At 47.5% G+C, this 71,510-nt stretch overlaps 1 protein-coding gene across 1 annotated transcript; it reads left to right on the top strand.

Moving 5' to 3' along the window:
- The first annotated feature begins 37,769 nt into the window (after positions 1 to 37,769).
- On the top strand, positions 37,770 to 47,212 carry TFAP2C (transcription factor AP-2 gamma). The gene is made up of 7 exons (XM_070382101.1): positions 37,770 to 37,944; positions 39,559 to 40,044; positions 40,181 to 40,232; positions 41,395 to 41,611; positions 42,207 to 42,325; positions 44,464 to 44,608; positions 45,731 to 47,212. The coding sequence occupies exons 1-7, from the start codon at positions 37,897 to 37,899 to the stop codon at positions 46,014 to 46,016; spliced, it is 1,353 nt and encodes a 450-aa protein (XP_070238202.1). The 5' UTR covers positions 37,770 to 37,896; the 3' UTR covers positions 46,017 to 47,212.
- Positions 47,213 to 71,510: the final 24,298 nt, after the last annotated feature.

The following is a 71,510-nucleotide window of genomic DNA, read 5'->3' as shown; positions in this document are numbered from 1 at the left end:
GTTTTGTTTACAGAAAAAAAATCTTTTTTTTGGAATAATGCTAAAAATGATTAGCCTTATTTCAAAAATATTTGAAAATGTCAAATATGTCTTAATAAAACTAAAAGGAAAATGTGTTTGACAACATTGAAATAACAGCCAGTAATCTCCCATGCCTTCCCCCACCGGATCTCAGGCCTGAGGCAGATGTCAGAGTTAGGGTTCCCAGCAGAGTTAGGGAAGGAGAGCCCAGTGGAGGGGTGAGCCTGGAGACCAGCAATGGGAATGTTCGCATCTTCTCCCTAAACTTCTGGGGACTCCTGACCCTGACTGCCTTGGCAGGGTGGAACCTCCTGGGTCTGAAAGGGCTCTTCCATCCCCTACTAGCCCCTGTGGGCTGGTGTGGCTCCAGGAACGGGCACCAACTTGGTGGCACTCACACTGTAGTATCTATCTCCATGGTATCTGGGAAGGTCGCCTATCACCGTTTTGGAAAGCAGCATTGATATCTACACCAAACAAGAGGCACGTCCGGAGCCTGAGAGGAAACAGCGACCGTGGGGGAGGAAGGTCAGGCCCAAGGGTCTTCAGCTCCCTCAAGACCTGCCAGATCACAGACGAACCTGCAACGTATCCTTGGAAATTATTTTTGCAAGATATACAACTGGCCGTGTGAGTTAGGAAATGAAGCGTGGGAAGGATACTGAGGACTGGCAGTAGTAGCCTGGCTGAGATTCTCCTGGTTATCCCAGTAACTCCTGCTCTTGGCTCTGCTCCATCCTGAGAAAACAAATGAGGAGCGATTCCCCAGTTCCTCCATTTCTGACCTCAGTGCTGAGATGCATTAACCCCAGCTCTGTGCCAGGTTTATCCCACCATAGCTTTTCTTTTATCAGCACAGTAACTTTCCCAGGCTGTTACTTGTATCATCCTTGTTCTGCAAAGACTAAATAAAGCTCAGAGAGTTACTTAGTAACTCAGTCAACATCGCCCAGCCTGGAAGTGGCAGGGGAGGGATATGAAGCCCAGGGAGTTTAGCTCTAGCCTGTATTCTAGCTTCTCTGCTTTTCTCTGCTGACAATTATCACATAGCTTCTCTCTCTTGAATGTTTGGCATGTTTGTTTCTCATGACTCCTGTAACAAATTACCTTAAACTCAGTAACCTAAAACAACACATTTTTATTGTCTTACAGTTCTGGAGGGCAGAAGTCTAAAATGGGTTGGCAGAGCTGTGTTTCTTCTCGAGGTTTTAAGTGAAAAATCCATTCTTTTGCCCTTTCCAGCTTGTAGAGACTACCTGCCTTCCTTGATCCAGGAAGGTTTTAAAGCCATCATTCCAGCCTCTGCCTCCATCATTACATGTCTACCTCTGATCTCCTGCCCCCTCTGGTTAGGATCTTTGTGATGATGCTGGGTCCACCCAGACAATCCAGGATAACTCCCCATTTCAAGATACTTCATCATGTCTGCAAAGCCCCTCTTGCCGAGTAAGGTGTCCTACTCCCAGATTCTGGTCGTATGCATTCGGGTAGCTTTTGGAGACCACTATTGTGTCTAGCTGGGGAAGGCAATGGCATCCCACTCCAGTACTTTTGCCTGGAAAATCCCATGGATGGAGGAGCCTGGTGGGCTGCAGTCCATGGGGTTGCTGAGAGTCGGACACGACTGAGCGACTTCACTTTCACTTTTCACTTTCATGTATTGGAGAAGGAAATGGCAACCCACTCCAGTGTTCTTGCCTGGAGAATCCCAGGGACGGGGAAGCCTGGTGGGCTGCCGTCTCTGGGGTCACACAGAGTCGGACACGACTGAAGCGACTTAGCAGCAACAGCGTTGTGTCTAGCACACTTGGTTGTTTCCATTTTGTTCAGTTCAGTTCAGTCGCTCAGTCATGTCCGACTCTTTGCGACCCCATGAACCGCAGCACGTCAGGCCTCCCTGTCCATCACTAACTCCCGGAGTTCACCCAAACCTATGTCCATTGTGTCAGTGATGCCATCCAACCATCTCATCCTCTGTTGTCCCCTTCTCCTCCTGCCCTCAATCTTTCCCAGCATCAGGGTCTTTTCAAATGAGTCAGCTCTTCGCATCAGGTGGCCACAGTATTGGAGTTTCAGCTTCAGTGTCAGTCCCTCCAGTGAACACCCAGGACTGATCTCCTTCAGGATGGACTGGTTGGATCTCCTTGCAGTCCAAGGGATTCTCAAGAGTCTTCTCCAACACCACAGTTCAAAAGCATCAATTCTTCGGCGCTCAGCTTTCGTTACAGTCCAACTCTCACATCCATACATGACCACTGGAAAAACCATAGCCTTGACTAGACTGACCTTTGTTGGCAAAGTAATGTCTCTGCTTTTGAATATGCTATCTAGGTCATAACTTTTCTTCCAAGGAGTAAGCGTCTTTTAATTTCATGGCTGCAGTCACCATCTGCAGTGATTTTGGAGCCCAGAAAAATAAAGTCAGCCACTGTTTCCACTGTTTCCCCATCTACTTCCCACAAAGTGATGGTACCAGATGCCATGATCTTCGTTTTCTGAATGTTGAGCTTTAAGCCAACTTTTTCACTCTCCTCTTTTACTTTCATCAAGAAGCTCTTTAGTTCTTTCTCACTTTCTGCCGTAAGGGTGGTGTCATCTGCATATCTGAGGTTATTGATATTCATCCCAGCAATCTTGAGTTCAGCTTGTGCTTCATCCAGCCCAGCATTTCTCATGATGTACTCCACATGTAAATTAAATAAGCAGGGTGACAATATACAGCCTTGATGTACTCCATTTTGTAGAATAATAGCAAAAAAGCATTTTTAATGCCTTCCTAGACCTTAACTCTGCCGGAAAAACCTGTCGATCAAGCAAAGCTGGGTTTATTAGTCCTCCTGCAATAAAGGACACCACTTCAACAGAGTCTCGAGAATTAGGAAAATTAGGGAATGGTATTTATAGGGTTTTAGGGCCTTGGTTGGGGGAGTTTACAGCAGTTTCGCAAGGCAAGGGGCTGGCTGGAATCGGGTTGTTTCTGACACAGCAGCTTTGGAATGGTGGGCCCAAGTGGTGGAGTTTTGAAAGTAGAGCTGAGGCATAATCTTATCTTCCAGAAGCAGATATGTCTTGGAGCAGACAGCAAGTGATTTTTACCTGATCCCAGTATTGCTTAACACTGGGATGATTCGAGTTTTTGTTCTCACTAATTACAAGAATAATAGTTCCCATTTATCAAAGCTGTCCTCCTTTAGCCAGACAACTTGAATACATTTTGTCAATGACAACTATACATGCAAATCTTTCAACCTAATCTCAGGAGAGCATAATAATCCCCTTCTTGGGTTTGGGAATCAAAAATCCTGCATAAAAATTCTGGTGCTGCATCTACTTCCCTGGTGGTAATGGGCAGTTTCTTCATCTGTAAAATCAGGATGATGCTTCCTACTCTGACAGGGAGGGTGTGTACACAGTAGCTCCAGTTGGTACACCCCGTGTGCCCACAGGAGCAGGGCCAAGCATCTTTGTTCACCCACAGTAGACCCGGGTCGTGCCTGCTCTCCCAGCATCATTGTTAAAAGTGTCCTTTTATTATTCTCAAAAGCATCCAGATGATAAATTATGTGGGGACCATTCAATACAGTGAAGCTATGGTTGTTATTTCTACTCTGTAGGTGAAAGGGGGAGGTTCAGAGAGGGTAGGTGACAGCTCCAGGCCATTCGGCCGAGTGGGCAGAACTCGTCACTTTAGAGAAGCTGAAGCTCCAATACTTCGGCCACCTGATGTGAACAGCCGACTCATTGGAAGAGGCCCTGATGCTGCAAAAGATGGAAGGCAGGAGAAGGGGAGGACAGAGGATGAGATGGTTGGATGGCATCACCAACTCAACGGACATGAACTTGGGCAAATTCCAGGAGATGGTGAAAGACAGGGAGGCCTGGCGTGCTGCAGTCCATAGGGTTGCAAAGAGTCGGACATGACTTGGCGACTGAACAACAACAGCGAGGTACAGTCAAGTGCTGCTCCTTCTGCCTGGAGTACTGCCCCACCCCAAGTCCAACCCAGTGCCACACTTTGTGATGGTATATCTGTCTGCTTTTAAAATTAAATCCATCTCCCCTCGTAGATCAGGAGCCCCATGGGAGCCAAATCGAGGTCAGTGTCATGCGTGACTGTGCGGCAGTGCCCAGAATGTCAGGGAGCACAGTGGGTCCTCCCATTTGTCCTTGGCATGCAAGTGACCAGCCTGCTACCTTGACAGTGTTCCAGAAAGGGTGTGACTGTGAGCAAGGCAACTTTTCTCTTCCTGAGACCCACCAGGGCAGGAAGAGGGCGCTCCACAGCAGAAGAGATCATCCCCGCACTGTTCACTGGGGGCCTCCCTATAGATCCCTGAGAACTGGTGGATAACAGAGTTTTCCTTGTATTTCCACCTAAAATGGCTCTGAATCATCCATTGTCCACAGTCCAGTAAGACCCAGGAAATGGGGAGACGGGGTCCATGCCCTGGGCTCTCTCAGGTGTGGTATATATGCCGGGCTGATCCCAAATGTCCCCAGTGAAAAGGACTTTTTTCCTGTAATTACCATACTGTGGATGGTAAATAAATACATATATGTGTGTTAATCATTCATTTCTTCCCCTCTAGGGAAGACTAAGGTATAAAGCATTCCTTGACATCTGTTACTATTAGGAGGAGACCCTGTTTTATCCGAAGGGCTTCCCAGCTGGCTCAGTGGTAAAGAATCCGCCTGCCAATGCAGGAGACACAAGAGATTTGGGTTCGATCCCTGGGTTGGGAAGATCCCCTGGAGGAGGAAATGACAATCCACTCCTATATTCTTGCCTGGGAAATCCCATGAACAGAGGAGCCTGGTGGGCTACAGCCCATGGGTTGCAAAGAGTCAGACACGACTGTTTTATCAGAACCTAGAAATCACATCTGATTGAATGCAGTATCTTTGTGAGGGCCAAACCCAAAGTATGGTCATTACAGGAAAAAAAGTCCTTTTCACAGGGGACATTTGGGGCCAGTCCAGCATGTATTTGTTTAGATTCAGGGAATATATGATCATGGCACTAAAATTTGAACCCCTGTAGAACAGTTTTAACAAGACTTAAATCAGAGCTGACCCCGTGACTCAGCAGTTTCCATCCCCGCAACCTCTTCAGAAGTCCACGTCAGGATGTGCCTTTTATCTCTCTTTGTTAAGACAGGAAAAACTGGAATAACCTCAGGGTCCGTTTAGCGGGGGAAGGGGTTCAGCAGGGTGCATCCATACAATGGAATGCCCCAGGTGCTTCAAATAATGAGGCAGAAGCCAAAGATGACATCAGGGACTGAGGAGAGAACAAAGCCTGCCTTAAGTTATAGGTGCTCTCGAATTGACACTCAGAGGAGAGCCTAGAAATGCAAATGAGTTCAGTCTGTTACCTCATCAGAATAAAAAAAAAAAAAAAAGATTGTATTCCGATGTTACCCAGGTCATTTAAAACAAACTCACAGCATTGACACTAACAAGGAAAGAGCAAGTTGCAACAGCAGACGTTACCCAGCAGAATTCCATGCAGGTGAGCGGATGCTGGTGTTCACTGTTCAGATGTTTCCTTGGTCAAGTTAGACGGCTGTGCCATCTAGGAGTACTAAATCAAAGTGACAGTTTGACCCAGACCCCTTCAAAAAAGGCTGAAAAGTCAACTCTAACCCCATTCTGCATCAGATGAAAAGTCTAACTCCATCAGGGGTCCCCGTTCTGGGCTTTGCTGACTTTGGGGGCCGTTTACCTCTCAGTGTGGGGAGAGGGGTGGCATCCTGTATTCTGTAGGATGTTTAGCCGAATCCCTGACCTCTAAGCACTAGACAGCTGTAGTAAACACCACCCCCAACACACACATACACACACCGGCAAGTTGTGGCAACCGAAAACGTGTCCAGACGTTTCCCAATGTTCCCTGGGGGCAAAATCGCCCCTACCCCCGCCCCTGCCCCCACCCCTGGCTGAGAGCCGCCCGCCTGACTAAGGGTGATCTGTTTTCAGGTTTCCTTGAGATGGTCCTGAAGGGTGTCTACTGAGCTGGGGGAATTCCTAATATCAAACCCTTTCACTCTCAAAATCACCCTGTCTGATAAATCATATGGTCACGCTGGCTCTGACCCTTCCCGCCAAAATAGCACCTGTTTGTGGCATCACCATCCTGACGTTTAGCCCCAGGCCCTTTGGATGATAGAGAAATTAATACTTCCTCATAACCAACAACTACCGTGAGCCTCAATCGCATTTATCTTCCATTAGATGGCCACCTCGCTCTTATTTCACGGTCCACTTGTAGTTTTCAACTTTTCCTTAAGGCCAAAGGAAAACTGGGAAGCTGTGAGCAATGGACAAAGTGCCATTAAGGTACTTGAAGGAAGTTCTTCTGAGGATTTCAGCCAATTTAAGCTTTTCCCACCTTAACGTGTATGCTAAGTTGCATCAGTCATGCCCTTCTCTTTGCAACCCTGTGGACTGTAGCCCACCAGGCTCCTCTTTCCATGGGATTCTCCAGGGAAGAATACTGGAGTGGGTTACCATGCCCTTCTCCAGGGTACCTTCTCGATGCAGGGATCGAACCTGTGTCTCTTATGTCTCCTGCACCAGCAGGTGGGTTCTTTACCACTTGTGCCACCTGGGAAGCCCCAACCTTAACATATTTTTGTTGTTGTTGTTGAGATCTCAGCACTGCTTGAGGATGGGTGTTCCTCTTGTGATTCTGTGAATAAATACTCAGTGATTGGATGCGTCAGGGTCAGAGGTAACCCCTATGGATACAGCAGTGGATAAAGGACAGGTGCCCCATGTCCTCGGGCTCTTATCCTAGAGTCAGGGCAGTGAAGGGTTGATTGACCAACAAGTAATAAATAAGAAAATGCCAGATACGTGAAGCACTGCAAATTGTCATAATTAAAACACCCCTGGGAAGTCCCCCGCTTGTCCCACCTGCCCAATTCTCTTCTCTGGTCCTTGGTGTCGATTAAAAAAAAAAAATAGTCACAACCTAAAAGTGGAGAGTTACGTTTTCTTTGGTGGGAATTTTTAGGACTTCAAGCCCAGGAGACAGCATCTGAAGTGACCCTGAGCGAACTCCTCCAAGGAGGTGGAGGGAGGAGTCAGGTTATATATAGAAGTTTGTAACCAAGGGCAGGTAGTCCGAACAGCAAAAGTATTTTTGTGAATACTTTTTTTGTGTGTGTGTGAATACTTTTTAAAGAAAACCTGATATCTCAAGTTACAGAATTTAATGCTAAAACAACTCAGCTTATAGGTTGTGACTGTTTTTTTAAGTCAGCTTTGGCATCTTCTGACGTTCTCTGTGTTTGACATGAGTCTATTAGGTCCTTTCAGTGGAACAAGCCCCCAGAGGAGGGGTTTTTGGTCTCTTTTGACCCCTGCTCTATCCCTATTGCCCAGAATAGTGCTGGGAGCATGCCACATGCTCCGTATATATTTGCGAAATGAAAGATGGGGAAGAGATGACTCGGGGCAGTGCTGGGAATCACAGGGCGGAGGGACCTTGTGGACCCCAGGTGACAGGGGAGGAGGAGCCGGGGTGGGGGCAGTTTGAGAAGATGACATGACAGATCAACCCTGATCTGAGAGGGGACCTGTCAGCCTGGGCTTTTCAGGTGGTAATGCTACAGAACCGTACGTGCTGAACACACCACAAAACAAGTCCCTTTTTAAAAGTCAAGGCTCCCACTTTGGACACTCATTAAGGACTTTGAAGATATTACCTCTCACTCCTTCCTTCCCCAAACCCCAAGAGGTTGAGAATGTCATTTCCATTTTAGTTATTATTTATTATATTTATTTGGCTGTAGCATGAGGGATCTTTAGTGCAGCATGTGAACTCTTAGTTATGACACGTGGGATCTAGTTCCCTGACCAAGGATCGAACCTGGGACCCCTGCATTGGTAGCATGGAGCCTTAGCTCCTAGACTACCAAGGAAGTCCCTCATTTCCATTATAGATGTGTGAAAACTGAGGTTCAGAGAGGTTAGGGAACTCGCTAGTGGGCCATGAAGATGGGACCCCCCAGGCCGACTTCTCTGCACCATTGAGCGGACCCGGGCATCAAGTGGGCCGCGGCTGAACAAGTCTCTCTCAACCTCTTGCTGATGCTGACTCTGACACTGACCACACCCCAGCCGGCAAAGCAGAGCCTGGGAAGGAGGAGGTGAGGCCCTCAAATTGGCAGACACAGCCAGCTGGGTGGTCCTCATTTCCAGTGAAAGGATCAGGACCACCCAGAAGCTCCACAGACTTGTGGGCACCCCAGGCTGGGCACAGCTGCCTGTATGAGATGCTGGCACTCAGGTTGGTTGCCTCTTGTTCCCTAATCCTGCTGGGAACCCTACCCCAGACCTCTGGGAGGTGGGGTTAGAGAGGGATGGGAAATTGTACCTGTTATCTGTTGTTTTAATTTCATTTACCATAAACATAAATGCTTTCTTTTATAATACTGATTATTCCCACTTTTGACCAAAAAGTCAAATAATGTAGTACTGGGAAGGCTTACCTGGTGGTTCAGTGGTAAAGAACCCACCTGCCAATGTTTGTTCCGTGGGTTGGGAAGATCCCTAGAGGAGGACATGGCAACACACTCCAGTATTCTTGCAGGGAAAATCCCATAGACAGAGGAGACTGGCGGGCTACAGTACATAAAGTATCTTTAACTTAGTCCTTCTCTTTTCTGTACACTGGAAGTTGGGTTTACAGGCTTAATTAGATTCAGGTTAAACTTTTTGTCAAGCATTCTTTCTAGGCAGGGTTGACAGAGAGAGATAGTAAAAATATGATCTGCCCTGCACTTGAATTTTGGGTGAACAACGAATAATTTTTCTTTTTATTTATATTTTGCCACACTGTGCAGCATGTAGGATCTTAGTTCTCTGACCAAGGATCAAACCTGTGCCCTAGCACTGGAAGTGAAAGTTTTAGCTGCTCAGTTATGTCCAACTCTTTGCAACCCCACAGACTATAGCCCTCCAGGGTCCTCCGACCATGGAATTCTCCAGGTGAGAATACTGGAGTCGGTAGCTATTCCCTTCTTCAGGGGATCTTCCAGACCCAGGGATCGAACTTGTGTCTCCTGCATTGGCAGACAGATTCTTTACCACTGAGCCACCCGGGATGCCCATTTGTAGAACTATTAATACTTATACTTTAAAAATAAAAAGTGTTATTTATCCACAATTCAAAATTAACTAAGAATCCTGTATTTTTTCCAGCATCCTGTTAAACATTGTTAAGTCACGTGCCATTGTACACTTTGTAGGACCGCTCTGGATCCCAGTTACTGATGGTAGATGTGGTCACCAGGTAATTATGATGACTTTTAGATCTCTTGACTACTTGGAATTGACCGTGTCAGGCACTGGCACCTTGAGGCTCCCATCTGATAGATGAAGTGACGGAGGCCATGAAGCTAATCTGGAGAATCCTTTTGCCCCGGGGAGCCAACCTCCAAGAGTGTCTCTGGCTGTTTTCAATATTCCTCTCTCCACCCTGCACAAACCTGGAGCTCCACGGAATGCCCAGGCTTTTGTTGACTTTCCCAGGGGCCACCTGGAGGGTTAGCAAAAAGATCACAGGCTCTAAAGATCGACAGATCTGCTTACTGTTCTGAAACTGACATCACCCGGTGGGGTGGCCTCTCTGCACCTCATCTGCCCACTTTATAGATGAGGAAGCCAATACCCGACTCACTGAGTTGTTTTGAAGATGAAAACAATGCATTCGATGAATATTTTTAGGCTCCTTGATGATATCAGTGGATGTGTAAGAGACATTTGACAAAATTCCATATACTTTGGAGTTTAAACAAATTAGCAACCTCTTTCTATAAGAGCAATTGAATTTGATACAGTATCCACCACAAGTCTATAGAAAACATTCTTAATGATGAAAATATTTCACCAAAGTTAGGAAGAAGACAAAAATCTCCCTATTACTACTTGTATTCAACACTATACTCAAGGTCCTGCTCGGGGACCCAAGACCATCTTCCTGTGCTCTTGTACCTTGATTTATTTGGGTCACGGGCATCTCTCTCTCTTTCAATTGAAATAGAGTTGATTTAGGGCTTTCCTGGTGGCTCAGTGGTAAAGAATCCGCCTGCAATACAGGAGATGCAGGTTCGGTCCCTGAGTCGGGAAGATCCCTAGAGAAGGAAATGGCAACACACCCCTGTATTCTTGTCTGGGAAATTCCATGGATAGAGGAGCCTGGTGGGCTGCAGTCCTTGGGTTGTAAGAGTCAGACACGACTTAGTGACTAAACCGCCACCACTGCCATGGTTGATTCGTAATGTTGTGTTAATTTTTGCTGCACAGTAATGTGATTCAGTTATACATTTATATACATTTTAAAATATTCTTTTCCAAGCCAAGCCATCCTCTGCTGAGAAAAAAATAGAAACAAGAAGGAAGAGACTGTAAAGATTAAAAGGAGAGAAACAAATATGTCATTTTTCAATGATAACATGGCTGACTCTGTAAAAACAATCCAGGAAATTCAACAAACCACTACAACAAATAAAAGAGTTGAGTGAGATTACTAGAAAAATGATTAATATTTTAAAAATCAATACAGTTCATAGATAAAAGGAAAGAAGAACTAGACATATAGTTAAAATAATGATATACAATGGCAACAAAAAGTGATTAGGAATAAATCTAATAAACAAACCTAAAAATTTTGGAGAAATTTATAATGCTGTGCTACAAAACTTTGAAGTTTTACACAAAGGTCAGTTTTCCTCAAAATAATCTCTAAATTCAAGGGAAGCCAATAAAAATATGCTAATGAATTAGTCCCAAAACTTGGCAAGGGTGATTTTAAAAGCACATGTTTTCGATGGATTTTAGATTTTGGAATTTTGTTACTTTGGAAATGGCCAGGAAGAATCAAGGCAATTTTTCAAAATAAAACAAGAAGGAACACATCTTAAAAGATGTTAAGCTTCCTCAGAAGCAATGTGATAAGTACAACAGGTATATCAGACTAATAAGCTAGAATAGAACTCAGAGAAGACCAACTTTCTGTGTGTGTGTTATTCAGTCGTGTCTGACTCTTTGCAGCCTGCCAGGCTCCTCTGTCCGTGGGATTTCCCAGACAAAAATATTGGAGGGGATTGCCATTCCCTTCTCCAGGGGATCTTCCCAACACAGGGATTGAACGCTGGGCTCCCTCACTGAGGGCAGATTCTTTACTGTCTGAGCCACTAGGAAAACCCCCTTCTGTGGGGATGTGTATGTGACAACTTGGTAGGGAGGAAATAAGTTAGTTGGCAAATGGTTCTGTGTAACTGGCTATTAAAAGAAGATAAATTAGATTCCTGTTATTAGATCATTCACAAAATAAAATTCAGATAGATTAGATAACTCAATATGAAAATGCAGCACTGAAAACTTTTAGAAGAAAACAGAAAATACCATGATATCAGGGTGAGGGAGGATTCTTCATCAAGATAAAAATAACAAAACTTTAAAAGAAAATATTGGGATTTCCCTGAGGGTCCGGTGATTTAGACTCTGTGCTTCCAATGCAAGGTATGTGGGTTTTGGTCAGGGAATTAAGATTCTACCTGCTGCGTGATGTGGTCAAAAAAAAAAAAAAAAATAAAATTAAATAAAATTAAGAAAAAAGAAAATGTTGATGCAGTCAATTGCATTAAAGAGGATTTCAAGTGGCAAAAAATAAGATACTTGATGTGAAAAGACCATATATGTGTAGGGCTTCAGAATACAGGATATAAACCCTAGAAATCAAAAAGAAAAAAGTCAAGCAAAAGAGCAGTAAAAAGTAGAAAAATAGACAAAAGATGTGAACAGGCAATTCACAAAAAACTCTGAAGAGTGGGCCATTTGTTTTACAAATGAACAAAAATGTTTCAGAATTTAAAAACAATATGTGAAAATTAGAAGGTGAATGGCTAGGGGAATAGAGAGATTAACCTTTATATTCTGCCCTTCTGTCCTATTTATTTGTTTTCTGAGATATGCATATGTTTCATTTTAATCACTAGAGAGGACTTTACTTCAAAGATAAATATCAGACACCTTGACCAGGGATTAACACATAATAAGTGCTCAATAAATATATGGATTTAAAAAAAGCTACTTATTTTAGTATGCATAAGTGTAAAATATTGCTATTGCTAAGTCACTTCAGTCTGTCCGACTCTGTGCGACCCTATAGACAGCAGCCCACCAGGCTCCCCCGTCCCTGGGATTCTCAAGGCAAGAACACTGGAGTGGGTTGCCATTTCCTTCTCCAATGCATGAAAGTGAAAAGTGAAAGTGAAGTCCCTCAGTCGTGTCCGACCCTCAGCAACCCCATGGACTGCAGCCTTCCAGGCTCCTCCATCCATGGGATTTTCCAGGCAAGAGTACTGGAGTGGGGTGCCATTGCCTTCTCCTGTAAATATATTAGCACTGGCATTTCAGACCAGAGGGAAATATAAATCTGTGGTCTCCCACTGGATACGGGGTTCCATGTGCAACCCCACATCTTCTGCCCTAGACCCCAGTTGGACTCAGTGAGTGTCAAGGTCCCTGTTCTGACCTGGGCTCCTGAATGGGCTTCTTGACTTATAGGTTCCCCCACTGGACCCCCACCTCCAGGGGCACAGGAGCCCCACGCACAGACCCCAGCACAGGGTGAACATTTAGGAAATGTTTGTTAAGGACTCTTTAGCAGTAGTCATGTATGGATGTGAGAGCTGGACCATAAGGAAGGCTGACTGCTGAAGAACTGATGCCTTTGAATTGTGGTGCTGGAGAAGACTCTTGAGAGTCCCTTGGACAGCAAGATCAAACCAGTCAGTCGAAAAGGAAATCAACCCTGAATATTCACTGGAAGGACTGATGCTGAAGCTCTAATACTTTGGCCACCTGATGCGGAGAGCCAACTCACTGAAAAAGACCCTGATGCTGGGAAAGATTGAGGGCAGGAGGAGAAGGGGGTGACAGAGGATGAGATGGTTGGATGGCATCACCAACTCAATGGACATGGGTTTGAGCAAACTTGGGGAGATAGTGAAGGACAAGGAAGCTTGGTGTGCTCCAGTGCATGGGGTTGCAAAGAGCTAGACACAATTTAGCGACTGAACAACAACACTAGCAGTACTTACTGAGCACCTGCTGCTGGCTCATCTCATGACGACTACTTTTTATTAAGAGTCTATGAGGCTTGCTCACAGCTGAACCAAGGCTAAAAGGGAACCTGGTCTCACACTCCAGACAGAGGTCTGTGACCTTGACCTCACATCAGCACCTGCTGGGGGGTCCCTGGGACCCACCTCCAGTTTCCATTCAGGAGTTCTGGGGTGGGGTCTGGGAATTTGCATTTCTAATGTGTTCTCAGGTCCTGCAGGTGCTGCCTGTGAGGGAACCAGGCTTTGAGAACCACGGTTCTAGAGTTTAGGAAGTTGGCAATTGGGGTAAATGGGCTGAGTTCCAGGAGAACCGGGGAGGGACCATTTGAGACACGGCTGCATCTCAGCTCTGTCCTGGGCTGCAGTGGCCACTGTCATCCCCACAGGGACCTGCATTTTCAGCCGCTCCCTGGGGAGCCTGCCCTACTGAGGACAGGGTGTGGGCCAGGGGGCATGGAGGACCTCTTCCTGTGCGCTCTCCAGAGTCCCTCTGCCTAGACCCTGGCCTCAGTTACCGCCTCTGTTAAAGGAAATAAACTGAACTCCCAGCAAGGGTAACACTGAAGGGAACACACCCCAGAGCTGGGCAGGAAACATGCAACCATCCTCAGCTACTGTTGCAGTTTTGCATTTTCCTGCAGCCAAGCTTCCTGTATCAACACAGGTGGAGCTCCCAGATATACCCTTGTGAGGAAAAATACAGGTTGCAGAAGGATACAGAGTTTTATACCTGGATTTGATCCATAGGTGCCTATATGAAAAATTCAAGAATAAAAGCGGGCAAGGAAGGAAATACTCCAACTTCTGTTTTCCTGGGGTGGTAACTACTAGATTGTTTTCCTTCCTACACCGGGAAGGGAGCACACAGGAGTTTTGCTTCCATTTGTTAGTCTCTAAAATATATCATTTGAAATTTTTAGGTGGTAAGTGTCATCAGTGTTTTTTCTTTATGTCTTGATGTTAAAGTCGCATCCATTACTAAACTTTTTCCTGCTCCTTTAACACTTTGTACATTTAATTCTTTGCTATGAGTGTACTCATTTTTGAAACAAGGAATTAAAAATTTCCCCCAAATGCCTCTGCTTAATGTCACTATTGAATAACAGGTTATTTTGCCACTGATGTGAAATGACACCTTTTACTGTTTACCAAAGTCCCATATGGTGGCTCAGTGGTAAAGAATCTGCCTGCCAAGCAGGAGACTCAGGTTCAATCTCTGGGTCGGGAAGATCCCCTGGAGAAGGAAATGACTACCCACTCCAGTATTCTCGCCTGGAGAATTTCATGGACAGAGGAGCCTGGTGGGCTACAGTCCATGGGGCTGCAAAGAGTCTAAATGACTAAACAACAATAACTACAAAGCCTTATATATATGTGAATAGGGTATTAAGGGCTTTATTCAATTCCATTAGTTTTTCTGATTGCCCTTCTACCAATACTAGATCATTTAATACAAAATTAAATTGGTATTTTTGTCAGAAGAGCACGTGTTCATGGTCAATGATGTTGGCACAACACAGGAAGAGGGTAATTTCTCATCACCCCGAACCCCACCTCCACCTGGGTTAGGGTTCCTGGCAGGATTAGGGACCAGAGCCCAGACAGGGTGCCTGCACTTCAAAGGCAGCCCTTCCCAGCCCCTGATCAGCAGGTGGGCATGGGGTTCCAGTCATTCACCAAGATTCTCAGGGGTCCTTATATATGAATGGACATGGTGCCCCTCTGGGGCTAGCAGTATGATGATCTGTGACTATTGCATTTTGCTTCCCTGGTGGCTCAGATGGTAAAGAATCTGCCTGCAATGCAGGAGACCTGGGTTCAATCCCTGGGTCAGGAAGAGTACCCTGTAATTTACCGATGAAAAAAATGAAGTCTCAAGCCATTAACTGTCTTTTCCAAAGTCAGGCAGCCAACTGATAGGTGAACATTTTCAGGGTAGAGCTGCATAGCAGGACATGGGCTGTTTCTTTTGCCTGGAATGTCTCTCCTCATCAGGCTTTCACACTTTGTGATTCTGTATGTTGGACTGAGACCACAAGCCCGTGGAGGCAGACACTAGGTCTGTAGGGTTCACTGCTCTATGACCAATGCCTGTAATCCTGGGAGATGTGTAGTAGGTGGTCAGTGGTTATTTGTGGATCGGCAGGCTAATGCTTAGCCTACTGCCTGGAGCCTAGGAAAGGCTTAAGACATGCTAATGTCTTAAAATGTCTTAAAAATGCTGGAGGGCATTTGCCTGCTAACAGGCTCTATCTCCAAGTGGCCAGAGCAGAGTCTTCTCAGGCTGCTCACAATTCCAGCATTTCAGTAACAGAGAAGCCTGTTCGACTACCCATCTGTGCGGTGCATCAGTGCTATTTCTTCGAGTAACACAGCCTGTGAGTGAGCAGAGCCTGCGTCATTTTGGCTGCTTTTATCTAAACTTTGATAACAAACCGTCTTTGACAGTCAGCTGAACCTGGGAAGTGCAGAGAAATCACGGTCATCCACTGGGCTCTCTCAGACCACCTCGTTCCTGTGCCGAGGCCATTTGGTTCTGTCTCCCATTGGGTCATCCAGGCCTTCCCTTCATCACCACATTACGAGGAGGGAGGTGCCTCATAGATTCACTGCCCTCTGATATGATGAGAGTTCTAGATTCTCCTACATATTTTCTCAGTTACTAAATAACAAACCCTTCAAGTTCAGGTCATCCAGCAGGACTCCTCTACCCCAGGAGAGAAATATTGGTTGTTTTTATTGATTAATTTGAAATCCATTTTTTTGCAGGTATTTTTAAAAATGAAACATGTCGGTAGCTAATAATGCAGAAGCACGGCCAACTATATTGCTGGGTGGTAAATTTGTGTAAAATAGCAAAGAATAAAATCTTTATAAAAGCTGCTTGCAGAGATATATACTTCAATATATAGAAAAAGGGCTTCCCTGGGTCTCAGTGGTAAAGAATCCATCTGCCAATGCAGGAGACTCAGGTTCGACCCCTGGGTCAGGAAGATCCCCAGCAGAAGGAAATGGCAACCCACCCCAGTATCCTTGCCTGGGAAATTCGATGGACAGAGGAGCCTGGCAGACTACAGTCCATGGGGTCGCAGAAGAGTCAGACACAACTGAGCGACTAAACAACAACATAAAGAAAAAGGATTCCAAGGATATATCAGTTATCTGGGGATTAAACTCAGGAGTAAGACTGACTTCTAGGAGAAAGCCAAGGAATGGACATTCATATGTTCTGTAGCTGTACATTTATGTATATTTCATGAATGTTTTATAACCAAAATATATTCATGCATTAGTGGGTAACTGAAAAAATATACTTTAAAGCAAACAAAATCAACAGAGAGTTATAAAGTGGGAATACAAATCTGTGTTCCCACCCATTCACGTCCCCTCGCCCTCCCAGGTAGCCAGCATAAACAGTGGTTCTTAGATCTGTAATCGTTCCTTTGTGAGTGAATAATTTGTGTTAAAAGAAAATGTTAATAGCAGTTTTCGTGAAGTTGGATGGTTATGCATTGGGTGTGGCCCCAGGAGGAGAAAGGAATTAGACCACACCTCCCACAAAAAGGAAAAGAAGAATCCACAGATGAAACACTTCTTTCTGAATGTGATCTGTTATGCAGGTTACTGAGACACTGACTTCGTGGAACTCAGTCTTTTAAATAAGACTGATGTTAATTAGATTTGTACTAGCAGCTATTGTGTGCCCGACCCTGTTTCAACTCTAGCTCAACTGCCTTCTCTTGAAAATGGAGCTCACATCTTATTTCCATTTTATTTGTTATTATCGGAGAACTTTTCAAACCCATCCCAAAGTAAAGAGACTTGTACAGCGACCCACCCCTCCCTCAGACTCACTGCTGGTTTGATCACCACTACTTCCTGCCACTTGCTTTCCATCCTTATCCTCCACGCCCCCATCATTATTTTAAAACAAATCCAGACTTTGTATCATTTCACCTAAAAATAAACAGATAAAGATTGTTTGCTTGTTTATTTTTATTCTAATCACCTAACCCCAACATGGTTATTATTCCCGATAGAAATTAATAACCATTTCTTGCCATCTAATAACCAATCCTTCTTAAAAAAAAGAATAACCAGTTCCTCTTTCATATTGTGTTTTTTAGTCAGGCCAGGGGAAGACCTAAAGTTGCCCAACACCGTAAGGCATTTAAACAAACAGCGAGTGATATCTGAGAATTAGGGCCACCACATCCCCAGGATCTTGTTAGAAATGCAAAATCCCAGACCCAGACCCTCCATTTCAAGGAAAACCACAAGTGATTGTATGTATACTGCACTAACATATCCAGCCCACTCTGGATTAATCCACTTTCTCCCTGAGACCTGGATCTTGCTTAGCTATGCGTCTCCTTCAAGGATTACACCCAGAGTGAGAGTTTGACATGCCACAGGCATCAACCAGGATCTTGGGGACAGAGAGGACCCCACTATTCTAAAGCTCCCACTCTTGTGGAAAAGATGGATGGCAAATTTATAATTAAACAAAATAATTGCAAGTTGTGATTATTTATATATATAAGCTGGGTGAAGTCTCTTCTGAGACTTTATTTATTTTTAAAATTTTTCTTTTGTTTTGGGATATAGCAGAACAACAAACAATGTTGTGATAGTTTCAGCTGAACAGCAAAGGGACTTAGCCATACATATAAATGTGTCCATTCTCTCCCTTTGTTTTATGACTTATTTTTTATTGAAGTATATAATTGATTTACAATGTTATATTAATTTCTGCTATACAGCAAAGTGACTCAGTTACACATACACACATTCTTTTTTATCTTCTTTTCCATTATGACACCCTGTTTAAATTGCACTGGCTCCTGAGGCCTTGTCCCCACCACTCCAGCATCCCACCTGCCTCCCTCCTCTTTCTTCATTTCACTCAGTGGTCCTCACCTCCAGATGTTGGATGTGTTCACAGCTTTTTTCTTTGGCTAGGACATGAGGTATAGAATAAATATTTATTGAACGAAAGTCTACTCAAAGTTTTTGAACAATGAAAGAAAGCACTCACTAGTGATCAATGTGAAAGTGAAAGTTGCTCAGTCGTGTCCGGCTCTTTGTGACCCCATGGACTATACAGTCTGTGGAATTCTCCAGGCCAGAATTCTGGAGTGAGTGGCCTTTCCCTTCTCCAGGGGATCTTCCCAACCCAGGGATTGAACCCAGGTCTCCTGCATTGCAGGCAGATTCTTTACCAGCTGAGCCACAAGAGAAGCCCAAGAATACTGGAGTGGGTAGCCCGTCCCTTCTCCAGCGAATCTTCCTGATCCAGGAATGGAACTGGGTTCTCCTGAATTGCAGGTGGATTCTTTACCAACTGAGCTATCAGGGAAGCCCTGAACCCAAGTGATCAATATATGAATCAGCTATTTAAAAAAAAATCTATTTCATCCCTACCTACAGGAAGAGTTCCTATGAGGATAGAGGTTGATACAAACAGCAGCTACTGAAAATAACTTGCACGGGACCCTGAGGTGGGTGGGTCCCCTCAGGGCTGGGAGCCCTGCGGCACACCCTTGCCTGGGGTTGTGTCCTTTGGAAGAAATCCAGGAAGCCCGCCAGAGGCCAGGGCGCCAGTGAGTCACTGAGGACTCTATGCCCTTGTGGCCAGCCTCTGGGTCACCCATCCAGATTTTTATTTTTCTCACCCGAGGGCTCTGCATCAGGAAGCTGGTGTTTTATTGTCCTTCCTAGACAAAAAAGGGACCAAATCTCAGCTTCATCAGTATAAAGATCTCAGGTGTCTCAAGACCTGTCTGTACATTTAGAGCAATTCTACTTAAAGCAAGATTTTTGGGAGGAGGAGGGAAGAGCGTAGGTTGAGTGCTGGAGCAGAGCAGATAGATTGTGAAGCTCTCAAGGAGGATGAAGGCAGTGAGATGAGGCAGGTGTGGGAACGAGTCTGAGAGATTTTGCCCTCTGTCTTGAAACAGGGGTAGGAATAGAGGATTTAACCAACACGCAGGACAGCGACAGCCCCACGCCTATAAGGGAATCCAGGAAGTGACGGCGGTAGCGCTTCAAACAGGAGGAATGTAAAAATCAATGCTGATGGATACGTCTCTCCATTTGCAAGCTGTAACACGAGTGTTCTCTCTCCAAACTCAAACACACACAAATGTACACACCACAATTCCATATACCCAAACCTCAAACACAAATTCTAGGAGAATTCTTGACATAAGACAGGTAAAAAGATAGTGTGATGGAAGCTCGGGCAAATAGCATGAAATACAATCAACAAGGGAAAGATTAGTCATCACCAAACTGTCTCCACCCTTGGATTGTGCAGAAGCTGCAAAATGAGATGGAGCTGCAGATAACAGTGAAGAATAGCCAAGAATATTGCCACGTGGAAAACTCACGTCAAATAGGAAAGAATAAGCTCTCCTTTATAGGTTGTGTGCAGAAAATGGGCTTAACTAGAAAAAAGACTCAAAGGACCCTTCCCAAACTTGTTAATCATGGTTACTGGTGGGGAGAGGCTAGGACATTCATACTTATCCTAATGTACAAGTGTGACCTTGTGAGGACGTGGCCTTCTCTACACGGTGGGAGTGTGTGATGAAATTGATTGCAGCCTTTTATTCTATTTTTTAATTTTTTGGAGGTGCCCTGTGACTTGTGAGATCTTAGTTCCCTGACCAGGGATTGAACGTGGGCTCATGGCAGTGAGAGTGCTGAGTCCTTACTACTGGATTATTAGTCCTTCCTACAAGTGGGAAGTCCCAGTTATAGCATCTAAGAAACTAAACAGATATTAGTCACAAAATCTTCCAGCAAACCCCATAGATTCTATGGGCTCTTGCTCCATTATATTCTACAGCAGAATCTCCCACATCTTCATGGCACCCAGACCTTCCACAGCCTATGAGTGGCTTTGGTTGGAGTCATTGGCTCTTTGAAAAGGTAATTCCATCAGGTAAGTGGTTTGGCAGTTGGTGTTAGAGTCTCATCCTTGAGCTATCTGCCTGGGCTGGGAAGGACAAGTCTTGAACCTCTGTGTCCCTGGGGTCCCTCCTGGGTGCTAGGGAGTCACCTCCACAGTTGCAGGCCCCCCACCCCCACCCCGCCACACACACACACTAAGACACACGCCCCTTCACTTCTTATTCCTGCCTTTCCTCCTGATGTCTGACCTGTCTTAGTTGTGGGGTCCATGGTGGTCTCTATGGTAAACTCTGAGGTTTCCCTTCCCTATCATCCCCTGGTACCCAGAGGTACTCAAGGTGCATCTCTTGTAAGATGGAAGGACCTGCTCATCTACCACCCGGGCAGCCTCAGAAAAGCATCTCATTTACAAAACAGCCTCTGGTAGGACAGTGCTCAGTGGGGTCTGGAGACAACAGGGGGAATGTGTGTGGACTGAAGCACAGAGCTTCTGACTCCATCTCGGCGGCTCCAGACTCCTAAGCTCACCATGTGCTGCCCCAGGGCTTGCCACCCTCCCCTCCCTGCTGCTTCCTCTGAAGATCTGCTTTCTGTCCTTCTGACCCCTCTTGGTTTCAGTATTGCCTCCTCTGAGCGCCTGCTTGACCTCTAGGATAGGCTGGGCTGCCTTATCCCCTCAGCAGCCTGTCTCTCTGGGGCACTGACGCCTCGGTAAAGTGATGAGAGGTGTGGTCATTTGTCAAGATGTCATCTCCCACCAGCGACGGGAAGCCCCAAAGCCAGGGGCTGGAGCCTCTTTCGTTCTCTCTGAGCTTCCCAGCACAAGGCCTGGGACTGTGTAGGCGCTCCATACATATCTGTGGAATGAAAGATGGAAAACAGACAACTCTGGACAGAGATAGGGAATCGCAGGGTGGAGGGACACTGTGGAGCCGGGTGACAGGGAGAGGCTGGTTTGAGAAGGTGACTCAGCCCCGGTCCAGGAGGGGACCAGTTAATCAGGCCTTCTTAGGTGCCAAGACCCCAGGAACACAAGGACACTGAGAGCACCACCAAGCGAACTTTTAAGGTCAAAACTCCTACTTCGGAGTCCAGATACTGCTTTTCGCTCCTCTCGCCCCAAACAAACCCCAAGAGCTTGAGAATGCCTGGCCTGGCAGAGGTTTCTGCTCTGTCCGCCCCCCGGCCTCCTTTGGGGTCTGGTTTAAGACTTGGTGGAATTTAGCGCCCAAACTCCTTGGTTCCGGGGCTCCACCAACTCCTAGTGCCTAGAAATGAGCACTGTATCCTGTGCTTGCCCACCCAACTCTGTCAACTGGGAAAACTTGGGGGTGTCTGGCTGGTGGGGATTTTAAAAGTTTCTCGAAGGATACAGGATGTGCTGCAAGGTCCTGGATGTGCAGTCAACGCTCTGTAGTGCTGGGTTTTAGCACTGGGATGCTGGCCACCACCATCAGGCTGGCGCTGGACGCCTGACGCCAATTCCTCCCCTTGCCCACTCCTCCCGCCACGGCCAGCCTTCTTAGAGGTGCAGAGGCAGACTCACTGACCTCGCCAGAGACTGTCCCTGAACCATCTGTTCCCCTTCAGTCAAACAGAAGGAGAAAGGCAAATAAATCTAGAAGTGAGATGGCATCGAGGGTGGGGAGGGAGAGACCCACAGTAGATGCAAACTAACAAATAAACGAGACGGTTTCTATTGTATTCATAACCCAACCTTCCTTCCCCAGGCCAGGCCCTTTGCTGACTTCTCTGACTCAGAGAACCTAAGCATAGCATTCTTAGGGGGACCCTTTCAGTTCAGTTCAGTTCAGTCGCTCAGTCGTGTCCGACTCTTTCTGACCCCATGAATTGCAGCACGCCAGGCCTCCCTGTCCATCACCAGCTCCCAGAGTTCACTCAGACTCACGTCCATTGAGTCAGTGATGCCATCCAGCCATCTCATCCTCTGTCATCCCCTTCTCCTCCTGCCCCCAATCCCTCCCAGCATCAGAGTCTTTTCAAATGAGTCAACTCTTCGCATGAGGTGACCAAAGTACAGGAGTTTCAGCTTTAGCATCATTCCTTCCAAAGAAATCCCAGGGCTGATCTCCTTCAGAATGGACTGGTTGGATCTCCTTGCAGTCCAAGGGACTCTCAAGAGTCTTCTCCAACACCACAGTTCAAAAGCATCAATTCTTCAGCACTCAGCTTTCTTCACAGTCCAACTCTCACATCCATACATGACCACAGGAAAAACCATAGCCTTGACTAGACGGACCTTTGTTGGCAAAGGAATGTCTCTGCTTTTGAACATGCTATCTAGGTTGGTCATAACTTTCCTTCCAAGGAGTAAGTGTCTTTTAATTTCATGGCTGCAGTCACCATCTGCAGTGATTTTGGAGCCCAGAAAAATAAAGTCTGACACTGTTTCCACTGTTTCCCCATCTATTTCCCATGAAGTGATGGGACCGGATGCCATGATCTTCATTTTCTGAATGTTGAGCTTTAAGCCAAAATTTTCACTTTTCTCTCTTACTTTCATCAAGAGGCTTTTTAGTTCCTCTTCACTTTCCGCCATAAGGGTGGTGTCATCTGCATATCCGAGATTATTGATATTTCTCCTGGCAATCTTGATTCCAGCTTGTGCTTCATACAGCCCAGTGTTTCTCATGATGTAGTCTGTATATAAGTTAAATAAGCAGGGTGACAATATACAGCCTTGACGTACTCCTTTTCCTATTTGGAACCAGTCTGTTCCATGTCCAGTTCTAACTGTTGCTTCCTGACCTGCATACAGGTCTACTCTCTTAGCAACTTTCAAATATGCAATGCAGTCTTATTAATTACAGTTGTCATGCAGTATATTGCATCCCCATGACTTATTTATTTTATAACTGGAAATTTTGACTTTCCTTACCCATTTTGCTTGCCCCACACCGCTGTCAACCATCAATCTGTTTTTGTATGTTTGAGCTTGGTGTTTTGATTTCACTTTTTTTAAGATAACTCATATAAATAAGATCATATGGAATTTGTCTTTCTCTGCCTGATTCGTTTCACCTAGCATAATGCCTTTAAGATCCATGCGTGCTGTTGCATGTGGAAAGACTTCAGTCTCTTTTGTAGCAGAATAGTATTCCATTGTATATATGTATGTGTACATGTGTGGAGATACATATATACATCCATTCATCTGTTGATGGACATTCAGGTTGTTTCCATATCTTGGTGATTTTAAGTAATGCTGCAGTGAAGGGAGGGGTACTGCTGCTAAGTCGCTTCAGTCGTGTCCAACTCTGTGCGACCCCATATATGGCAGCCCACCAGGCTCCCCTGTCCCTGGGATTCTCAAGGCAAGAACACTGGAGTGGGTTGCCATTTCCTTCTCCAATGCGTAAAAGTGAAAAGTGAAAGTGAAGTCGCTCAGTCGTGTCCGACTCTCAGCGACCCCATGGACTGTAGCCCATCAGGCTCCTCCATCCATGGGATTTTCCAGGCAAGAGTACTGGAGTGGGGTGCCATTGCCTTCTCCGGAATGGAGGGGTACAGATATTTCAAAAACACAATTCTTCATTCATGTACTTATCAACTTATTTATCCCTCCATATATCTATTTAATCATGTAGTAAATGAACACCTGCTTGGTGGTGACAAACCAAGGTCACGAAAGGGTAGAGATTCTAAGTTTCCATCTAAGGACCTCTTCACATTGAAAAAACCTGAAATTGATTATGTGGGTTATCAATAATTACTGTATCAGAAATTACTGAATCACTTAAAACATGTATTTGAAAGTAACAATAATACACCCACTACATATCAACCTAAAAGCATATTTTGTGGAAAAAGTAACCATATTTTCTAAAACTAAAAAAGAAACGTCGTGAGAACGGTGGTTGGGATTTGTTCGTTGGTTGGTTTATTTACCTGTTTTGCAGCTCCCTTTAATGCCTGGCGTAATAGAAGGCAACCGGGTTCTCCTATCTGCTGTGATAGGCCATCGCATAGCCTCTGGAAAATTCCAGCATGCTGACCGAGTGAAGTGAATGACATCGTATACTGTTATGAAATAGCCGTGCTCTCATGACCCTCTGAAACGGTCTTATGGACACCACGGCCACAGGACACACCCGCCAAGGGCAGTTGCACCAGATGTGTCTGGGGAACCCCAAGCAGTCCGGCGCGCCCCTGAAGCCATGGCTGCCCCCGGCTCTGTCTCCCTTGACCTCCTCTCCTTGTCTCCTTTCATCCCTCCCCATCCTCCTCTCCAAAGTTCCCCTTCCTGTTCCTCTGCCTGGCTAGATAACTCTCTGGAAGCTCTGTGTCTCTGCTCAGCTCAGGCTTTTCAGACTCTGAAGCCTGTAGCCCTGGTTTTTATTTGGTGTGTGGCCTGGGGCAAGTTATGTAGCTTTTCTGTCCCTCATCCACCCCCTCTTCAAGGTGAGGAAACTAAGACCTGACTCTTTGTAGAGTCAAAGAGATTTTATGGTTAACCGATATTAATGACGCGCCTACTCTCTGCTGGCGAGTTGTAGATGCAGGGAATGGGACAGATTCTTTGGCCCTCAAGGATTCTACATTACAGAGAAAAGGTGCATTTTCATTCATAAAACAAATGTTTTGAGGGCTTCTCAGGTGGCTCAATGGTAAAGAATTTGCCTGCTAAGCAGAGACTCGGATTCAATTCCTCAGTCAGGAAGACCCCTTGGAGAAGGAAATGACAACCCAATCCAGTATTCTTGCCTGGGAAATCCCACTGACAGAGGAGCCTGGTGGATTACAGCCCATAGGCTGCAGAGAGTTGGACATGATTTAGCGACTGAACATCAACCTCCTATAGGCCTGATACTGGATAACATGTGCAAAGCACCAAAGTTCAGATTATGAAATTCTGTGCAGTGGTTTTTAAAACAAGGACTTAGAATATGGTTAGAGCTTGAGGCAATGGCACCCCACTCCAGTACTTTTGCCTAGAAAATCCCATGGACGGAGGAGCCTGGTAGGCTGCAGTTCATGGGGTTTCGAAGAGTCGGACACGACTGAGTGACTTCATTTTCTCTTTTCACTTTCATGCATTGGAGAAGGAAATGGCAACCCACTCCAGTGTTCTTGCCTGGAGAATCCCAGGGACGGGGAAGCCTGGTGGGCTGCCGTCTCTGGGGTCGCACAGAGTTGGACACGACTTAAGCGACTTAGCAGCAGCAGCAGAGCTTGAGGATGTATCCTTCAGTAGAAAATGCAAGTTGCGTCAGCAGAGGGAGAGTGAATGAGGGCAGAGTGGCCTTGCTGAGCTGCGGAGGGAGCCAGCCCAGCTTCCTGGATGTGTGGTCTGTGCATTTACAAGGTTGCTGAGCTTGAAGGGCCTTGTGGTTGGGTTAATGCTCTGCTGTGATGCTCCTGGAATTCCTCACTTTTGAACAAGGGTCTGGCAAAACTATAATTTTGCACCGGGGCCTGGCAAATTGAGAAGTGATTTCACCATCAGGAGTGCACCTAAGGGGTGGGGATGGTGCGGACACATTGCACCACCCCATGTTCTGCTTCAGTTAATCTCCCCACCGCCCCCCCCATCCCTCCCCCCCAGGCCAGTGCCGCCAGGAGTCACTGGACACAAGGTGCCTTGGTGTCATTCCTCCAGCCCCTGACTGGATTGGGATGAACAAAGCAAAATAATGCAGGGTTTCTTAACCTCGATGCTGTGGACACTATGGACCAGATAACTCCTGTCACGGGGGCATCCTGGGCACTGTGGGTCCACCTGGGAGATGTCAGGAGGGCCAACCCCGGGAGCCGTGACAACCAAAGAATCTCCAGACTTTCCCAAATGTCCCCTCGGGGTGGGGGAGATCACCCAGCTGAGGATCTTAGTTTGAATCCAGAGCTCGGCCCCAGGCCTAGCTTCTTCCTGTCTCTTCCAAGACCCAAAAGACATCTAATCTCAGCCTTGTTAGTACAAAGATACCAGATTTTTCTAGCTATACCATTCTGAGTAATTCCACTCAAGATGGAAGTAAGATGTATGTGCCGGGAGGGGGTGGGGGGGGAGGAGGATGTGGGGGTGTGTGTCTGGGGTGGGGAAGAGCCTGACACATTGATTTCTAGATTTTTCTGGAAGACTTAAATCAGGGAAATGAGGCAGTTATAGAAACAGGGCAAAAGCTACAATCATCAAAGCATAGCTTGGCACTGGCACTTTAGACAGGCAGAAAAATACATGTGGACAGAGATCCACTTACGTGATTAATAGGGGTGTTTCTTTCTGCCCATTCTTACTGTGAGGGCCTTGGCTAGCATCTCTCCTCTTGGGAAAAATAAAAATTAGGTCTGGGACTTCTTTGGTGCTCCAGTGGTTAAGAATCCACCTGCCAGTTCAGGGGACAGGGGTTCGATCCCTGGTCTGGGATGATGCCATATGCCGTGGAGCAACTTAGCCTGTACACCACAACCACGGAAGCCTGCCAGGGCTAGGGCCTGTGCTCCACAAGAGAAGCCACCACAGTGAGAAGCCCGAGCACCGGAACTAGGGAGTAGCCCCCACTCGCTGCTGCTGGGGAAGGCCCTCGCCCAGCAACGAAGACTCAGTGCAGACAGAGATAAAAATTCATTAATTAATTTAAAAAATTAGGTCTGTCTAACTTAGACCATGAATACATCTCCCTTCCCACTCATCTCCCTGCCCTCATACCAGCTGCAAAAAAGACTGAAACATGAACAAGGATGTATGAAAATCATTGAAAAAAAAATATTGTTCTGCTTTTAGTATATGTGCTCCCGAAGCGAGGGCTGAAAATATACTGAAGAAAAGATGCCTCAATAGAAAAAAGGGCAAGTAGCACAAATAGTCTGTGGAAGAAATCACACACGTGACCAGCAAATTATAGAAAAGATGAATATCAAATGTACCATTTTCTGTTGAACCAGCCATTTAGCAAAAAATGTCATTGTTGTTTAGTAGCTAAGTCATGTCTGACTTTTTGGTGACTGCGTGGACTACAGCCTGCCAGGCTCCTCTGCCCTCGGGATTTTTCCAGGCAAGAATTCTGGAGTGGGTTGCCATTTCCTTCTTCGGGTGATCTTTCCAACCCAGGGATTGAACCCAAATCTCCTGCACTGGCAGGCAGATTCTTTGACACTGAGTCACCAGGGAAGCTCTGGAAAAAATTAAGAATCAGTAGAATAATGTCTTTCCACTTTGTAAGTGGGAGGAGGTAGACACATTTTCTACACCACTGCTGCTGCTAAGTCGCTTCAGTCGTGTCCGACTCTGTGCAACCCCATAGACGGCAGCCCACCAGGCTCCCCAGTCCCTGGGATTCTCCAGGCAAGAACACTGGAGTGGGTTGCCATCTCCTACACCATTGGTGGGGATGTAAAGACTGGATGACGCTGCTCCCCTAGGCTCTGGTGCCCAAACCCCACTTCTAGGCATCATCCCTGGAATCTAGGCATCACGTTTGCCTGTCTACAGGCTCTCCGTTTCCAGCAGTCTTTCCATTGCAGCCCTCAGGCCTTAAAGAGCCTGTGGCCGTATTTTGTTTGTTCCACAGGCTATTTTAAAAGACAGCTTGACTCAACTTGTTAGGCTATGAGTTTAGTCTTCAGCAGACACCTTAGCACCCAGGGTCTTATTTACCCATTTCTGTCTCCTCCCTGGCTTTGAAGGGCAAGTTACTAAAGTGCTGTGTTTCTGGGTTTCTACACAGGCAAAATGGAAATAGTAATAGTTCTCACCTCACGGGGCTCCTGCAGGATTAAATGGGATACTACATGCAAGGACCTGGAACATTGAGGCACACATGGTAAGTGTCGGTGCAGGTCAGCTGGGATGCAACGGAGAAAAGCAAGAAGCAGTAAACAATTCTAATGTGGCAGCTCTCATAAACATTAATTAAACTTCAGACCAGCAAAACAGAAAAAAAAAAAAAATGGAAAGAAGACAGAAGAAAAATGAGGAGGAAAGCAAAAAGGAAAGAAGTGAATCTATATATGAAAGTCGCTCAGTGTTCAACTCTTTGCGACCCCATGGACTGTAGCCCATCAGGCTCCTCTGTCCATGGAATTCTCCAGGCAGGAATACTGCAGTGGGTTGCCATTTCCATCTTCAAGGGGATCTTTGCGACCCAGGAATGAACCCAGGTCTCCTGCACTACAGGCAGATTCTTTACCATTTTAGCCGCCAGGGAAGTCCCAAATCTACATATATTAGCATGCAAAGAAGTCCCCATTCTACAGCTAAGTGTAAAAAAGCAAATTGCAGAAGATAAAGTACTGCTATTGTTATTTAAAATTTTTAAAAATATAGATATAATGTAACATTTGTGATATCTTCTATATCATGTGTAATATAGATTATGGATAGAACATGTAGAATTATACTTCTGTGTTTTAATGATGTTTATCTCTGGGAATGAGACAATTTGGGGACTTTCTCATTTATTTGTTTCCTCTGGTGCTGCATTTGAAACAAACCCATCACTGCAGTGCCTGCTCAGAGATCACTTCCTTCACGTGACTACATCCTTGAAGCACCCAGTCTCCTCACTATTCTGGCCCTTGCTTTTCCTCCAGTGCCATCTGATGCTATATGTACTGTCTGTCTCCAGAGACCCTGAGCCTCTCGAGGGCAAGGACTTGGCCTCATTGCCACTGTCCCCTGATATGGGAGAGGCCCTGGCAAGCTACCTGCCCAGTCAATGAAGAAAGTGGTCACCCGGTGAGCTTCTCCAAGAGGGAAACAGCATTTCTTCTCTAAACATTTACTCTGGGCTGAATATCCTGAAGCCAATAGGAGCAAAGAGTCCAGAGGGCCTCCTTCCACTCTCCTCTGGACCAAAGTCGGCTCTTCAGCACCATCTGTCTGACCCACAGGCTAGTCAGTTCCTCCCCAGCCTGTATGGAACCCTGGCTTCTGTTCTAGCATTTCTCCTCATAGCAATCCCTCCCTGCCTCCCTTCCCTCTTTAATTCCCTCCTTCCTTTTCTCCCTCCCTTCCCTCTGTAGTAGTTCATTTAAAGCTATAGGCCCTGCCAGCATACACTTCGCAAGTTTGGGGATTTTGTCAGTTCTGTGAACATTATCCCCTGAACTGCAGTAGAACTTGGCACTAAGAGGGCCTCAAAACACTGTTGGATGGATGTGCAGCTCCCACTAGACTAGAGGTTACAGAAGGGCGGGGTCCTTACCTGCCAACAGCCGGGCAGAGATGCTCGTAACTACCTGTAACTGTCCATTGGAGGAATGAATGTCTCCAAGAGCCTCTCACTTGCTGATTAAAAAGAGGGCTACCAACTTGGCAGGTGTACCTAGGAGGTGAACTTGGGTGAATAAGGGGTGCAGGGAGGTGGCTGAGAGTGGGAGGGGGTGAGGGGATTGCGGGTCAGCCAGTGGTCCTCCTGAGGAGCAGGTTCGGCTGTGGACAGAGCAGCCTGTGCTCTGAGGGTAAAGAGAACGTAGCCGTGATTTTAGTAACCAATACTGTACAACACTAACATTGGTCAGGCTTGGGGATCTTAGTTCCCTCACCAGGGATTGAGCCCTGGCCCTGGGCAGTGAGAACTCAGAGTTCTAACCACTGGAGCGCCAGGGAATTTCCTAGGAATTATTTTAAACCCTCTTCATACGCTATCTCATTTCATCCTCACTCCTAGGAGGTAGGCCCTATTATCTCCATTGTGCAGATGGAAACACTGAGGCACTCAGAGTTGAGGCAGAGTCAGGATTTGGAGCAGACACAGCGGCACCAAAGCCTGTGGTCTTCACCGGGTCTTCCCCTCTTACTGGAGGTCAGGGTGTGGTACATCCCAGGATGTGCAGGGCACCACCAGACTTCCACCTGTCCTAAACGTGATAGGAAATGCAAGGCATTTGGACATCTTGTTGTCTAGTGTTCGGTATGGTGAGACATGAACCGCCCCTAGGAGAAAGGGGTGATTTGCTTGTTTGGATAGTATAGGGCTGGGGAAGTCTTGGTTTCCACGTCTTACAGGGCCTCAGCATTTTCCTGAATATATTTATAATCTAATCCTTTGGGTGGGGGAGGGGACATACAGGAAGAAACAATAAAATTCTTTTTTTAAAAAAATCATGTTCAGCCTAAACTTCTTTGCCTCCTCTTCCCCGAAGTCCCAAATCCATATAACTGGTAGAATTTTTATAACTTTGTATGCATGAATGAAAAACTGTTTCTTTGAAACAAATAGTCTACATGAGTGGTTTTGAGCAGGGTAAATTGGGTGTTTAAAAGGTCAATGTGTGATAAGATTAAAGCACGTCCTTTCCACACAGAAAGAGTTTAGGTGACCTGAACCACAAAGACAGACGGGGGATCCCCTAAACGATGCAGTTATGGTTTTGGAACATGTGCGGTTGATTCATTATATAGTTTCTGGGTCTCACATATGAACGGGGAAGAAATAATTTCACACTTGTTTTCCTATGAATCATTTAAGCCAGTGGGTCTCAAGGAGCTAGAGAATCAGCTGAAGGCTGGGTCCAGGCAGAGGTTGCTGGCTCTGCCCACTGAACTCCAGATTCAGTGCGTCTTGGGTGGGACCCCCAGACTTCGAGTTCCTAGGTGATACGATACTCACCATCCTGATCCCGGACTTCACTTTGGGAATCACTGTTCTATGCTATGTCTGAGAGCCTAATGAAAAATAGCTTTTCAATGGACAAATAAATGAAACTGGACTTCGTTATTACAGGTCTGCTTATGCAGCCGCGGAACATTTTTCAGCAAAATGAAAACTCATTATTGCCAAATGGGATAAATTAGGGCAGGGTAGTGCTCTGAATCTTCTTTGAGCATATCAAAGCTCATGAAAAGAAAATGCCAAATACATTTTCTTGACAATATATTGTCATTTCCTTGACAATGTATTGTCAAGATATGGTACAGGATATTTTCAGTTCTTAGTTTTTTAATATTTATTTATTTGCTGTGCTGGGTCTTAGTTGCAGCATAGGGGATCTAGTTTCCTGACCAGGGATGGAACCCGGGTCTCCTGCATTGGAACCATGGAGTCCTAGCCATTGGACCACCAGGGAAGTCCCTCCAGTTCTCCAGTTCTTAGTTTTGGAGGCTACAGATTTTGTGCAAGTGAGGGAAAAAAAAAAAATATATATATATATATATATATCTTTAAGATTTTTGTTGGTATTCCTGGTATTAAAGAGGACTTCAAAACTGATATTTATTTTATATAATAGAGTGGATCTAAAGAGTAGTATCTGTTCTTCCTTTTAGGTTCTGGTTTTAATCTGCTGTGGATTTTTGCTGGCTAGGTTCCCCTTTAGATCCTTGGGTTGCCATGATGCCATTTTGGCTTTTTAAATGTTGTTGTTTTCAGGCTGTCAGCCCCACTGAAATGAGTTCTTACATGTAGAACTCAAGTGCTTGGCACCAGGTTCAGGAAAGCCAACGTTTGTGTGCCACGTGAGGGAGATGCCAGGGTTAAACTGGAGCTACTGCAGCCTGGTTTGTAGGATTTAAACGAGAGGGCAGAGGAGAAAGGACACAGGTGGCTGCCTGTTTGCTGAGCACTCCTGCCGAGCGGGGTCTCGCTCCAGCTTCCTTGAAGACTGTGCTAGTGGAAGCTGTCTAAAGAGACCCTGGGGTGCTTGACACCCTCTCCAGGTGCCGATATTTCGTAATTATGCTTTGTGACAGTACGAGATGCTTCAGCTTCTGAGGTCAAATAAACACATTCGGGCATTCACAGAGGTTGTTGCATTTTTAAAAAAAGTTATAAAAGTAAGATGTAATCATAGCAGCAAGAACCAAAGACCAGAGACACAACAACAACAATCTTCCTTTCTGGTTTAAATTTTGAAACGAAACCAGGATGTTAACAGTGATTAGTGTGTTCATTTTTTAAAAATATTAAGGCAGGAATTCCCCAGTGGGCCAGCGGTCAGGAGTTGGCATTGTCACTGCTGAGGGCCCAGGTTCAATACCTGGTTGGGGAACTAAGATCCCACAAGTTGTGTGGTGCAGGCAAAATAAATAAATAAAATAAAAAATAATGAATACCAGACACACTAATTGCACCCCTACTGACAGGTGGGAACAAAACCCCAAACAGCATGAAGTAAAAAAAGGTCAGCTTTCTCTCCATAACCTTCCCCCAACAAGTCCCATCCTATTTCCTGGGTGTAACTATACCCCAAAATGTGGCATATGACCTTTTCACTATTCCCAGTGAAAAGGTGGGACCAAAAAGTGACCAAAAAGCACAGCATGTGTTGATCTTAGAATAGAACAGGACTGATGCTCAAAACCCGACTTCCACCTTCACCTAAGCTATTTTCCCTGTAGTCTTATATTCTGCCTATTTTTTGCCCAAATTGCTGGCTGAGTGAATGTTTAAACCCGTTGACACTAAGTTGTGGCTGTGCTTCCATGACTTTTTGTTTGGAGAAATGCAAAAATGTACATTTCTCTCCATGGATGATTCTATTATAAAAATTTCTTGGTGTCTTTTAACAACAGTGCCTCTGAAGATTGTTGAAGACAGAGAATGTCTGGGAGAGACTGCCAGTAGGTGGGGTTGAAATCTGAAATTTTCCTGTCATTTTTTTTTCTCTCACTTCTAAAGCACATGTAGAGGAATTTGGGGTAAGTTTTCAAACTCACCTCTCTGGAGAAGAAGCTGTTTGGTTGCCTGGGAAGATTTCTGTGAAAACCATCAAGGACTCAGATGCTGAAGGGCAACCACTGTACTAAGCTAGTTTCTCCTTCTGCTGACCTGGGTTGTCACGGTGGGTCCCCTGATGTTTAAACTGACGGTACAGTCAACAAATGACATCTATTTTGTGTTTATAATCTTCCTTAAGAAGACTGCATGTTACTGGGCTATCAGGTGTGTGTGTGTGTGTTCTCTTTTTTAAAGTAACCTAGGTACTTTGCCTCTTACCTTAAGGCAAACAGCATGTGAAAACCAAGGTGTCAGCAGGTCTCGATAGCGCTAAGGAACCCCAAACCCACTCACCTCATTCTACTCCAGGGAACTCTCTGCCCCCCGATTCAATTTTACCTGGACTGGAAACCTGCAAGGCGCCTCTTGCCAATGCCAGAACTGAATCCCGGAGAATTCACGGAAATGTTAATAGATCTGGCTTTGGGGACAAAATACATTTAAAATGTCCCTTGCCTGCAAGGCGTAGACTACACAGTAAAATAATTTTGTGATGGAGGAAGTCCTAGGTATCGCTTGTTAGAAACAAGTAAAAAATCATTCAAAACGCCGGGAAGACCCTTTTCAATTGGCGATTTTACAGTTTCCAAGGGGAGGAGGGCGGGGGAGGAGTAACCAGGGCCTTCAGGTGTGTCTTCCAATCGCGATAGCCCGTTCTGGCTGTGAATTGTGCCCCCATCCCCCTTCCGTTAATTAAATAAACGCTCCGAGCATTTTACGGCACACGACGCGGCCCTTGGGGACCTGTTGCCGCCGTAGCTCCCATTCTTAAAAAAACCTCAGCTCGCAGAGGGTCGAAGAGCTGGCAACATGAATCTCCAGTACCTAAAGGTGAAAAGAGAGGTGCTGGGTAGAGGGCAGATCTAGGGGTCGGCAGGGAGAGAGCTGCGGGCGGGCAGGCTGCCAGAGGCGGGGTGCGTGGTGGTGGGGAGTTCCCTGGGTGGGATGGGCGCCGGTGCGGGGTGCACCGTGGCCCCTGGGCTCTGCGTAGTCTAGGCTCGGGAAGCCGAATCCGCGCCGCCGGGCACTTGGACACCGTGGGTCTCCTCCTCGCCTGGCGGCGACCTGATAAATAGGCGAGGGCCGCCGGGCTTAGCTGGCCTGGAGGTGCCTGGTGTTCAGGACGCCGAGCCGAGAAAGCCTCCGGGAACACTGGGTTCGCGCCTCAGCCTCCTGCCTGCGCCCCCGAGCGGTTAGGCTGCACCCGGATGGGCCCGGGGACGTTAGTGGGTGGAGAGGTAACAGGCACCTTTGAGGGCGGGGGTCCCCCAGGGCAGGGGAGGCGAGAGCCAGCTTGTGTCTGATAGGTGCCCGAGAGCCGCTAGGATAAGTGACTTTGAACAGCAGGCAAATTTGTGGTTTTGAGGTAGTTAGACGATTAAAAATTCGCCTGCTGAGAAACGGGGCGATGGTGTCAAGTCAGGAACTCTCCCCGAGACCTCTGCACTCGGTGACCCTCTCTGAAGCTGGGGTCCTCCGGGCCCTCTCGGCTCGACGCTATACTTTTGTTGATTTGAGAGAGTGTTTGCGAGGAAAAACTAAGGGCTGCGAAACTCCTTCGAGGACCGGCCTGGCACGGAACAGAAAAGTGTTGGGTTGGACCCTGGGATAAGACGAGAAGCATCTGTTTGTGTGTAGCCGCCACTTTGAATATCACTAAAACAATTGCTATTTTTATTTGATTGCTTTTTTGAAGTGACTGTGAATTGATGCATGTGGCTCCCCCAGCGTGCGCCTGAGTGGGCTTGGACAATTCGGACGCTCTTGGACGCCAAGAGTCCCTCCAATGGGTGCCATTACCGCGAAGGGAGAGTGTGGGATGGGGCGTGATTGGGGGACCTCCTGGGTGGCTGCAGGCCCGGACTTCTCGACTCTGCTTCACCGGGTCCCGCCACTCACTGGGGTCCCACCCGGAGCCCACGCTGTTCCGCGGGACGGGACGCGCACCTTTTTGGGTGCGCGGCGCCCGCAAGGGCGCTTCGGGCCTCCACCTGTGGCTCGGGCGCCCCTTCCCTGGGGCGGAAAGAGGAGTCGTGGGCCTGCTCCAATCCCGCTCGACCCGCCCGGCCGCCTTCCCGGGCTTGCGCTGGGGGTGGGGGTGGGAGCGGCGGACGCCCGCCGCCTGGGGCTGGAAGCCTTGTTTCCAGACGCATCTTTGGAGGTGGTGCACTGTCGTAGCGCTGCTGTCCTAGCATACGCCTCGTCGCCTCCGGTCTCCAGCGCCATCTGAGCGGATTGGGGGCTGGGGTCCAGGTTTCAAGCGGGTATGTTGAGTGCAGGCTCCCTAGGTGGCGACAGAGGGAAGCCGCTGACCACTCTTCAGCCCCAAATCCTGATGGTATAAGGCGTGCGGCGAGGCTGGTCCCCACGATCCCCAGGTTTTGTTTAGAGTTAGGCGGCTGCGAAATCGCGGAGGGTCGGGTGGGGGCATCATTCTCTGGCGTGGCTACCCAAGGGCGCAGCCACGCAGTCACGCGTCTTCACGCGGCGACGATCGGGGGTGCCTTGCGGGGAGGCCTGTCTTGAGTGCGGGAGCCATCAGCTCACTTCTCTCGGCTCAGAGCAGAAAAGTTGAGTTCCAGGGAGGGCTGGGGTTTCCTACATCCCAACCAGGGCGCGCGCTTTCCTGGACTCCGTCCCTGAAGCCGAAGGTTGTGTGTGTTTGGGCAGGGTCCGCCTGGCGGGGAAGACTGCGGTTCGTTTGAGTCGCCTTCCTCGTCCCGGGCGCGGAAGTCGCGCTCTGTCATGAGCGCGTGTCCCTTGGGGAGGGGCAGCGTCCAAGCCCAGGCCGCTGGCTTGGGAATGAATGAATGGCCTTTGTCGAGCCGTTCGGAAACCTCACTGCCTCCGAGGCTCCCTTCAGGGCCCATTGGCTCCTTTTGCCTCTGCCGAAGACTCCCCAGAGCTGCGAGGAATTTCTGTCCCTCCGGCTGCCATTGGCGAGCGCTGCCGCGGAAAGGGCTGTCAGGTCTTGGGGTCGGGGTTGGCACCTTGATGCCTGGTCCTGGCCCCCAACCTGCCCGGCGGCGCAGTTGCCGCGTGGATGAGACAAGTTGTTCAAGCCGCAACCCAGGCCGGGTCTTGGAGTCAAAGCCGGGGATGGAAGGCCCAGAGTGAAGGAGACCAGGTGCGTCACTGGTCTGGGAATCTGGGGCGCCCGGAGGCGCCGCAGCCTCCCTCGAAAGTGCCTGGGACCCCAATCTTCCACGCCCAGGGCGCCAGCATGCCTGTCGCGCCGGGTCCGATTCCGCCCCCATTCTCGAATCCCAGGGGCGCTGCTTCTGAGGTTTTTTTCCCCTTTAGCCCCCAGGCCCCGGTATTTGAAAGCGAGCTGTCAGGGGTCGTTGTGTGCACTGTCTGTCTGTACTTCCTAGTGCAAAGCCCGGAGGCAAACCTGAAAAGCCCCCAGTGGTTTCACCTCCAGGTTTTGTTCTCCCACCTGGTCGGCAAATCACCTTGAGTCTGCCTACTAAGGCCAGGGAGAACGTTTCGCTTGGAAGACGCCTATTTTTATTTTGGTTACTTTAGGCCCATTTGGGTTTTAAGAAATGCTAAAGCACAAACAAACCCAAGCAGGAGTAGGGAAGAGGTGGGTGCATTCATTCCGTGGACTGGGAGCAGCGTCCACTCCAGGCCCACTGGTATTGACAACTGCAGTATTGGATTCAGAATCAGATGGAAAGAGCCCCTTCTCAGATTCCCTGTGAATGTTTAAATTCAGCTCCCAAATCCAGTCAGGATGTCCCAACAAAATTCCCCCTCAAGAATTAGAGACTTTATCTTTGTAGCAAAAAAAAAAAAAGTCAGTTACAATTATTGGGCCAATGGATTCCGTTTCTTTAAAAAAAACTTTAATAGTGCTTTCTGCCTTCAAGTCTGGGTGGCAAATACATAATGGGGTGAGAGGCAGCGTTTAGGCGGAAGGAAGTTTCGTTTTCTGCCTGCATCTGCGAAACGGAGGGGAACTCACCTCTCCAGCGGGGGTCCCTCTACGGCCCCTCCTTCTGCCCCCACCTCTTGCCTCTCCCCTACCTGTGACACTAGGGTTGTATTCAGCCCCGCACCTCGTTTCTCTGTTGAGCTGAGGCTTCCAAGTGCCTGGCCCGTCGGAGGAAACTGCCGAGCTGGCGCTGGGCAGGGCAGGGCAGGGCAAGGCTGGGCGAGGGCCCGCGGGTGCCCCCACCTCCCTCCCGGCCGCAGCCCAGCCGTGGAGATGGAGCTTCGGGCGATGGCGGCATAAAGAAGTTGTCCTAGACTTCGGGGCCGGTGGAGAGGCCCGCCCGCTCGGTGGCGCTTGGGGCGAACTCCCCAGAAGGCCTTCCCACCCCGTCCCCTCGGAGGAACCCAAGAGCACTGTGCCCACGTCGTGCGGGGGAGGGTCTTCTCGCGGAGGGGTTGGGTCTCCCGCTGCATGACCCCACTGTAAACCTTGTTTCCCTGGAGTGGGTGGTCAGGACGTTTTAGGAGATGAGGGGACCTCAGGTCTTGAGATGTCCCCTAAATCGGGGTCTCTAACTGCCCGTGACGGCGTCTTTCGGAGGATGGGGAACGGCGGCCTAGGTGAAAGGGGTTGTGGGAGTGGGGGGGCGGCTCTTGGATTCGGATCCCCGTTCCCAGCTCTGCCAGCTTCAGGTGTGTGCGTGGTGAGGGTGACTGATGGCAGGCGTGGTGGGGGACCCTGGCCTCAGGGTTGCGGCCGTCAGCGAGGTACCTTCCACTGGACTCTGCTCCTAGCCCCACGCAGCGTGGGTCTCCGCGCGGCGCCCGGCCAGGGTGCGGGGCGGAGCTAGGCTGGGACTGGCTGGGGGCCGCCCCGCCCGGCGCCGGGGCCTTCGCGCCGGCCCCCGGGGAGGAGTTATGATAATTTCCTTCTCATTAAGGCTCCCCGATCCCCCGGCTATCGCCGGGACACAGTGCGGGCGCGGCTTCCCGGGTCCCCTGCAGCGGTCTTCACACCCGCGGCGGCAGCATCTACAATCGCGGAGCCGCCGATGCGCGCCCAGTGACCCGGCCAGCTAGGCCCGCGCGGCGGGGGCGGCGGCAGACGCCTGGCCACCGTGACCCCAATTTTGGATTTACCGCTTGGGGGGTGGGGGGAACCTGGATTTAACTGGCGATTGTTTTGGGGGACGCCGGACGCCATGTTGTGGAAAATAACCGATAATGTCAAGTATGAAGAGGACTGCGAGGTGAGCTGGGCACAGGGGCGCAGCCCGGCCCCACCCGAGTACAGTCCGGGAGGCGGGGGCCTCTGGACCGAGGTCGGGGGCGAGGGCGCAGGAGCAGCGAACAGGCACCCACCGCATGCCCTTTGATGGGACAGAGTCCACTTCTCCGGACACCCCCTATATTGCGTTTCTCCGGGGTCCCCTTCCCGAATCGGGCCTTTCCCTAAATATCCAGCCTCGGGAACGGGGCCTGGAAAGAGAGTGGCATATCCTACCCACAAAGCTTACCGGCCGGTTTCATGCGAAGCAAAACAGCCTTTCTTCCCGTTTTCTCGGAAGAGCGCCGGGTCTACAACTCTTAGAGGTGGTTTTACGCACGAAACCTCCGTCCAAAGGCGTTAGACGAGGCGGCCTGCCGGCGACACCTTTGCGGAGTCTCCTCCTAGGCGGGCTTGTCACCTGCTCCGCTACCCCCTCGGGGAGACAAGAGAACAGCAGAAGTTTGGCTTTCGGGAGAAGTGGGGGCTGGGGAGGGGGGGCGCGCTGAGGCCAGATGGGGCAGTAAGCTCTCGGGAGTGCTCCATCCTGTTGGACAGGTTGAGCTAGAGTTTCGGAGAGTGGGAGGGAGGGAGGCGGCGAGCGGGAAGAGGAAGAAGACGCAGGCGGCGCGAGGCGTGCTCCTGGGCTCCGGGAGAAAGGCGAACGGTGGCTGCGGGGACGCGCGAGAGCCGTGCGTCCGGGGCACCTCGAGGGGCCGCTCCAGTTTGCAGGCCCGGGCACCTCCGCTAGGGGGCGACGGCGTCCTGTCTCTCCGGGTCCCCAGCCCCCGCTCCCGCTACCCCTGTGACCCGGGGACACATGGCGACACGTCCTTTCAGAATTAAGTCGAACAGCCCTGGGGCCAGGAAACGTGTACAGGCAAGGCTGCCCAATTTTCGGGGTCCTTCCTCCTCCCTGTGTGCCCGATTGATGGGGAGACTGATGGTCGGGCAGGACGGTCTCACTCCGCCGTGGTCTCGCATCGGTAGCCCGGGAGCGCACGCCTGGCTCCAGCGGGTTCCACCCCGAATCCCTGGGGCGGCACTGGGCTGCCGGCCCGGCTAGGGAGGGTCTCTCGCCCGGAGGTCTTTGTCCTGAGGGCGTGGAAGGGAGGGTCCCTGGGGCGGGGGAAAAAGCGTATTTCCTGCGCGGCACGCATTATCCGCGCGCGCCTCTTCCCCACTTTTGGCGGACAACGCTGGCATGTGCGGACTTGTGGGCGATCGCGCTCTGCGCAGCGTGCAGACCTTCTCCCAGGATCCCTGCCTCAGCTTCTCCCGCCCCAAGATCTGGGATGCGGACTGGGCGCCCCCGATTGCCTCGGGCGACAGAGCGCCCAGACCTTCGCCTCCGGGCCCCGGGGGCACCTTCCCCCAGGTCTTTTCTCTAGTTTTCCTTTTTCAGACTCTCGGTTGACAACGAAGCTACCCCGGGGCACGTTGCTCCCCCAGGGGCCTTTTGGCTCGAGGGCAGGGCCCCGCGGGGTCGGGCTGGGCGGGAGCAGTGGGTCCCCAGGCGCAAGAGGCCCCGCGCGGCCGCACTCGGTTCGCAGGAGCGGGGTTTCGTCCTAACCGGGTCTCGGTTTCTCTGCCCCAGGATCGCCACGACGCGAGCAGCAATGGGAACCCGCGCCTGCCTCACCTCTCCTCCGCCGGGCAGCATCTCTACAGCCCCGCGCCGCCCCTCTCCCATACCGGAGTCGCCGAATACCAGCCGCCCCCCTACTTTCCGCCTCCCTACCAGCAGCTGGCTTACTCTCAGTCGGCCGACCCCTACTCGCACCTTGGAGAGGCGTACGCCGCTGCCATCAATCCCTTGCACCAGCCCGCGCCCACCAGCAGCCAGCCACAGGCCTGGCCGGGGCGCCAGAGCCAGGAGGGGGCCGGCCTGCCCTCGCACCACGGGCGCCCGGCCGGCCTGTTGCCCCATCTCTCTGGACTGGACGGCGGCGCCGTGAGCGCACGCAGGGAGGCCTACCGACGCTCGGACCTGCTACTGCCGCACTCGCACGCCCTGGACGCCGCGGGCCTGGCCGAGAACCTGGGGCTCCACGACATGGCACACCAGATGGAGGAGGTGCAGGTGAGCGCCTCGGCTCTGCCCGCTCCGGCCCGGACCTGTGCGCCCCACTGCCTCTCTCCTCTTACCCCTACCCCGACCCCGGTCCCCCGGCCAGGCTCTCCCCGAACTTAAGGAAACTTTGTCATTTCTCCTTCAGAATGTGGATGACCAGCACCTACTTCTGCATGATCAGACAGTTATTCGCAAAGGTACGCAATGAGCCATAAGTCCTTGTCTTCCTCTGGCCCACACACCCTACCCTGTTGTGGTTCTTAAGGGCGCTGTGAAGTTATTAATTTATTGGCAAGGTGGAGCCTTTGAGATCTGACTTGAGACATTCGTGGTGGAGGGAGTGACAGGTTTTAGGGGTGAGAAGAGAGGGCACTTTAAGATCTAAATGGAAAAAGATGCTCTCAGGTGCTGCGTCTCAATCTTTTGTCACTTACTAATTTTTTCCCCTTGGGGAGTGTCACTTCTTGGATTTGAGAGTGTTTGTACAATGCTCCAGAAAGAACTCCAGAGTGAGTTAAGCCTGTGATTTTGGAAAATTAGTGGAGTGTTTGGTCCTGTGACAATTTTAGTTGTTGAATGGGTTGCTGTGATTTTATTCCTGATTCCAAATACAAGGTTAAAGGGCCTTCATTCTGATCTGTGAGAAGATGGTGGGAAGCAGTTTGGCCTACAAAACATACAGCCTTAAAATGCACGGGGCTGGGTGATCTGTTGGTTTTAGGCTGGGATGAGGTGGGAGGGGGTTTTTGGAAAATGGGATTACTTGGTGAGTGAGTGGCTCATGATATTAAGTTACATCTAGCCAGGATTACCAGTTTGGTTTTGCTGGGAAAGACAGTCATCCTAAATCAAGGGTAGTTATGACCTGTTACTTGAAGTTAAACTGTTTGAGATCAACTGGGAAAAATTAAAAACAAAAAACAAAAATCCTTATAAAATAAACTGAATTTCCCAGTAAACTTAGAACAGATTTATTTGTATTTAAAACTGCTATGATCAGTTGCATTGAAAAGATTTTAGCAAACGATTGGAATATGTCCTGCAGTTTTGAATATTCCTTGAGTGAGGAGGGAAAATCACCATTTAGTTAAGAAGCTGTCTTTTGAAAACAAATGTTCTAATTAATCAGATTATAATAGTGGCTAGAAAATGCAAACCCAGATTTTGACTAATTTCCCAAGGTGTTAACTTGTGAATTTCAGATTTGATTATCTTGAGGAATAGGGCTTTAAAAAAAAAAATCTGTTTGCAGTTTATAGCCCAACACGCAATGTTACTGTCGAGGGGCTCCTTCACTTTTGGTGAGTGATTTGAAAAGGTCTCTTGCTTGGGACTGCCACTTCTGATCTTCATTTACAGGTCCTATTTCCATGACCAAGAACCCCCTGAGTCTCCCGTGTCAGAAGGAGTTGGTGGGGGCTGTGATGAATCCCAGCGAGGTCTTCTGCTCAGTCCCTGGAAGACTGTCCCTCCTCAGCTCTACATCTAAATACAAAGTGACAGTTGCTGAAGTCCAGAGGCGGCTATCCCCGCCTGAGTGCTTAAATGCCTCATTACTGGGAGGTGTTCTCAGAAGGTACATGGGGACACGTTGTGGGCATGGTCCTTGGATAGGTGGTGGGGGATGAAAAATAAAGCACCAGGGAGGTATTTTTAACATTTATGTAACTTTTATACCTAACACTGAATTCTAATCGGCTGGGGGGAGGGGGGCGGCTTAGTACATTTCATCTCTTTTAGAAAGTGCCAAGTGTAGAAAAAAGTGCTAAAACAATGCTAATGAATTCTCATTTGGTTGGAATTTGATTCCATGTATGAAGTGGTAGCATCTGTATTTAGGGTAGCGGAGCTCCATGGGTCTGATTCTCCCCAGGGGAGTAGTTGTGTGTGTGTGTGTGTGTGTGTGTTGGGGGGTGCTGCTGCAGTTTCTACAAGTGAAAATTTATCTGCTCCAGTACAACATGCAGTGTTCTGTGATTAAAAAACAAAAATGCTGGCAATGCTAAGAAAGATTTTTTAATTTTATGGAGATCAGGACTCCCTGTATCACTTGATTAGGAACCATATAATGTCGAAGGTCTTTGACAGATTTCTATTTTGATAGCAGCAGGTTAGGCATTTCAGCATTTTAAAGTGGTTTCTTGAGAAAAGAATTTTTTTTTTTTGCTTAGAGCCAAGTCTAAAAATGGTGGCCGGTCCTTGCGGGAGAAGTTGGACAAGATTGGGTTGAATCTTCCAGCCGGGAGACGGAAAGCAGCTCATGTCACTCTCCTGACGTCTCTCGTGGAAGGTCAGTGGAGGATTTTTTTGTTTTGTGGTATTTGTAGTTGGTGCTGTGTTGTGTCTTTTAACATTTCTCTAAAGAAAAGCTTAAAAACAACTCTTAGTCACAAGTAGAGAGAGGGATGCAAGAAGTGATTTGCCATGTTCATTACAGTGATTGAGTCACTTAATCAAATGTTAACCCCAGAAAATCACTGTTAAATTTCCTATCAGATGAACCAGTTTCTGAAGGATGAAATGATTTGGTACATGTTTTTTCGTTGTTTTCTTGTTTTAAAGCTGGTTCCTTTGGGTAAAAATACCGTTTCTAGTTTTTATACCTGTGGACTATTGGGATTATGGTTAATGAAGAGAAAAGCCCTTGTATACAGTGAGACTGGTCCAATTCACAACTCCTTTGTTAATTTCCCCATCAAAAAAAGTAATAGGGGGAAAAAACCCTGATGGGGCCCACAGATGGGTCCCCCTCTCCAAAGCTAAGATAGTTAGGATGTGATATTTCAGTTTCTTGAATGGGCTTACACCCACTAACCTGGAAAGTAGCCAAGAATGCAATACGGCCTTTACAAAGGGGGCGAGGGAAAAGTGAAATAATTATTTTTAAAAACAAAACAATCTGGTTGTTACTGCGCGCAGGAAAATGAGTTGAGCACGGAGAGGCTTATCGCCAGTGCCTCGTCCAATCAGCGGGGCGCTGGGGGCCCGGGGAGTCAATGAGGGGTGGTCTCCTGGCAGCCAGGCGATCTTTTGAACATTTTCTTTCCCTGGTTTACATGGTGCCACCGCGGTGCTAAAAGAGACTTGGCAGGGCCCGGCTCTACCTTTTTATGAGTTGTCTTTGGAGGTCAGGGCCAGGAGAAAGGAGCTGCCTGTTAGATGCTCTTGGGGACCAGCTGTCCTGCATGGAGAATGCTGGGCTCTGCGTGTGTGAAACATAAATGTGGCTCTGCAAGGTTTCTTCACCAGCCAGGCAGGGGTGCTTGAATGAGAAAGTGAACAATGGATCTCAGATTCTGATTTAGTGAGTCAGGGAGGGAAGTGGATAGTGGGGGTGCCACCAGCTGGGTTTTTGTAAAGCCCTGACAGCCCCACATTTGGAATCAGACACTTCGGTGGGTTCCTTGGGTGGGAGATGACCACCACCACCCTACCATACCGCTTGGTTTTCTCACTCTCCGCCCCCAATAACTTAGATATGGGTAGGCCAGGTTGGTAGGTAGAGCTCCTGACATTTCTAGTAGGATACACTCCTCCCTTTTTTTTTTTTAAATTGGCCACACCATGAGGCATGTCGTATCTTAGTTCTCTGACCAGGGATCAAACTTGTGCCTCCGTTGCATTGGAAGCGTGGAGGCTTGACCACTGGACTGCCAGTGAAGTCCCCCTCTTAAAAGAAACAGTCTAGAGACTTAGCTCAACCAGCAATGGGGCGCCCTTGTTTAAAAACAAAGATTTTGTCCCAGTTTGCTTCTTTGACAAACATGCTCACCTCCCTTAAATTTTCTGACTTCTGCACAATGATACAGAGAAAACATGGTGTGAAAACATGGAGACAGAGCATCCCCATGATCTACTCAGGTTGGCAGAGGACTGGGTTACATTGGTCAAGAACAGTTAAAAATTTCAGTTTTTCCCTCCTGACGTTGTATGATTTCACCCTCTATTCCTAGGGAAGAGTACCCACTGAAAGTACCCAGGAAGTTCTCCTTACCAGCTGGGTTGTTGGCCCCACGTATGATTTCGTTTTAGAGTACAGAATGACCACTAGACTGATTGTTGTTCAGTCTCTAAGTTGAATCCAACTCCTTGGCGACCCCATGGGTTGCAGCACACCAGGCTTCCCTGTCCTTCACACTATCTCCTGGAGTTCGGTCAAACTCATGACCATTGAGTTGGTGACACCATCCAACCATCTCATCCTGTGTTGCCCCCTTCTCATGCCCTCAATCTTTCCCGGCATCAGGGTCTTTTCCAGTGAGTTGGCTCTTTGCATCAGGTGGCCAGGGTATTGGCGCTTCAGCATCAGTTGTTCTGATGAATATTCAGGGTTAAATAGACTGGTAGTGCTGGAAAAGGGGAGAAGGGCCAGTTTGCCATGGTGACCACAGCCACCCTAAAGTCTGTTACCATTGCCGATTATTCTAGGTGAGGCAGTTCATTTGGCTCGGGACTTTGCCTATGTCTGTGAAGCAGAATTTCCTAGTAAATCTGTGGCTGAGTATTTAACCAGACCTCATCTTGGAGGGCGGAATGAGATAGCAACTAGGAAGAACATGCTGCTGGCCGCACAGTAAGTATCCAAACTTGAGAATTTGATGCCCTGATGCTCTGACCTTGAAGCCCAGAGGCCAGCACAGCCCCTGGTGCTCAAGAAAGAAATGCTCCTTAAATAAGTTAGGGTGTTGAGCAAAAGGAATGTCGAGGAGTGTAAAAGTATAGTCAAATAGGGTAACTTTTGGGTAGGATTTAGAAGACTAAGAACAGTGAGAGTATGGCTCACAATGAATGTTTTTGAGCTGCTTAGTTATTTAGCTCAAAATAGTTAAGCTTATTCGTTTATCTTATTTGCATGTCTTACAAAAATGTGTTAGAAACAATTTATTTTGTCACATCCAGTAGCGATGATGTGCCTTCTGCTTCCTGATAACAAGATGTTTTTCGATTTTAATTATTTTGGCTATACCATGTGGCATGCGGGATTTTACTTGCCCAGCCGGGGATGGAACCCGTGTCCCTTGCAGTGAAATTGGGAGTCTTAACCACTGGACCACCCGGGAAGTCTCCTTTGTGTTTTAAAACGACCCAGTTGAATGTAACGATCCAGTTGAATGTATAGGAGTCATAGGCAAATTAAATGTCTCAAAAACAACTTAATGCAGCTGAGGGGTTTCTCATCGAAACCAACTGTAAATTGATTTTAAAATCATGGTAAATGAAGCAGAACCAGTCAAGTAGGAAATAGGGCAGAAAAGAGAGCCGATGAACCAGCCTGTATCACAGAGTGAATTTCTGGGAAATAAATTCCCGGTTCTTGACAGAATTGTTTTATAGGAACCAGACTGCATCAGAGAAAAAACACTCTCCTGGGCTGGAATTCTGACTCTGCCTCTTTACTAGTCCTGGTGACCTTGGCCACTGGATTCTGGCATTAATCCTTTTATCTTTTCTAATTGCAGGGAAGATTAAATAAGATAGTGCTTAAAGGAGTTTAGTTCGTGGCTCTGAACAGAATAGGTGCTAAGTGCAGCAGCTTAGGCTATTGGTGTTAGTTTAAAACCTATTGGGTTGGTCAGCCCCAGATTCTCTGTGCCTCCAGGTGTCACCCCCACGGTAGTTTAGTCTTTGTGCTCTATACCTGTTACGGGCCAAGGTTGAGCTCAAGCTCAACGGTGTGCGTTGATTGTCTTCACAGGCAAGTGTGTAAAGAATTCACAGATCTTCTCAATCAAGATCGAACTCCCAACGGGAACAACCGACCCACCCCGGTCCTGGAGACCAACATTCAGAACTGCTTGTCTCATTTCAGCCTGATTACCCACGGCTTTGGCAGCCAGGCCATCTGTGCCGCAGTGTCTGCCGTGCAGAACTACATAAAAGAGGCCCTGATAGTCATAGACAAATCCTACATGAATCCCGGAGACCAGAGTCCAGCCGATTCTAGCAAAACCCTGGAGAAGTTGGAGAAGCACAGGAAGTAAAACAAGGGGGTGGTGAACCAAGGGCCGAAGAGTTTGGAAGGAAAAGGACTCCCAGATCATCTCGACCAGGACAGACTGGGCACCCCGCTTACCTGGGGGACAGAATTGTTACCCACCTTCCCATGAAAAAAAGCCTCTGTTGATTTCCAGCTCTTCACGTGCCCTCCTGGATTCCTTAGTATTTAGGGAGTGCTGAAGCGTCTCCTTCACTCTGGATGAGATGTTGGAAGTGCTGGTTCTTTACTCATTAAGCTTATGTTTTATTTTTTTGGAACCCCATTCTTCTTTACTCTGGAAGTGGTGCTACAAGTTTTCGAACCTTTTGAATAAATCCCCGGGCTAACAAAAACTCACATTCACTCAGCTGTTGAAAGGTCAAATTGATGGGATTCAGATCAACAATAACTTTTAGTGTTGAGGTGAAAGTATGTAGTTTCTTCAGCCTCGTCCTGCATACCAATAGGAGGCAAGGATTCTGTCCACCTAGCAACTGGTTAATAGGTGGCATTTGTAACACTTTAAAACCCCTTGTTGAAAGGGGCCCTTCGGGTTTACGAAACTTGTAGAAACAAAGCCTGCTGATGACTTTATGTTTTTTCTTTAAAAAAAAAAAAAAACTTTGAAAGTTAACTCTTCAAGGAGGAGACTCTTTGAAATGACATATTCCTTTAAGGTATGGAAGCTTTATTTTGCGTATTTATTTCACATCTTAGTGAAACTTGAAAAGGGTAGGCATGGAGCTTTTTTTTTTTTTTTTTTTTTTTTGCTGTCTGTCATCCCCCAGTCCCAGAGGAGGCTCTGTATTTTGAGAAACTGAGTTGAGTGTACAGATTTTATTTATGCATAATTTAATGGGGTCTGTAAATACGGGTGCACTTCTTATGCCTTTTTGAGAAACGGGATTCGATTTTAATATTAACTTTTAAAGGTGACGGGGTAATCTAAGACATGTCTTTAGGTTTTATTTGTATGTACACAGGGTGTTAAGAGTTAAGAGGATCTTCGGCTCCGTTCTTGACTCTGGAAGACTCTTATTTAATTGAAGCTGTCTGTCCACAAAGCAATAACTTTGTCTTGTTCCTGTTGGGCTGACCCCCCGAAGAGGTACAGAGCGAGGTACAGCGCGTGTGGGTGAAAATGGAGTTTTGGAATTGAACTCCTTGCCTGTAAATGTTCCCTAAATAATTGTTGTGTATATGAAACCTGTATAATAAAAAGTATTCTCGATAGAAGCTGTGAAAGTCTGGTTGGAACCTGATGTATTTTTTCATCCCTAAGAGGAGTGGCAGAGATCATTTCCGGTTTGACTGTAGCTGAGCAGTAAAGCTGTGTGCCAGGGGAATCCCTCATAAGATTGCTTCGTCACCCCATGCCATGCACTCAGCAGCTCTCAGCTTCGTAGGGTACCATCTCCCCTGACATAACAGCTGCTGGGAGATGTGTGAGGGATGGTTGATTGACAAATAAGAGGAATCTGCAGTTTGGGAATCCTGTCTTGTGTAAGACCACTTACTGAGAAACACGGTTCATATGGTTAAGTTGCATCAAAATTTTGAGAGTGGACATGAGATGATTGTGGATGAAGACTTGGGCAGATCCTCTTTGGGAGGACTAGGCATTCAGTCAGATGAAGGCAGTGGAGGTGTGTGGTAGGTGCCCTGAGTGTTTTCTCCATGGAATTTCTCCATCTTTGGAAACATGATCGTGCACGTAGACATTCTCATCATTTTGTCTGCTGGGCAGATCAGAGGTTGGGTTTCTGTCCTTGGGGAGCAGAAGAGACTGGCAGGGCTTGTGTGCTTGTGGGATGTTTGCTAGGATCTTGGATGTTCACCGACAGTCCTTAGGTTTCAAGTTGAAGTGGCCTGGCACATCCTCCAGGAAGTGATATGTTTATAGTTTGGCCTGAGTGGCTGGGCTTCAAAGGCAGTGTGGGAGCAAAAGGGTTTTCCATGTCGGATAAGGCTGTTGCTTCAACTCCAGACTCATAAGTCTTGATTCATAACTCTCTACCAAATGCTTAGCAATTCCTGATTTAATATTGGCATTAGATGTTATTAAGTAACTTAAACTCTGCCAACCTAATATTTTGCTCTTGGCAGCTTGTCCCTGGCCATTGAACATTCCCATTAAGTTGGATTTATCTGGTTGCTATCTCAGGATTACAATTGCTTTGCTTTAGAGCAGTGAAAAGAGGTCTCACATCGGCAGTTATTTCTCAATCGAGATGTGAGACCTTGGGTGTTAAGAGGAGATGAAGGGGGCAAAGGATTGAAGGAAAAGGGACTATTTGCTTATCAGCATCTCTGCTTGCTTTTGGACTAGACTCTGGCTTTGAGGAGCTGTGCTGAATTGCAGTGCAGACAGTGTTCTGGAATCACCCCAAAGTCAACCCGGGATTGAATGAGTCATAAAGCAGGGCTTACGCCTGGCTCAGGGCTCAGTTCTCCTTTTTCTTTGCTCCCACTGAACACCAGCAGGACAGCCACTGGCTTCCTGGGTCCAGTGTGTGGTAATAGGTTTTACTTCCTAATACTCTGAGCTGATGCCATGGGGAGCAACTGAGCACCCTTACAAGGTCCCTACCGAAACCTTGGCTGCCTTGATTTCTCTCCTGCTCTCTGAGCACGTCCGACTCCCATGGCCTAACCTCAGGCCATCAGACATAGACTCTTGTTTTTAAGCCCTGTGTTGGTAAGAATTACATTTCATTCTCCCTTTCCCCTTCACCCTGTGCTGTTGTTGCCTTCCTGGCTCCTTGACAGGTTGATTTGCTTTTTATGAAGACACATGATGCTGCTGAAGTCTTTGGCACTCCAGGAGAAGAATGAAGATGCTCCTTTTTTTCCTCATGGTTGCACTGAAAGAAAACCCATCGCTGTCCAAAGACACGCACAATCCAGAGTTCATTTTGGAGAGAGACTCAGCAGGTCTCTGCATCTACAGACTGGATATCTGTCCATCCGGGCACCTTGGAGATAGATGCCTGCCTGTCTCCCAGACACTTAGAGGTTCTCTGGAAGGTCAGATGGGGTGTTGTCAATAGCCTTTCATGGCTGTCTTTTCTCCATGTGCATACAATTTAAGTTGTGACTTAGGAAAGGGACGATTAGTCTGTTTCTCATTTGAAATGATTTCATAACAACCATCCTTTCCATTTTGGGGGCCTAGTGTCAGGGTGAGATCTGAGATCCTGTATTTGGATATTAAAAAACAAAACAAGATAAGGTCATGGATGGGTGAGGCAGAAACTCCTAAGGCTCAGCAGTGGTGGGAATGCTGGTGGGGAACCCACTGCCTTTTTCCTGGGGTAAGTGTTGGTTACCAGCTGTTAGGAATTCCTGTATGGGTTGCTGTGATGCTGGAGGACTTCAGGGTTGATCCTTCTTGAAGGAGGATGGGCCTACATCTCAATAAACTCATCAGAAGTTAAAATTGCTTCAAGTCCAAAGTGTATTACTGTACATCAGCTATTTTTTTTTTTTTGGCTGTGCCATGCAGCTTGAAGGATCTTATTTCCCTGACCAGGGACTGAACCTGGGCCCTGAAAGTGAATGTGCCAAGTCCTAACCCCTAAACTGCCAGGGAGTTTCCTACACCTCATTTGTTTAAAAAATAATTCACTTACCTTAAACCTCCTCAGAACACTTACATTAGCCTACAGTTGGGGAAAATCATCTAACACAAAGCCTGTTTTATAGTAAGGGGTTGAATAGATCATAATTGTTTTTCTTTTTAAAAAAAATTTTGGCCACACCCCTTGGCACATGGGATCTTTTTTATTTGCTGAATTCTTTATTTTTGGCTGTGTTGTCTTCGATGCTGTGCACGGGCTTTCTCTAGTTGCAGTGAGTGGGGCCACTCTCTGTACTAAGTGCTTGGGCTTGTGGTGGTGCCCTCTCCTGCTGCAGCTCTAGGTGCCCGGGCTTCAGTGGTTGTGGCACACAGGCTTAGTTGCCTTGTGGCATGTGGGATCTTCCTGGACCAGAGATTGAACCCATGTCCCCTGAGTTGGCAGGCAGATTCTTAACCACTGGACCACCAGCGAAGTCCAGCATGTGGAATCTTAATTCCCCAACCTGGGATTGAACCCTCACTCCTTACATTGGAAAGTGGAGTCTTAGCAACTGGACTGCAGGGGAAGTCCTCACGTAATTTGTTGACTACTCTACTGAAGGTGGAAACTAGAATGGTTTTGAGTGTATTGGTCACTGACCTTTGCTGCTGCCCAGTGTCACGAGAGGATCTCACTAGCCCAGGAAAAGGGCAACATTCTAATTTTGAAGTATGGTTTCTACTGAATGCCAGTCACTTGTGTTCCAACCTTAAGTTGAAAAATTATAAGTTAAATCCTCGTAAGTCAGGGAGCGTCTGTAGCATCTCTCTCGTCTTTTCCTTTTCCCAGGGGTGTGTTGGGGTGGTGAAGTGGCAGTTTAATTTGCCTTCCTTTACCGCAGGTGGAAAAGACCCTGATGCTGGGAAAGATTGAGGGCAAGAGGAGAAGGGGGTGACAGGATGAGATGGTTGGATGGCATCACCGACTCAATGAACATGAGTTTGAGCAAACTCCAGGAGACGGTAAAGACAGGGAAGCCTGGTGAGCTGCAGTCCATGGGGTCACAAACAGTTGGACATGACTTGGCCACTGAATAACAACAGCAGGTGGAGAACGCAGGAAACGGCTGTCCTGGGTTACAAAGGGAAGAACAGTCTGAGGCACTTTTAAGCGTGTTTTCCAGGTGAGGGAGCCTTCTCTGATCCCTGCGTGGCTGTGACCCTCAGCCAGTGCCTCTTAGTTGCCTGTGCTGAGTGGGTGGTGAGGCTTGTCTCCTTAATTGGAGGTAAGAAAGGTTTGCGTTCAAAATTTTGAGGCCGTAGTGCACCTATGCGCTATTCTCAGGGGTGGCTTTTGCTCCCTGATGATCTGATCATTGTTGATTTACTTTCTCAGATACATCGGATTTCTCTTCCAGTTGATGGTTTTCATGTACTTCTCTGAAATCCATAGGCCACCAGGCTGGGAGGCTTGGCGACAATTGGAGTCACCAAAACCTGACCCCTTCCTGGCTCTGCCAACCCAGGCTGGCATTATGTTCAAGGTCCATGGATGCAAGGCGTATCAAACCTCTGTCTTCTAGTAACATGGAACATAATCTGCAGAAACAAACCTGATCTCCTGACTTTTAAAAACTACACTGGAGTCCATAGTTTCATGGAGTGCTCCATTACTTTTGGCACCATCATAAACACTAGTTTTCTTGCCTCTTTTGGATAACATCTTGATGTGGGAGATGGATGAGAAAAAAGTGTGAAAACTGACAAGAGTTGAAAGGCCTAGTTCCAGGAATGTGTTCAAGGAAGAGCTTTGGTAAGAATATGTACAAGGTCAAGTCTCAGGCTTGTGGGATTTTAGTTGCTTGACAGGCGATTGACTGGGCTTTCAGAGCCCTTGGCAGTGAGAACGCAGAGTCCCAACCTCTGGCCCATGAGGGGATTCCCTTGTTCTCTTTTATCATGATGCATGGAGTGTTCTTTGTGGCTTCCCAACATTTTCCAAGGGAAGATCTTGATCTTAAGGAATGGTCCCAAAAGAGAGAGTCTGAGAGGTGGTGGTTTGAAGAGGGTGTCTTGGCACCTGGCCCTTGCTGAGATTAGAAGGCCTTTGGGACTTCACAGATGTTAGGAGTTGAATTGTACTCCCTAGAAGTGGGGTATGTCCAAGCCATAACCCCTGTACCTTGGTCTCAACCTTAATTTGGAAATAGGGATGTTGTGAGTAAATAAGATGAGGTCCTGCTGGAGTCCAGTGGGCCTTAATTGTCATGACTTGTATCCTTACAAAGAGAGGAGAGGCACAGACACACGAGCGGAGATGGCCACGTGAGGTCGCAGGCAGAGGTGGAGGGTGGCTGGTCACCTCCCGACGCTGGAAGAGGTGGTAAGGCTCCTCCTCCAAGAATTTCAGATAGAGCATGGTCCTGTGGACACCCTGACTTTGGATGTTTAGCCTCTGATGAGAGCAGAGCTGGTCACTCTGTCATTATTTTTGTCCCAGTCCTCCCGTTCCCCTCCCCCACCTCTCCTCCATCTCCCCTTGGAGGTGGGGGTGGTGATGGCCCAGAGTGGGGACTCTGTTTCATTTGCCCCAGCAGTTCCTTTTTGAGGAACCAGGAGGGAATCATGTTTGGGCCTGAGGACTTGAAGAGGGGGTGTGATTTTTCCCCAGATTTGACAATGTCTGGAGACATTTTTGGTTGTCACGAGTAGGGGGAGGGAAAATTGCTGTTGGGATCCTAGCGGGTCGGTGCTAAACACACAGGACATACACAGGAGCACAGGACAGCTCCCCCCACAAAGAACCCCCCGGGGTGTCAGCCATCCAGAGGCAGAGAAATGCTGCTGTAAATGAAACCTGGATGTGTTACTCAAAGTGATCACAGAACTTGCTTCCTCAAGCTGGATTACTGTCTCATTTTCTACCTTTTCTAATATTTCTAAAATTTTCTAATATTTTCTAAAATTTTTAAAAAATAAATAGGCTTTACTTTCATAATGTTTACATAAATGAATAAATATTATGTGAAAAATAAATATTTAAATGGGTAAGTAAAGAAACCTGAGCTAAGATCTCAAGAGAGATCTGCACCCCTGTGCAACTATTTCTTAACTTTGTTTTTTGCTGTTGAAAATTTTTCTTAGAAAAGGGTTTTTACCTGTTTCCTAACTTTGGAATCAGTGCGGTTTCTCACTGTAAGCAATTTCCTGGAGAACAGGCGAGGAAGGGTAGGAAGCTGCTCCCCTATGCCCCTGCATTCCTCTGTTTCTTTTTCTCTTTGGCCAGGAATTCTGATTTTCTTCAAGCAGAGATTTTGATGCATTGCTAACATCCATGCATATTCGTTTAACCACAAGACAGGAAAAATTCAGTGGTGGCAGGCACCAACTGTTTAAGAAGATCTTTAGAAAGACAGAATTTTCTCAACTGTTCCCTTTTAATTGTTGTTTTCTCTATCCATTGTTGCTAACTACTTTTAGCTGATGACAGAATGAATTAAAGTGTCACAAACAATTTCCTTTTTATTGTTGACAAAAGTAATACATGTCACACTCTTGTACACACTTAGAATATCTTTGGGAGTACAGATGAGCGCCCAGGACGTGGTTGTCCTGTGCAGGGATCTGGGAGGCTGACACCAGGGCTGGGGGTCGAGGGTGGCTGGCAGACGATCTTCCACTCTCTGTCATGTTGTCCAGTATAAATGTTTTAACTTGAATGTGGTCAAAACAGGGCTTCCCTCAGAGCTCAGTGGGTGAAGAATCTGCCTGCAATGCAGGAGACCCAGGTTTGATTCCTGGGTTGGGAAGATCCCCTGGAGAAGGAAATGGCAATCCACTCCAGTATTCTTGCCTAGAGAATCCCATGGACAGAGGAGCCTGGCAGGCTACAGTCCATGGGGTCACAGGAGTCAGACATGACCACCATACATCTCGGTGGACCCAGCAAAACCACATTTTGAATGTGATCAAAACCAGCAAAACCTGGTATCAAATCTAACAAACAAAAACTTTAGGTTTAGTAAAACACACAGACAAAAAAAAAATCTAGGGAAATCCCTGGCGGCTGAGTGGTTAGGACTCCACACTTTTCACTGCCAAGGTACGGGTTCAATCCCTGGTCAGGAAACTAAGATCCCGAAAGTTGTGTAGCGTGGTCAGAAGGAAAAAGAAAGAAAATGCAGAAAAACCAATTTAAAAAAAATGTGACGCTTACTGTAACACAACCTATAGAAAACACATATACACCATGTTATTTAATTCCCTAATAACCCTGCATGCATGCATGCTAAGTTGCTCAGTCATATTCAGATCTTTGTGACTCTATGGACGTAACCGACCAGGCTCTGTCCATGGGATTCTCCAGGCAAGAATACTGGAGTAGGTTGCCATTTCCTCTTCCAGGGGATCTTCCCAACCCAGTGATTGAGCTCTTTAATGTCTCCTGCCATTCTGTACGCCTAGCACCACCTGGGAAACCCACCTAATAATCCTATTTTAGCCCATCTTGCAGATGAGGCGCCAGAGGCTCAGAAAAAGGTGAGCGAGATGCTGAAGCTTTCGTAGCTTCTGGAGCAGGCTTGGCTGCCTCCAGGGGTGCTGTTTCTAACCCAGTGCTGTCCTGTCCCCACATGGTAGGATACTACCTTATCCAGCATGTAGTATGTGCCAACCGCTGTTTTAGACCTTTTTCATATTAAACTAGTTTACTCTTCCCAACAACCATAGGATGTAGGCATTATAGCTCCATTTTACAGATGGAGAAACAGGCTCCAAGTGGTGAGCTGCCTGGGCAAGGTCCCTTCCTCGATGGATGGGCAGCTCCAACTCCAGCATCTATCTTGGGAAGCAGCAGCCTGTCCTTCAAATTTGCTGGTCAAGGGAAGTTTCCTGGGAGGGACTATGCTTTGGATTCTGAGCCTTTAAGGAAGGGGCCAGACATAGAAGATAGAACTTCCTGGCAAGATTACATCAGGGCAATGGGTAGCTTTTTATATTATTATTAGTGTAAAGTGGGGTCCCCAGGAGGAAATGCAATGGTACACAGAGATGAGGGTGTTTCCCCTCCCATCCCCATCTCCCCAGCTGGAGACCAATCTCATTACCAATTAGGTGTGTGTAAGGAGCTATTTTAGGCACATACACACAATGACATGTATTTCTTTTTTAACCCAAATGGTGGCATTTTGTACACACAGTCTGGCACCTCACTCTTCTCACTTGGTTTATCACCTTGATGGCTCCTCACTGGTTCATATAGAGCTGCCTTGTTTTGCAGAATGTCGTTTTGTGCGTGATGCACAGATAATTCATCCTGTTCTGACCAGGTTTAGAAAGTTTCCAGTCTCCTGTGGTTATAAACAAGGTGGCGGGGAGCGTACCTGTTCGCCAGCCGTTTCACAGGGGTCTTTATTGGTAGGTTCTTGGATACAGAGTTTCATCCCTGCAGTCTGCAGTGTAGAGTCTACATGAACGGGCCTGCTGGGGGTGATGAAGTGGGGCCAGGGGCTGCTTTATGTGGAGCGTTCAGGGACTCTCACCAAGGAGGTGATATTTGGGTTGAAGGATCAGGAGGGATCATGTAAAACTCCCAGGATTGGGCCTCAGCAAAATTTACTGAGATGGCAGAAGATTCAATATATCGTCTTGTAAGTAAGACCCAGAGAATCAATCACAGGGAATAAAAACCCATGGAAGTTGCCACTGGCTTTTTTTTTTTTTTTTTGGCTGGAAATCTACACAGTAAATCCTAAAGGAAATCAACCCTGAATATTCATTGGCAGGACTGATGTTGAAGCTGAAGCTCCAGTAGTTTGGCCACCTGATGTGAAAAGCTGACTTGTTGGAAAAGATCCTGATGCTAGGATAGATGGAATTCAAAAGGACAAGATGATGAGATGGTTAGATAGCATCACTGACTCAATGGACATGAATTTGAGCAAACTCCGGGAGATAGTGGAGGACGGGGAGCCTGGTGTGCTGAAGTCCATGGGGTTGCAAAGAGTCAGACATGACTTAGCCACTGAACACCACCACCAACTAGACACTAAAGCGGGACCCTGGGACTTCCCTGGCAATCCAGTGGTTAAGACTCCCAACACAGGGACTTGGATTTGATCCCTGGTCAGGAAAGGTCCCCCAAGCTGCAGACAAAAAAAGAAAAAAGAAAAAAAAGAAGACAGAGCCCTGAGGTGGCTGGTCTTGGGGCTCAAGATGAGTTCCAAACTAGCTCTGAAGACTGGTACTTCCAGATGCCCTGTCACACCAGGACCAGGAAGCAGAGAAATGAGCATGCTGTGTGGTGCTGGCCTTGTCTAACTCAGAATTAAAAATTCCTCAAGCTTACAGTGTCTGTCCAGGAGGTGAGGGTGGGGTTGAGCCTATGGGTGGGGCTCATCAGAACTTTATTGACTGTCAACAGTGGAAGGAAACTTAGAGGTCCTTGGCCAAGCCATTGGTTTGGAAAAACAAAATTTGTTTAAATGGTAAATTCCTTCTGCCCTTCAAGTGGTTATTTAAAAGAATTACAGGTAATTAATTCAGGTATTGTTCATTTATCATGATAATAACAGGTATTGTTTGTTTATCATGTATTATGCACTGGGATCTAGGCCAAATGTTTTACATTCACTATTTCATTTCAATTTTCCTTTTTTTTTTGCTTGAGGATATTTCTTGCAGATCTTTACCAGCTGATACACACAGAAGTGCCTCACTCTTTTGTGTAGATGTATAGGTGATGGACAGGGAGACCTGGAGTGCTGCGATTCATGGGGTCGCAAAGAGTCGGACATGACTGAGCAACTGAACTAACTAACTATAGGATTCCATTGCATGGATGAACCATTTATTCCATTGTACAGATGGGCCAGAGCTAGGCATCTTTTCAAATGATTAGGTGAATGAAACTATATGTGACAGTTTGTTCTTCCATGACATTATTGTTTTTAGCATTTACTGTGTGATTGTGTCTATGAGGAATCTGAGAGGAGTAACTTCATCAGGGAGGTGATTTGAGACATCAGAGGAGGGGCTGCAGTTTCAGACCCACCTTCTGCAAGATGGGTTTTTGTGTTAGTTAAAGAGAAAATTGACACAAAGGCCCCAAAACAGTATGTTGAAGCAGGCACCCAACACGTAATGTCACCTGCTATCTTTTCTTATATACTGCTTGCTACCACGCAGAAGCCTGAGCTGTATGGGGTCCTTCATAAACACCAGTACCACCTTACTTGAAAAACCGCTTCTGTGGTCCAAATCTCCCTTTTGGAGATTAACTGTCCTCTTTAAGGAACCGAAGGCTCTGGTAAATCCTGCAGTGAAGAAACTTTCGTTTAACCCATTGTTACCTGAACTTGAGGACATCATTTTAATCCCTCCTCCATCCCTCAACTGCTGTCAATATCTCAGGGGCCCAGAGCCTGACAACCTGAGAAACGCTGGCTGTGGCTGACACATCGGTGATCAGAAAAAAAGATTATAAAAGATTGGTGTCAACTGCTCAGTGAGTGATGTCTCTCTTGTCTTATTCATGATCTCTGGGGAAGCTCCCAACTGCCCACTTTCATGCCTTTTTTCCATCCTGTGAGGTACCAGGGTACAGTAAGCAAATTAAATAGCACCCAGGATGCAACTTAGGCAGCACTCCACCCAAAGAGCTCCCTCCCATGAAAAATGGGGCCTAACCTGGTTCTTTCATGAGAACATTTTACCCTGGGGCTGCCCAGGGTTTAACGTCTGGAGTTACAGTATGTTATTTGCTCAGTTTCTAACTCTTTGTGACCCCATGAACTGTAGCCTGATAGTCTCCTCTGTCCATGGAATTCTCCAAGCAAGAATACTATGGTGGGTTGCCTTGCCCTCCTTCAGGGCATCTTGCTGACCCAGGGATTGAACCTGGATCTCCTGCATTGCAGGGAGATTCTTTACTGTCTGAGCCACCTGGGAAGCTCACAGCGTAAAAGTGAATGGCTTTAAAAACCTCTTTACCATCTGAGCCACCTGGGAAGCCCAAGATTCCCCTGGAGAAGGGGCATGGCAATCCACTCCAGTATTCTTGTCTGGAGAATCCCACGAGCAGAGGAGCCTGGAGGGCTACAGTCCATGGGGCTGCAAAGAGTCGGACACGACTGAGTGACTAACACTTTGACGTAAAAATCTCAATGCAAGTAGAAACTTCTTAGATGATAGAAATATTTTAAAACTGGATAGAGACAATGAAGATGCAAACTCCAAAAGTTTATGAAAGTCACAGCACTGTGTACACACAGTGGGTGACTTCTGTGGTATGTAAATTACAACATTTATAAAGTTGCTTTTTAAAAAAAAGGCAAAAGAGAAAGACCCAACAGTCTCGACTCCCGAGTCTGCAGAAGGAGTCTTGTTTCCTCTGCAAACAACACGGGTTTCCGCAGGACTGAGTGTGTGCCCCGCCGTAGGTGGGCTGGAGGGGTCTATCTGGATTCTCTCCTGTAAATGCATGAATTCACAGTTTAGGTGGTGGGAGCCTCTGCCCACGTAGAGCTGACCAGATCAAATGTCCGCCCCCAAGGGCATCATCACCATGCAGCCAGAAGCACTTGGGCCAGCTGCTTGCTTTGTGATTTGTGGTTGACTTTGCTGGGTGGTGGTTTCTGAGGAAGCACAATTACATTGATTGAGGTTTTCAGGAAATGGTCCCTGAAGAGAGGTAAGAAGACCTTAATTATGGGCCTGGCTGCCAATTAGAGTGAGATCCAGAGTTTATGAATCCAAGAATGTCTCACCAGACTTCTGCTGCTCTGTGGCTTTTAGCTCCAGAACACTCACATGGGAAGGTGGATTCTGAAACTTATGGTAGAGGCTCCCTACTGAGTCTACAGTTTCTTTTGAAATAATTTAGCTGCTTTTCCAGGGGCTTCCCTGGTGGCTCAGACAGTCTGCCTGCAATCCAGGACACAAGGGTCCCGTCCCTGGATTGGAAAGATTCCCCTGGAGAAGGGAATGGCAACTCACTCCAGTATTCTTGCCTGGAGAATCCCATGGACAGGAGGAGCCTGGTGGGCTATAGTCTGTGGGGGTCACAAAGAGTTGGACACGACTGAGCAACCAACACTTTCACTTTCAGCTGCTTTTCCTTAAAGATTTTCTGACTATAATGTAGGAAAGAGAGTTTCCAGTTTATGATCTCTCTCTTTTCTTTTGGTCACACAGCACGTGGGATCCTAATTCCCTGACCAAATCCATATCCTCTGCATTGGAAGCTCAGAGTTTTCACCACTGGATGGCCAGGAAAGCCTCCAGTTTATAAATCTTGAAGGGACTCAAATTCCTCTCTTTTTTTCTCATGAACGCTCTTGAGTTTCTAGAGTACCTCCTATGTGCCAGCCCCAACGTGAGCAAAAGGATGCACCCTGGGAGCCAGACAGGCTCTTTCCCATCTCTGTGGAGTGTCTAGCCCAGCGAGAGTGTGTAGTCCATATCAGCCTCTGCCCTCCCACTGTCCTTTGCCGTGTGACCTGTGACAAGGGGTGACCCCTGCCCCACTTGTGACAAAGTGCTCACAGACTGTCCTCCTGATCCTGAAGTTTTGAAATCACTTTTTGGTAAGTCTCTATGGACCCCGCTTTATCATTTCTTCACTTATAAGGTATTTACTGAGTACCTACTATGTGCCAATTCATTTATGGCATATGGTGATGAATCAAATAGACCTGGTCTCTGCCTCGCAGATGATGATCTTGCAATGATGCTCATCACCTTTGCCCTTTGCCCCCGTGGGACCCTCCCAGTGGCCCCCCTCTCAGAGATAAGCACCATCTGTGCCCACTTTGCAGATGTGATCATCAAACGGCCAGTGGGAGCTGGGGTCTAGCCTCCTGTCCCTTCTATCTGGATGATGACCTACTATAAGACCCCGAACCTCCACAGCTGAGGCAGAGGGTAAGCTATGTGGACCCCACCCTTCAACCCCCACGCTTCAACCCTGACGCTCAGCAAAGCTGAAGAATCCTCCTGCCTTTCAAGATCATTTTCATAAGAAATGAAAATCTCTTCTCAACTGGCCCTGCCTAGTGATTTACAATTCCCCAAACAGGGCGGTCCCACCTAATCTTGGCATCCTAGGTCTGATCCTCTCAGCCCTCTACCCCCATACCCACCCCACCTCAGTCCCTATTTATGTCTATGGACTTTCCATCCTCACAAAACAGAGGAATTTTTATTTTTTTAATAAAAAATAATTAATAAAACTTTTAAAATTCTTTTAAAAGGTTAAGGAAAATTATGATAATGTCTTAAAGTGTACATTGAACAAATACTTTTTTTTTTAGACAAACAAATGCAATATAAGGTATTTGTATCATTCAAAAATAATTGAAAGAAGTGAAAGTGTTAGTTGCTCAGTCATGCCCGACTCTTTGTGATCCCATGGACTGTAGCCTGGCAGGCTCCTCTGTCCACGGGATTTTCTAGGCAAGAATACTAGAGTGGGTTGTTATTCCCTTCTCAAGGGGATCTTCCTGACCCAGGAATCAAACCTGAGTCTCCCACATTGCAGGCAGGTAGTTTACTGTCTGAACCACCAACCCCCAAAATAATTCAGTTCAGTTCAGTTCAGTTCAGTCACTCAGCCATGTCCAACTCTTTGCAACCCCATGAATCGTAGCATGCCAGGCCTCCCTGTCCATCACCAACTCCCAGAATTCACCCAAACTCACATGCATCAAGTTGGTGATGCCATCCAGCCATCTCATCCTCTGTCATCCCCTTCTCCTCCTGCCCCCAATCCCTGCCAGCATCAGGGTCTTTTCCAATGAGTCAACTCTTCGCATGAGGTGGCCAAAGTATTGAAGTTTCAGTCTCAGCATCAGTCCTTCGAGTGAACACCCAGGACTGGTCTCCTTCAGAATGGACTGGTTGGATCTCCTTGCAGTCCAAGGGACTCTCAGGAGTCTTCTCCAACACCACAGTTCAAAAGCATCAATTCTTTGGCGCTCGGCTTTCTTTACAGTCCAACTCTCACATCCATACATGACCACTGGAAAAACCATAGCCTTGACTAGACAGACCTTTGTTGGCAAAGTAATGTCTCTGCTTGTGAATATGCTATCTAGGTTGGTCATAACTTTCCTTCCAAGGAGTAAGCATCTTTTAATTTCATGGCTGCAGTCACCATCTGCAGTGATTTTGGAGTCCCCCAAAAATAAAGTCTGACACTGTTTCCACTGTTTCCCCATCTATTTCCCATGAAGTGATGGGACTAGATGCCATGATCTTAGTTTTCCAAATGTTGAGCTTTAAGCCAACTTTTTCACTCTCCTCTTTCATTTTTCATCAAGAGGCTTTTGAGTTCCTCTTCACTTTCTGCCATAAGGGTGGTGTTGTCTGCATATCTGAGCCACCAGGGAAGTCCAAAATAATTAGAAATTAACTAAAGACAGCAGAGCTGTTAAGAGAAGGGATCTGGCGCCAAGATCAGCCCGGACTCAGTACCTGCTTCTGCCATCATAGCTGTGTGACTCTGGTAAGCATCGCACTGCCAACCTCAGTTTCCTTGTTGGGCCCATGCAGAGCTGTCGAAGATTCCCATGGCAATGCAAGTTCAGTGCTGTGTATGGTGCCCACCCCCAAAGGGGTTCTGTCTGTGGGTTTTGTTTAATTTAAAATATTTATGTATTATTTATTTATTTTTGACAGTATCAGGTCTTAGTTGCGGCATGCGGGCTCTTTCATTGCAGTGTGTGGGCTTCTCTCTTAGTAATGGCACACAGATTTGGTTGCCCCGCAGCATGTGGCATCCTAGTTCCCCAACCAGGGATCAAACCAGGTTTGATCAAACAGGTTCCATGTCCCCTGCATTGGAAAGCAGATTCTTAACCACTGGACCACCAGGGCAGTCCTCCTGGGTTTTATTTGAGGCAGCCCCACATGGGACCCAGGGTGCAGCTGTGGATGGTGGTTCCTGTGTATATACCTTGCTGTCAGTAGAGATGCTCACACTTGGAGAGGTCCAGACCTAGGGCTGGAGGCTGGTGGGGAAAGTGCAACTTCACGGGGTGGGGGTGGAGGGGTGTCTGCTCTGCCCTCCTCCTTGGAGAAGCCTTCTTGGACATGCCTTTGCACCGGCTGAATGGAGACACCTGCAATACACCTCATAACAGAATAGGTTGCACGCTCATCTTGGTGATGGGACAGTGATGACAAGGGGTCAGAGGCCACATTTTTATCTATCTTTGTCCCCCTTCAGTTCAGTCCAGTGTCCAACAGGCAGAGTGATTGGACAGCAATGCTGGGGTCAGACTGCCTGGGTTTGAGTCTCAGCTTCTCCACTTACCAGCTGTGTGCTCCTGGGAATGTTGTTTAACCCCTCTGTGCCTCTATTTTCTCATAGGGGATAAAAGTAATAGTGGCCTCAAATGAGAGGATGACTTTGAGGAGTAATGAAGGTCATGCATCTACCTTTCACCATGTCTGGCAGTAGGAATTTGTTTCCCTCATGGACCCATTCAGCACATACTCATTCCCTGCCATTTACACACCAGATGTTCTTCTAAATAATGGGGAGGTCAACAGAGAACATCAACAACTCAACGGACATGAGTTTGAACAAACTTCAGGAGATAGTGAAGGACAGGGAAGCCTGGTGTGCTGCAGTTGATGGGGTTGTGAAGAGTCAGACACAACTTAGTGACTAAACAACAATGACAACAGAGAGCAGATAGTCAAAGATCCCTGCCCACCTGGAACATCTATTCTAGCTGGGGTGCCAGTGGTAGGGACTAGGTTGGATAATGGGCAGGGCTTCATCAGGCAGCCCCTTGCAGCCCAAAGTATGGGATTAGAGTTAATTCTGAGAGCAATGGGAAGCTTCTGGAGGGTTATGTTTCCAGACCACTACTCTTAGGCAGAGGAGGGATAAGAAGGGGTTGGGAGACCAGAGAGGAAGCCCTTCAGTGGTTCCATGAACAAGGATGGGGCCAGGGGTGGTGGTGGGTGAGTTGAAAGGCAACCCCCTTCCAAAAGAAATGTCCATGTCCTAATAACCTGTTGTTTGTGATTGTGACCTTATTTGGAAAAAGTCTTTGCAGATGTAATTAAGTTGGCGATCTCAAGATGAGATCATGCGGGATAACCAGATGGGCCCTAAGTCCAATAACAAGTGTCCTTTGTAAGGGACAGAAGAGAAGATAGATTCATGAAGAGGCGGAGATCCTGTGACCGTGGGGATGGAGACTGGGTGAGGCAGCTACAAGCCAAGAACACCTGGATCCACCAGAAGCTGGAGGCAGCAAGGAGGGTCCCTCCCCTAGACCCATCAGAGGGAGTGGAGCCCTGCCGACACCTTGATCTCAGACTTCTGGTCTTCGAAATGAATGTCATTCTATGCTGCCCACATTATGTTAATTTCCTGGGCAGCCCCAGTTCACCAAGCTTTTCTGTCCATGGGATACTCCAGGCAAGAATACTGGAATGGGTTGCCATTTCCTTCTCCAGGCAATCTTCCTGACCCAGAGATGGAACCTGGGTCTCTCGCGGGCAGATTCTTTACCGTCTGAATCACCGGGGAAGCCCTAAAGGAACACTTTATTCGATCAAGGAACAGGAACGGAGGGTCTTGGACTCCTGGTCTCGAGCGCGGGCTCTCCTGGGTAGGCTATGGGCGGGGCTGCTTCACCATTTTGACAACTGGGAGGGGAGGGGGCGGGGTCTCTGCACACGGCCCGCCTCCATCCCGAATTGAGTGTGGGTGAGCGGCTTCTGTGCACACCTCCCGCAGAGCTGCGTGGTCAGCGCAGGCGCAGCTGTATCCTGCAAGGAACTCTGGTCCGAAGGCCAGATGCATAAGCCTCTGAATATGGCACCCTGTGGGCCACTGACAGCAGAAAGAAACAACAATGTTAGTCTTTATTTTATTACCAGATTCTGATTCTATTTCCTGGGACTTGTTACTGGGCTTTGCTGGTTACCCCGGGGCTGCTCCCTCTGCGGACTCAGTGGGAACCCGCGTCTTTACCCTCATCTTCACCCTGTGCAGCGAGTCATGCCAATCACTAACGTCTAGGGCCCAAGGTCAGGCCCAGGACAGAATCCGACGTTCACTGTCAATGAATGAGGCGCGGAGAGGAGTAGCCCTAAGCTTGTAGTGCACAGGCTGCCTTGTGTTGCTTTAAGGAACCCTTCCTAATTACCCTGCAGATGCGCCAGAAGTGATGGAAATAGGCCCAGAGCATGGCATCCTGTCTCCAGGCTCACAGGGCCAATGGGAGGCTGAGCTGGGTGCCTAGCCTGTCGGGATCGACCTAAAACCTGTGCTCCTTGGTCTCAAACCTATGCTGGGCCCTTTGGAAGGAGGAATTCTCCAAGAACTTTTTCTTCTGGAAGCTGCATTAGGGCTGTTGGGACAGGAAGGTGTTCTGTGCAGCTGGGGATGAATCTGCTGGAGATTTCCCTTTGGAAACTGGAGGTGAGGGGTCCCTACTGGTCCAGTGGGTAAGACTCTGCACTCCCAGTGCAGGGGGCCTGGGTTTAATCCCTCATTGGGAAACTAGATCCTGTATGCTGCAACTGAAGATCCTGCACGCAACAACTAAGACTGGCACAGCCAAGTAAACAAATAAATAAAGATAAATATTAAAAAAATAAAAAGAAACTGGAAGTGGAGCTGCAGGGGAAGATCCAATGATTAGATGATATAATAACAAGTAATAATAAATTTAAACACTGTAGCAATAATAAAAAGAGCTCCCCTTCAAGTCCTAGGATGCTTACAGGATGCCAGGAACTCTGCCAAGTAGTTTTGGTACATTATCTTTTGAGTTTCTATTATCTTAATCATTTCAGTCTTCCTTTCAGCATTTAAACTACATCCAACTCCTACCAAAAGTGATGTTTCCCTGCAAGAGAGAAGAGCACTGCAGGTCACCTATAGCTGCTCTCTTCATATTAATAATATTCACGGGATGGGAGGCCAAAGAATTGATGCTTTTAAACTGTGGTGTTGGAGAAGACTCTTGAGAGTTCCTTGAACTGTAAAGAGATCAAACCAGTCAATCCTAAAGGAAATCAGTCCTGGATATTCATTGAAAGAACTGATGTTGAAGCTGAAACTCCAATAGTTTGGCCACCTGATGTGAAGAACTGACTCATCAGAAAAGACCCTGATGCTGGAAGAAGATTGAAGACAGGAGGAGAAGAGGGAGACAGAGGATGAGATGGTTGGATGGCATCACCGACTCAATGGACATGAGTTTGAGCAGGCTCCGGGAGTTGGTGATGGACAGGTGAGCCTGGGGTGCTGCAGTCTATGGGATCACAAAGAGTTGGACACAACTGAGCGATTGAACCAAACTGATGGAATGCTAGCTTATATGTGCTAGTACTACACACACACAAACACACACACCTGTGCAAGTGTGTGTATATATATATATGACATGTATACATATATATGTACATGTGTTATGTACTCATGCTCAGTCATGTCTGACTTTTTGTGACCCCATGGACTGTAGCCTGCCAGGCTTCTCTGTCTTTGGAATTTTCCAGGCAAAAATATTGGAGTGAGTGGTTATGCCCTCCTGCAGGGCCTCTTCCCAACCCAGGGATTGAGCCTGCAACTCTTGTGCCTCCTGCACTGGCACGTGGTTTCTTTACCACTAGTGCTACCTGGGAAACCCTATGTATATGTGTGTGTGTCTACATATACACACACATATGAATGTAGTCATATATGTACAATGCTGCTGCTAAGTCGCTTTAGTCGTGTCCGACTCTGTGCGACCCCATAGACGGAAGCCCACCAGGCTCCCCCGTCCCTGGGATTCTCCAGGCAAGAACACTGGAGTGGGTTGCTGTTTCCTTCTCCAATGCATTAAAGTGAAAAGTGAAAGTGAAGTTGCTCAGTCGTGTCCGACTCTTAGCGACCCCATGGACTACAGCCTACCAGGCTCCTCCATCCATGGGATTTTCCAGGCAAGAGTACTGGAGTGGGGTGCCATTGCCTTCTCCGATATATACAATATATAAATACATATAAGTACAGTCATATAAATACAGTCATATGTTTACAATCATATATATGACAGGTGTATATATGTATATACAGTTATAATATAGTCATATAAACACTACAAAAATATATAATCATATATACAATCATATATATATAGTGTATATATATATAAACATTTATGTATACATATATAGTGTGTGTGTGTGTGTGTGTGTTAGTTGCTCAGTTGTGTCCAACTCTTCACGAGCTCAGGGACTATAGTCCACTAGGCTTCTCTGTCCATGTAATTCTCCAGGCAAGAATACTGGAGTCAGTAGCCATTCCCTCCAGGGAATTTCCTGACCCAGGGATCAAATCTGGGTCTCCTACATTGCAGGCAGATTCTTTACCATCTGAGCCACCAGGAAAGCCCCATATATATACATTCATATGTATATAATATGAATTTGTATATGTATACATGAATATGAATATGTATATAATGTATATAATAGACTTCCTGCCTCTGAATCATGGGCCACATGGAGGAGGGGATATTGCCACAGGAAGGGACGGATGGTAGTGATCACATTGGCTTCATTTTGGCTCACTGTGCAGAAGGCATGCAGCTAAGCTTTCTGTACACATTTTCTTTTCTTTCTTTTTTCTTTTTCTCCTTTTTCTTTTTAAGGCTGTGCTGTGCAGCTTCCAAGATTCTTAGTTCCCCAACCAGGGATCAAACCCATGCCCCACTGCACTGGGAGTGTAGAGGCTCAACCACTGGACCACCCAGGAAGTCCCCACATTTTTGTATTTAATGTCCCCCACACCTGAACACTTAGAATTCTCACCCTGTACTAGGTTGGAAGCTCCGGGCACAGAGGAGTTTCCTGGACAGTTCAGTGCTGTGTCTAGAACAGATCCCGGCGTGCCGTGGGTGCCCAGCACATGCTTGGAGGAATGAATTACACTGCATAAGTATTTGTCAAATTGAGCCGTGTTTCCACCCCCAAGTACACACAGCCAGGAAGAGGAGGAAGGAGAGTGTGGCATCTGGATCTGTTTACACTCACCATGGAGCCTGCTCCCTTCTTCCCACATGGGGCAGGTAGGGGAGCAGCTGGTGGGAGCTGGGATGGAGCCCCTCAAGGCTGGGGCAGTGGTGCAGTGGGGTGCCAACACTCGGGGTTATGCCAACACTTTCAGCCCCTGGCTTTGAATTCCCAGGACATGCAGAGACCTAGGCCTGGAGGAAGCATGGGTGCTAGGAGAGGACCTTGGCCTCAGAAGGGTCGTTCATTTGCAGAGTCTAGCTCCTCGTGAAGCTCTGTGCACCGTGAGCCTCTGGGTCCAGAAATGAGTCATAGTACATTTCCACCTCTAAGGGGTTTGTTAATTGGAGAGAGGTGGACACCACACTGGATTATGTTTAAAAAATTTCCAGATTATGAAAAGAAGTTAGTGAAGTACAAAGTTTCCAACAGAACAGAAGAGAAAGTTTTGCTGCAAAGTAAGTTTTATTGTCCTCCCTGACCCTCATCCCTGTCCCTGGGGGCTTTTGTTACCAGGACTTCCCTGGTGGCTCAGATGGTAAAAGCGTCTCCCTATAATGCAGGGGACTGGGGTTCGATCCCTGGGTCAGGAAGATCCCCTGGAGAAGGAAATGGCAACCCACTCCAGTACTCTTGCCTGGAAAATCCCATGGATGGAGGAGCCTGGTAGGCTTCAGTCCACAGGGTCGCAAAAAGTCGGACACGACTGAGTGACTTCACTTTCTTTCTTTCTTTCTAATGCTTTCCTTCCAGAAAGTCTGTGTCCTTGTGTGTGGTATGGACCCCTTGCACCCTTTATACTTTGTACTTTACACACTCTTGTGCACTTTGTCTTCTTTCCATAAAGTAATAGCATGTATAGTCCTATGGCATCATTTTCATGGCTGCATACTATTCCACTGTGTACATGTAACATAATGTACTGAATATTTAACACTGGTGTGGTTTTATTTCCTTTGCTAGCATAAATTATGCTGCAGAGAAAGTACTTGAAGACTCATCTTTCTTAACATGTGGAAGAACATATGTGCATTTTATCATATGTACGTATATAGTATAGAAGTAGAATTCCTAAAATAAGGGGTATGATTTTTGCAATCTACTATAGTTATTGCCAGATTACCCTCCTAAAAGATTGTATCAATGCTTATTACCACAAATACGATGATTCTTTTCCCATATTTATAAAAGCTATATTATAAAACTTTTTGATATTTATAAATCTGATAGCTAAAAATGATATTTCCTTGTTTATATTGACATTCCTTTAACTATGTGGTTGAGCATCTTTTCACATATTAGTTTTTATTTAATTAAAAAAAAAAAGTATTTATTTATTTGGCTGTGTCAGACCAGGGCTTCCCTGGTGGCTCAGACAGTAAAGCGTGTGCTTGCAATGCAGGAGACCTGGGTTCGATCCCTGGGTCGGGAAGATCCCCTGGAGAAGGAAATGGCAACCCACTCCAGTTCTCTTGTCTGGAAAATTCCATGGATGAAGGAGCCTGGTAGGCTACAGTCCAGGGGATGGCAAAGAGTCAGACAGACTGAGCAACTTCACTGGTCCACTGGTCAGACCTTAGCTGCATCGTGCAGGATCTTACGTTATGGTGTTGGGGCTCTGGAGTACGTGGGCTCAGTAGTTGCAGTGGGCCGGCTTAGTTGCCCCGAGGCATGTGGGATCTTAGTCCCACCAGCGATTGAACCCACGTCCGCTGCGTTGCAAGGCGGATTCTTAATCACCAGGGAAGTCCCCGTTTGTTTTTGTTTTTATGTGAACTGCTTGTTCATACGCTTTGCTCTTTCTTTTTTCTATTGCCTTGTCTTCTTAACATTGATTTATAAGAGCTTTTATGTATTAATGAGATGAATGCTTTGTCTGTCATATGACTTTGTTTATACAGGGCTGGGTCAGGAGTCTGAGTGTAGTGATAGATATAAGTCCAGAATAATATTGGAGCAAAGACCAGGGTCCCATGATGCCTGGTGAGTTTGTATAAGTTCTGAGAGACTTTTGGGAGGAAGTGAGATGGAGATGAGTCTTAAAGGATGAGATAAAGCATGAGGATGTATCAGAAGATTACATATGTAGGGTGTCATGGCTGGAAATTGTGTGTACATTGGGGGAATTATAAATAATTGTCTTCTGAAGGTAGAGGGCTGGGAGAGGGTTGGTGTGTCAGTGAGAGATGCTATTGGAGAAGGCCAGTAACAGAGTTGGTTCACTTTCCTATAAGCAGTTAGAACAAGAGGTTCTAAGCAAAATGATCAGATTTGTGTTTTTTAACTCTGCATGGATAGTAGGAGAACAAGCTTAGAGAAGGAAAATCAGTAAGGAGCCTATTGTAGCAATCTGGAAAAAGGGAGAGTGCCCAGGCCAGGGCAGGTGGACTCTTAACTAGTGGACCACCAGGGAAGCCCCTTGAATCTCACGCTTAAATGTGAATCAGTACCCAAGATCACCTGACGTTAGAAAGTTCCCAGATGAAAGATGGTGATGAACTCCAAGAGGAAAAGGAATTCTGATGATGTAAGGAGAAAGCAGAAAACTTCAGAGAAGCGGAGACAAGAGAGCTGCATCCCCTTCTCTCCCGATCCCAGCACTGGGTGACCCTTGCTGACTTCCCAGTTTGCAGTTCTTAAGGAGCCCCTGCCCTTTCCACCCCCAGTTTCTGTGATATGGTCCTCTATCTACCAAGAGCCCCCTGGGCGTTTAAGATGCTGTGAGTGTTGTTCCTTCATTTCTGACCTAAAGATTCGTCTGTCCTGAGGAAAAATATCTCCTATCCAGGATTCGGGCTTCCCAGGTGGCACAGTGTTAAGGAATCCACCTGCTAATGCAGGAGATGCGTGTTCGATCCCTAGGTTGAAAAGGTCCCCTGAAGGAGGAAATGCTTGGGAAATTCCATGGACAGAGCAGCCTGGTGGGCTACAGTCCTTAGGCTCGTAGAGTTGGACACGACTCAAAACACACACACAACACAAGACACAACCCAGGATGTGTCTGCTCTGGCCCCACTGTGCTGACTCCAGGCAGCTGGAGGAAGAGGCCCCCCTACCCCACCCTGGGTTAGCAGTCAGCCCAGGGTCTCTGCCAAGTGACCCTGGCAGCTGCAGCCTCCCTGTGCCCCTGGGGAGCCAGGGCCATGTCCAGAAGGCTCCATCTGAGGCTGCCCCGGCTCCTGGCTGCCCCTCGGCTGGCAGAGGATGGAGCGAGTTGGCTCAGTTTCTCAAGTGGAAGTCGTGAGCTCACACGTGGTTTGTGCCCCTCACCAGTGTCCTCTCTCTTTTGCTGAACCAGGCAAATCTCATACTCCTTTGCATCTTCTCTCCTCCCATGTTCAGAAGTTCTGGGAGAGTCAAGGTCTTGATGAACCTAACCCTCTTCAAATGGTGTTCGTGTGCGCGTGCTAAGTCGCTTCAGTCGTGTCCAACTCTTTGCGACCCATGGACTGCAGCCCTCCAGGCTTCTCAGTCCATGGGATTTTCTAGGCAAGAATAATGGATTGGGTTGCCATGCCCTCCTCCAGGGGATCTTCCTGACCTGGGATCAAACCTGCGTTTCTCTCTTTTTTTTTCCCTAACCTTCGTCTCCTACGTCTCTTGCATTGGCAGGCAGGTTCTTTACCACTAGTGCCACCTGGGAAGCCCCTCTAATAGATTATTGTATATTTATTTGAAAACTCCTAGAATGAAAGCACTCCTGTATCCACAGCACCTGGCCCCAGGCCTGGGCTCTTGGAGGCACTGAAAGATATTTGTGTGGTTGAAAGGATGGGTGAATGTGTTGCTTTGTTGTCTGAATGAGCCCTAAAATTTCCTTTCTGGGGGAAAGACCCTGGGGACATAAGCCAGGAGACAGTGGTCTTTCCCCCCACTAACTGGTTTGACTACAGGCTGCTGCTCAGTTAAAGTCTCTGGCATGAATTAATTACTTTTTGACTGTGCTGGGTCTTCAATGCTGTACATGAGTGTTCTCTAGTTGTGGCACGCGGACGTCTCATTGCGGTGGCTTCTCTTATTTTGGAGCACAGGTTGTAGAATTCGGGCTCGGTAGTTGTGGCACACGGGCTTAGTTGCTCCGAGGCATGTGGGATCTTCCCTGACCAGGGATTGAACCCATGTCCCCTGCACTGGCAGTTGGATTCTTAACCACTGGAACACCAGGGAAGTCCTGGACCTTAATTTTTTATCTTGCAAATGGAGATAATAACAGGCATGCAGTCTCCTTGAAGTGTTGGGGAGTGAACAGAGACCAGGAGATGGGGAAGTGGAAGCTCTAAAAGGGAAGACAGGTGTCATTCTGCACTGGGGTGGGCGTGGCAGCAGGTAGCTGCAAGCGAAGGGTCCCAGGTGAGCTGGAGCCCTAGTCTGGCTTTGGGTGCAGCCCCACACCCACAGGTATGCACAGACATGGAGATGCACAGGTATGTATTTCTTTTTGCAGGCTTTTGCATGGACACACACTCCCCATATGAGCACGGGCAGATGTGTGTGAATGCACACACGCACCCCCACATCACGCATTCCTCGGTGTTCACACCTACTCATGTTCACATCAGCAGGAAGAGATTAGGAGTGGAGTCTGCTGTGGGCCCTGCTCTGCTCCAGCTGATGGCCCTGTGGTGAGGCTGAGGAGCGGGGTTGCCAAGAAGCCGCTCACGTGGGGGACATGTGCGTGAGGTCAGGCAGGCAAGGCTGTCTCTCTGACTCTGTCCCAGGTGCCAGGCTGGGCAAGGCCACGTGCTGGGCTGAGGCATCCAAGCCAGCGTTCGTGGGTGCCTCTGGGCTCAGGGCTGGTCTGTAAAGGGAACAGCTGCCGGCAAACCCAGCTTTTCATTTAGTGAGTTGTCCAAGGTAACTCCAAAATGCACCCGAATTAATGGTGTTGAGGGCTGATCAGTGGTATTGAGTCTGATT

This window comes from Bos mutus, chromosome 13, assembly GCF_027580195.1.
Source record: "Bos mutus isolate GX-2022 chromosome 13, NWIPB_WYAK_1.1, whole genome shotgun sequence".
NCBI lineage: Eukaryota > Metazoa > Chordata > Mammalia > Artiodactyla > Bovidae > Bos > Bos mutus.
The sequence above is the reverse complement of the archived record's forward strand: the minus strand, read 5'-3'. Positions and strand labels throughout refer to the sequence as shown.

Excerpts from the sequence above, each read along its gene's own strand:
- TFAP2C (XM_070382101.1), top strand. The coding sequence starts at position 37,897 with ATGTTGTGGAAAATAACCGATAATGTCAAGTATGAAGAGGACTGCGAG. Across the intron at positions 41,612-42,206 it reads CTGGGAGGTGTTCTCAGAAG|AGCCAAGTCTAAAAATGGTG; the intron begins GTACATGGGGAC and ends TTTTTTGCTTAG. Across the intron at positions 42,326-44,463 it reads CCTGACGTCTCTCGTGGAAG|GTGAGGCAGTTCATTTGGCT; the intron begins GTCAGTGGAGGA and ends CGATTATTCTAG.